The sequence below is a fragment of the Cornus florida genome, unplaced genomic scaffold (genome assembly GCF_030987335.1).
Source record: "Cornus florida cultivar Cherokee Brave unplaced genomic scaffold, ASM3098733v1 CherokeeBrave_3.0.0_Hap2_Chr06, whole genome shotgun sequence".
Classification (NCBI taxonomy): domain Eukaryota; kingdom Viridiplantae; phylum Streptophyta; class Magnoliopsida; order Cornales; family Cornaceae; genus Cornus; species Cornus florida.
The window spans coordinates 102318043-102386674 of record NW_026775576.1 but is presented as its reverse complement, the minus strand read 5'-3'; the positions used below and the strand labels follow the sequence as shown (position 1 = coordinate 102386674).

Here is a 68632-nt window from a genome sequence, read left to right as displayed (position 1 = left end):
GCTCAATCTCTCCCTCTTTTACAGGTTTTTAGGCTAATTTTACATATATATATATTTTTGATTGGATGTATTGGGTGTTGTGAGGCTAAATATGTTTCTGATTATTAAACAAAAAGAACAAATCTTCATCCAATTATCATTTTGGTTTGTACCCATTTTTGTGATAGCTCTTTTATTTGGGGTAAGGATTATTTGGGCATGATTTTATTCCTTTGTATGATTTTCATGAACATTTGGATATTTATTTGCTGAAAAATGCATAATTTTTCATGATTGAATTATGTATATATATATATATATTTTACTTTTGGGATTTGTGTTCTTATATTTGCAATTTATTATTCATGCAGATGAGTATTGCAATTGGTAGAGCTCAAAAATGGTGGGAGAAAGGGCTTCAATCCAATATGAAAGAGATAGCGGGAGCCCAAGACTTTGTGGACTCCCTATTGAACAGTGGGGATAAACTGGTTGTTGTGGATTTCTTTTCCCCTGGCTGTGGAGGCTGCAAAGCTCTTCATCCCAAGGTATTATAGTCCCCAAATTTCAAATTTCTTGGAGATGTTTTTTTGTTAAGAAATGGTGGAAGAAATTAGTGTGTGAAATGGAAAAAGTGACTTCCTTAACATAGCCTTCTTCTTTTTATGAAATTTAAAATTGTGTATTAATGAGGATATGTTATGTTTCATTTGCAGATATGCCAAATAGCAGAGATGAACCCTGATGTGCAGTTCCTGCAGGTGAACTATGAGGAGCACAAATCCATGTGTTATACCCTTAATGTTCATGTTCTCCCTTTCTTCCGGTTCTACAGAGGGGCTCATGGTCGTCTTTGCAGCTTTAGCTGTACAAATGCCACGGTTAGTCTTGTGTTCCTCTTCTTTTCATTTTTTGATCTTGGAAACTATGTATTTTAATGCATTATAATTAATGATGAATTGTTTTGTTTTTCTGTTAAGTGTTAACCAGCCACATAATTTCTCGTTGGTGAACAAACTCATTCATGTTTACAAATATTATATCCTGATGAGTCTGCTCTGAATTTTACTTGGTTCGCGACAAACATATCTGATTGACGTGCAACCATCTATCATATCTGATAATTCAGGTTACGATATAAGTGAGCATCAAATCTCAAATTATGTTGCTTCAAAATGAGTGAATTTCTGTGTTGGATGCTTTATGCACTTAAAAAACACTTCATCTTGAAAAATAAAACAATAATGTTGAACAATACAAATTTTCATCAATATCTTTGGATTCAGATAATTGATAATTCACATATTCAGACGCATATCAGCACCCTTCTTAGTTGAGTCATTGCAATTAGTTTAAAGCACCTCTTTTCTGCCTTCTTTATTTCCTAAGATTACCCGGTTGATTTATTTGAAGTAAATTTTCATCCAGCAACTTTTAGTTAAAGTTCACTTACTTCTAAAATCCAGTGGTTATAGGATTTATGTTTGTGCCTTTCTTTTTCCTCCTTGTATCAATACTTAATTTTTGTGCTGATTCTATCACAGATCAAGAAATTCAAAGATGCATTAGCAAAGCACAGTCCAGATCGTTGCAGCCTAGGGCCACCAAAGGGGCTGGAGGAGAAAGAGCTAATTGCATTAGCTTCCAACAAAGATTTAGGTTTCAGTTACACACCAAAACCAGAGCAACTGGTGCCTGCTCACACACAACAAAAGATAATGGCAGAAGAAGCTGCCGAGGCAGTAGCAGCAGCAACACTAGCATCTTCTTCAAAATCAGAGCTACCTCTTCCACTGCCTCTTCCTCTTCCTCTTCCTCTTCTGTCAACAGCAACCGAGAGGGCTCCTCAAGACTCTGGGGAGAAGACCCTTGTCTCAGCCGGAAGATGAGAAGTTATCGCGGCCATTGTCATTCCATTTCCTCTTGTACATATTTGTGTTGTAGTATAAGATGTTCATGTGTAATGTATATGGAGAATTGAACAACTCAGTTAAAGCAAATATGTGGGAAAGTTTATAGTTGCAGGCTCCTGGATTCACTTTTTTTATAATTGGATCCAATCCTGCTAATATTGTGGTGACTTAGAAGAGTAAATGGATGTGTTCCTTTGTTGCTCATACAATCTCTCTCCCCTTGCAAACTTTATTAAGACAATGTAAGATAAAGAAAAAGAACAATTTGGACACATCTAGCTTCTCCCATTGGGGAAGGGGCTTTTTTGGACACTATGATAAAATATACTCCTTTCGATTCAAATGAAGTGTTATTGGTAATTGTAACTTATTTAATTTGGGACGGATGTATGGATTATAGTTTTAAGTAAATGTTGCTCATACAATCTCTCTCCCCTTGCAAACTTTATTAAGATATCGTAAGAAAAAGAAACAGTTTGGACTGATGTAGCTTCTCCCATTGGGGGAGGGGTTTTTTTTGATACTATGATAAAATATACTCCTTTTGTTTTAAATTAAGTGTTTTTATTAGTAATAATGACTTACTTAATTTGGTATTAAGTGTCTGACTTACTTAATTTGGTACGAAAAGAGTATGGTATATGAGTTATAATTTTAAGTAAATGTTATTATAAAAAATATAATAATACACGTGTCGAATATGAGACATGAAAACAAGTTGTATCACAATAGCCCACACCCATATTCATATATATATCTGCATCGAGAATCTTCCAATAGTCTAAAATCTAGATTTAAAATTAAAATCTAAACCTGATTCAATCTCATGCCTAGTGTTGTCATAATGTTATTGAACAAGAACATGTTGTCATAATGTTATTGACCAAGAATTAAGAAAAACAGTGGGTTGAACAATTATTGGTGGAGACTACTGTGCAAATGAAGTTCATAATTTAAAAACAATAACAGTTTCATCATTTCATAAGCTAGCATTTGGCAGGATCTGAATGATTGTTTCATAAAAAGAGGAAGAAAAATAAAATAAAAAAAATAAAATAATGGAGTCTTGGAGTACGGGTGACCACGTAGAAAGTTGAAGGGTAAGGTGGGGGAATAGATGAAGTGAAGAAAGGGTTACGTGTGTTGGAGGAGGCGAAAACGTGGCCAGCCTTCCACACTTTATTCCACTGGAAATACAGTGGGGTCCACTACATATCTTATTTATTGGAATTATTCTATAATGGCGACTCTAATCTAATCTTATAATTCTTATATAGTGGGTGTCTTGTGGTAGTCTATTCAATGATGCGTTCAATTCAAAGCTATTCTTCACCATCACCACCCATCTGTCAAGTGTCCATAATTTGTAGTAGTATAATAAGATGCGGAGGACACCATCTTCCATGCAAAAATAAGATAAGACATATAAAAAGTCTGGACTCTGGAACCAGTCAGTGCCTTTCGGAGTAAGACCCGTATCTTTTTTTTTTTTTATCTACAAAACCTTTTTTTATGCATCAACAAACCATCCATATTAACCTGTAGGCTGACACAGACTATGATCCGAAAGCGTGGATCTTAAATAATTTTAAAAAATACTTATGTCATGTTTGGCCAAAAAATTGAATTTACATATAAAATTATACTCCTTCCAATTGAAATCAATTCTAAAGCACGATTCTGTGCTTCTAAATATAATATAACTATTTTTAAAGTTAATATTACATTTTCGAAATACAGTTATTGCACTATTGTATTTTAATATAATTTATATGATACTTACACTAGGTGCAGTCAACTGTCAAACTTACTTATTTTAATTAGTTCATTTATGTAGCAAATAAAAGAGTATGACCTTCGATTTATTTATATTGTGCATAAATAATCAATTAAAAACTTTACATAACTTTCGATTAACTAATTCACTACAACAAATCATTACTCTTTGTTTTATGAATGTTATATTTTCGAATTAAACGTGTTCCGTTTTCAAAGTTAGAGCTTTTTTCTTCAAAATCAACAACAATCTCAAACCGTTCAATGCCACTCGTCATCTCATTGGTGGTAGAAAGTGGTCTACATCAAAATATATTATTATTCTACTTGCACAATTTCTCTGTGCATTAAAAGTGGTGTGGGTGCAAACCTAAAATGAAGTGGTACCAATTTTACACCAATGTAATTCCATTCGGGTTCCAACTAGTGGTACAACCATGTTGTACTAAAAAAGTGTTGCGAAGGCCGTACTGGTACGAAACTAAAATGTATATTTCACATTTAAATTCCAGTGCAATTCATCTCTACATTTGTAAATTAAAAGCGATACAATAGGTTTTTTTAAATGTGGGTTCCATTTCAATACATGAGTAAATATATTTAACCCTCGATATTATGATTCTTAGTTGCGATGAAGATGCCTAGAATAAAATATAAATAAATGTATCATATGATTTTAATAATGAATATATTTGGCATACATGAAGTCATGGATATCTCTCTAAATGTAACAGTATTTTATAGCAACCTAGCAAGGATACATAGCATTTAAATTCGAGTCCTCTACCAAGCCTTCTAGTTTCGTCGACTAACCTGGTGCTGTAGCTGTGGAACCGGCTGTAGTATCCCCAGTTTGGTACCCTGGGGTGGGTCCGAAGGGCCCTGCCTCATGAAGTTCTTGGTTATATATAGCATGCCATTTGAAAGACAGAAAAAACACAATTGATAAAATCACAAACAAATAGCATACTGCATTCGTAGCAAATACATGTAATAAGCTTCCTTTTGTTGCAAGTGAATGGCATGCAAAGGGTGTGTAGTCCATTTGAATTTCTTATTCTCAAGCTACTCACACAAATACGGAGATCTAGTCAAATTAAACTTGCAAAAATGCATATAGAAGAACAAATGAATTGTGTTAGTTTGATTTATAAAATAAAACATAAAAGAAAGGAAATATAATGTTTTCATGGTGGTTCTTTCTCTAAGCTGCAAAATTGGTGGGAGCTCCTAAATTGACTTGCATTTATGCTTGTAAAGAACATTGTTAGGGCAACTGTGACAGTCCCACAAGAAATTATACAGAAATTTTCTCTTGCATATGCAGCATTACGGGGCACAGCGGAAGCGAACAAGCAGCACAATCACGGAACAAAACACAATATATATATGGTTAACCCTAACTTTGTGCTACGTCCACGGATGAGGAGATATTCCAGAACAATCACAATCCAAGCAAACACAAATCCTAAAAGTACATATAACACTTGATTCAATAAGTAAACTTAGGCCTACCCAGTGTGCTCTCCCCTTTGAACTGGATACCAATGGACCACATGGCAATTGATTGCCCATCAGCTGTGTTCAATGTAAAAAAGATGAGTGAGTAAATTTGCAGTGATATATAACCTAAACTATATCTAAACAAGAGACATATTTGACAAAGACCACATGATTGTGAAATGTTGAAACTTGAAAGGCATCTAACTATATTTAGCTAAAGTTTATTGGATGGGTGGGAACCCATTTTTTGTGGCTTTGAGTGGGAAAGAATATATAAAAAAATTCTTGACTCAAGAACACCACCCTTTAGCTTTATAGTTTTGAGTTAAGATTCTTACATTCCATTCCACCCAGAATCTTTCCACTTTTCCCCCAAAGGAATTGCATTCCGTGGTCATTACTTCGTTCTTAGTTCAGCCAATCCCATTGGTCAACAGATCAGCGCCAATAAGGATCGTACACGTGTTTCTCCCTAATGATTTTGACCAGCAGTCCATAAAACACGATTCTCATATAAATGTGTTACTCTTATGTAAGCTTCATCTTGTCCTCAAAAGTAATGTCATTATAACAGAACAAAGAGTCTCAAGAGGAAATAACACAGAGTACAAGAAAGAGCAACTACAAATGTTCTCTCTCCTAAAGTGGAGAATAATTTGCACAGGAAGAAAGTAACAGCAGATAGATACGCGCGCAGAGAGAATAACAATTGGGGGGCATTACGGCAATATCAAGGAAAGGCAAGTACTTTCCATGTACCATTACTGGAAAAGATCAATATTGGGTCCTAAAGAGACATGAAATGAAAGTAATAGCAAGAAGCTTATTCTATGACCCAAGTAAAAACATCAAAAGCTTTCTCAACTCACCAATCAAGAACCAAATGTATTTGTTTGTTAAAGAAAAAGGTGCAAGACAAGGTAAGGAAAGTAGCAGCAATTATGTTATCATAAATAGACCATTATCAATCACTATGGATGCAAAATCAACCTTAACATGTGATGATACTGGGGTACTTATAGAACTTATAATTCTTTTTACATGTCAAGCTCCCAAAAAAGCATTGGGTATTCGTGAATATTGCACTTTCACAGAGCACAAAGCAGGGTTTAGACAACTTTTCCTCTATAACCCTTAAACATTAGGATTAGCACCTTTTGTCATTTATCGAGATGCGCTACAAACAATATGCACACTGCTAAAAATAAGCTATCATAGTTATAAGAATGTAGACAATAAAATTAATTTAGGAAATTTTCACTGCATAAGTTTCCTACATCATACAATTAGAATATTTTTGTTTTTGCAATCAAATATCATCAAACAATTTTTAAAGTCCTATGTCGGATCCATGATTTTCTGATCCACAATGTGATGACAATACACAGGAGGTCTCGAATATCAGTAGTCATTTAATGTCATAACTTGCAAGGCACAAAATCAAGCACTTGGTGCAATTTATTCCCATCCACATCCCAGCAAGCTATTAAGGAATTCTGCTTTACCACTTTACCTAAAGGTTTCAATAGATTCTTCCAAACTGCAAAAAATTAAAAAATAAAATCCTGATATATCAGAATCAATTGATCTTCCTAAAAAGTTCAGTTGGAGTATTATATATGAAATTCATAGGGAAGGAATTTAACTTACTTTACACACACGCGAAAAAAAGTCTAACGATTTATATGCAGCCTTGAAATACTTGTTTTAGACAATAACAGGCACCCCTTAAATGGGGCATGTGTAAATCTGTAGGTCCTCATTATTAGCAAGTTCTAGTTTTCAATCTTGTTGGATGATGTAAGTTGGCAGATAACTCCATTGCTTATATGAATTTAATCGGTATTAGTTGTTGATCATTTTTAGGCATTATTCTTTGTATTGTGTTTGCATTAGATACACACATATATACGAAAGAATACACATACAGCAAGAAGGGTATGTATATCGGTATATCCATAATAGAGTATCTGAATCTAACAGATGCTCAAGTCAAGGGAAGGGCAAGTGGTCCTCTCCAGGCCAAGATTGTATGCCTTTCATCAAATGCAAGTATTTAAGCAAGTACAATCCGTTTCCTTTATAGCTTTTAAAAGGTCCCAGCAGTTTCAGATTCGTCGATGCAGGGCCTTCAAAGCTGTAAAAAGAATGAAAAAGATTTGGTCCCTCTTCCATTTTAAACTGTGAGATGAATAAGTACCAAACTTAGTGAGGAGACAAAATAGAATGTATTCCTTATTCCATTTTGAGCCTTCGAACACTCCCAACGAGGAGCATCCAACCACCACTTATATCTTTTGCTTGAATGTATCTAATTCCAAGTTTTCAGATGCTCAAGTTCCTTTGCATTTATTCAGTTACATTTTTGTTTATCTCCACCTGCATTCTTTAATACAAATAGCATGAAACTAATCCTCATTTGCATTATCATTTAACTAATATGCACGTTTTCAAATTGCAAGTGAAAAAATAACAAGTGCAAGGTGAATGACAAAGAAATAGAGTTCCAATAATTTTCCATGAGGAAAAGAGGGTGCATTGAAGGTTTCAATTGCCATGGAGATAGTGGATTCCCCTAATCAAAGTTAGAAATTGTTCTCCTATATCTGGGAATATGATTCCTACTTTTCTAGACAATGAATACGAATGCACATAAATAGATACTTGTGAATCTATTCTAGTATTTATTTTAAGGTGTGAAGTGTTTCAGGAAGTTATAGTGCAGAAGAATTCAAATGGCCAGTGTTGTCTGAGAATGGAAATTAAAGTTGCTGGACAAGGCCCACAGGCGCGTAAAACTGGAAGGACAAGATCTCTTTTTGAGTCACTGTCAAGATTGGAGTGGGCTGGGTGCTGTGTTGCATCTGTCCAAGATTCTATCCCTTGCTTGGACCCTAGACCCCCTCCCTCCCACTCACCACCCTCTTACATTTGCTTTATAAGGACATCCATGAGCACACCTTTAGTTATGTGAGAATTTTGTCAATGAAGAAAGGAGATAGATAAGAGCAGTGAGCGACGGGTTTCATACACAAAGTACCAGAAGCCAGGGCTGTACTGTGAAGAATACAGAAGAATCAAATTTCACTTTTCAAGAGTCAGCAGATCGTATCGATAGACGGTGGAACTCATCAGGTAAAAACACATATATTTATATGAATAAGATTGTATAAAATTTACGTGATCCTGTGAAGCTAATACAAATTGTTCGTTCATTTTGAAGACGGATGTATCATCATCACAATCATCAAGGAAAGGACATCCACCCTTCCTCAAGAATGTCCTTCCCTCCAGAAAGGCATTTGTTCCTGCAAGGTGTGAATGGTCCAGGAGATTCAGGACTTGTCCTTTCAACAGATGCTAAGCCTAGACTGAAATGGACACCGGACCTCCATGAACGGTTCATAGAAGCAGTCAATCAGCTTGGAGGAGCAGATAGTAAGTGCATACAACACTTTGTGGTCAATAAGCAGTGAAAAAAAATTAAAAAAAAAAAAAACAGTTTTAAGCTAATTGAAGCATCTCATCTTTTGTTGCAGAGGCTACTCCAAAATCAGTTTTGAAACTAATGGGAATTCCAGGACTTACCTTATACCACTTAAAGAGTCATCTTCAGGTAAACAACTCAGACCACACCATGCCAATGTTTCATCAGAATTCAGGTCTTCTCTGGTATGGCATCTTCAGTGCATGAGTCACCAATTACAGTACCAAATCAAGGCAATGATTAGCAGTTCCGCCATTTTGCATAAGCAAATAAGTATCTTGTTCCACACCTTGGTCTGTCATGCTGTAATTGGTAGGCAACTGAAGAGGTCGGAAACACCATGCTTTAGAAGAGAAAATCTCCTACAATGAACTACAGAGACCCTTGTTGTGTTGCATGGCTTGGTGGGTTGGGGGTGCGGGAGGGGGGCATTGTCATATTGTAAGCCACACACTAACTCCACCTTTTGGCTGGCAGAAATACAGGCTCAGCAAGAATCTCCACGGACCAGCTAGTGCAAGCAACAAAACTGGTAAGTTCAAAACTCACCAAATCAGAAATTCTCAAATACTACACCAATTACTAGCAGTGGACTACAAAAATAACTCATCAGGTTTAGAAATGGTTGCAACAGCAGGAAGCAGGATGTCTGAGGGAAATGAAATTCATAGAAGCAATTCAAGCATTGAACCTCAAACAAATAAGTAAAGACACGACCATTTCATATTCTTTCTGTTCATTCATCCATTACTTACTTTGCAAATGATTTCCAAATTATATTTTCCTCTAACTATGGGATCTTATTTTCAGAACCTTATATGTAACCGAAGCAATACAGATGCAAATTGAAGTGCAGAGGAGACTCCATGAACAGCTTGAGGTATAAGAAAAAAACTAGAAATTTACCATGCATAATATTATTAAATGGCCTTTCCAATACTATTAACAAAATATTCACAGGTATTTATGCATACAAGATGTCAATGTACTTTCAGTATGCATGTAGTATTTCTATATGCTTAATGTAGTTCTTATTCCTGAACATGATAAAAAAAAATAATAATAATAAAATCTTTATTACCCCAGATGTATAACTAAAAACTTTTAATCATTGAAAAAAGTATATATATATATATATATATATATATATATATCTTCAGCAATGAATTTTTGAGTTTGAAATTTTTTTCCGTAAATAATTTTGAGTTTGAAATTGGCGGAGATTTATTTTTTCATAAATATTTTTATTCAACTGAAAAAAACATAAAGTAAATCCAAAAGATTGGTCGTTACAAGAACTGTACATAAATATAGTATTTACAGTATTGAATCATTTTTAAAAGTCAGAAAGTGTCACAAGCACCTTTATTTTTCAAAGGATACATTTCATTACATATCTAGGAACAAATGACCAATTTAATACCTTCAGAGATTGAACTTCTCCAGTACTTTAATATTGGTGAAATTTGTATGTACTTTGACTGCTACAACACGCACCGTTATCTTATTCCTGTCTTTGTTCCTTCTGAAGTTGGTAATGAATTTTCCCAGCTACTTCTTCAATAAAAATCTGTTCTGAAATGAAACAGGTACAACGACACTTGCAGCTCCGAATAGAGGCACAAGCAAAATATCTACAGGCGGTACTCGAAAAGGCCCAGGAGACCCTTGGAAGACAGGACTTGGGTCAGGTAGGACTGGAGACTGCCAAGGTTCAGCTATCTGAATTGGTGTCCAAAGTATCCACCAAGTGCCTGAATTCAGCATTTCCAGGGCTGCAAGAACTTCCGGTTATGTGGCCACAACAAACACAGACAACCCCGCCCACAGATTGTTCAATGGAGAGCTGTTTGACCTCCTGTGAAGGTACTCAAAGGGACCGAGAGATACACAACCGTGGGATGGGGTTAAGATCTTTAAATGGTAGTGCACCCTTGGAGTCAAAGGAGATTGACAATGAAACTAAGTTGCAGCTTACTGAACTTGAATGGTGTGAAGATGTGAATGAGAACATAAATTATGTTTCGTCAATGGCCAAGGATACACACAGAACATTCCCAGTAGAAACAAACTCTGGAGAATTATCGATTAGCATTGGACTTCAGGGAGGACAAGAAAATAGCACCAGCCATTCAGAAGGAAGATTTACAGCAAAGGGTAAGGATTTATACTTCCTTGCCCAAACCACCAACAGGGAACATTCAGCTCAACTAGAGAAAGAGAAGAAGCTATCCCAAGGGTATAAAATGCCTAATTTTGCACCAAAATTGGACTTAAATGCCCGTTACGAAAATAACGCTGCTTCAGGTTGCAACCATTTTGACTTGAATGGTTCCAGTTGGAACTGAGAATGTAAATTGTCAAAAAAAAAAAAATGAAGTAGTAAAATGAGACTAGATCAAGGGGAACACATACTCCAATTGTGATTTCGCTTCAGAGAAGGAAATTTTCAGCAAAGGAACCTCCTTCTCTCTCATCAAAACCAGGAGCATAATATGTTGAAATAACACGAGTCAATTGGATTTAAATATTCCCACGAGATGCAATTTCACTATATTGTACTTCATTTAGAGTTTTAATGAATACAATCGGAAAATATTGTATGGATATTTTCTTTGACGTATAATCATGCTAAAAAATCATAAAAACCCAATTGTTACGGTAAAAATCTAGGTTAAAGCAGAAAATATTCTAGCAACCAAGCACAGGGAGAGAAACCAGCATGTCTAAGATACTCTTGGCCACTATATGTCCTGAACTACTCCAAGAGAACTATAGATTTTTTAATGAATCCTTGTCCAGCTTAAATCAGAAGTTTTTTTTCAAGTATCAACTAAAAACCTGGTTGTCTATGGACTTTTAAACAATACAAGAAGGTGAATAGTTGAAATTTTTGTGAATTAATAAAAAACATTAAAACAAAAACAAATTTGTACAAAATAAAACAGCTCAAGAAAGAAAATATAAAAAGAAAAGCATCCAGAGTATGTAATTTAGTCTCGAAGAGTTGTTTTATAGTAGAAAGAAGCCTTAACTATTTTTTTACATAAATTCTTGAGATGGTGCATAGGAAGTGCTTGGCATTGAAGAAAACTTGACTGGTCTGATTAAAGAACTTGCAGTTCCTGTTGGACAAGTACCGCAAACCAAGAACACAATCAAACAATTTGACAGAACCAAGAACAGAAGATGACAACAGGAACTGAAGATGACAAGTTTTAGCCCCAAACCCCTCTGTCTCTTAACACTCTCCACCTGGGGCGCGGCTCTCAGTGTCATGTTATCTTTTAACACACTCCAAACTCTAAACGCCTACCAGAGAACTCTAAAAGCCTACAAGAGAGTTCTAAAACAGGATCCACGGCCCACAAGATAGCAAAAGTCGAAATAAAATTCAGACCACAACATCACAGTTATAGAAAGATTTTGAGAAATGAGGATTCTCAATCCATTTAGATAAAAAATTCTCAATCTCATATTCATATTTTGAGACTCATATTCATATTGTTGTATAAAAAAGGAACAAAAAAAAAAAAGGTTAATAATCAAGTAACGGAAACAGATAACAAGTATGCAATGTTGGAAGAAATGCATCTTTTACAACTATGATACATTTACAAAATATAACAAATAAATAACTTTTCAGGTAATGGTGATATTGAATAGTTATCATGAATCTTTATTATTGAATGACCTTTTCAGTTACAACCCCTTACCCAAAAACGTTGGAGACTTGATGCAGCTCTTCACTGGATTCAAAGATAAGCTACTCTTTGTGCCCCTTTCACCTGTACTAACTTGAGATCGAGCCTTGGTCCATACGGTGTATCTGCTCAAGGTTGCAATTTAACTCTCAAATGTTCACCAACACTTCACACTCTTAACTCGTTCAAACTCCTTTTACTAAAAAATGTAGGCAAAAGTGCAAAAAAACCCCTGAACTATTACAAATCGGCATTTTACCTCTTAGATTACAAAAATGAACAAGTCAGTACCACAACTATCAAAAATCGTGCAAATTAACCCCTGACACTCAATTCTGGCCACTTTCCGGCCCACAAGATCAGCACGTGACTGCCCTTTTCTTTTAATTCCGAAATTACCCTTGAATATTACAGTTGTAGCCCTCTGCTGTTAAATGACACTCAATTGTTTGTTTTTAAGGTAAGATATGCATATATAAGTATATATGTAAATATATATATATGTGTGTGTGTTTTTTCTATATATATATATATATATATATATATATATATATATATTATCATATATAATGTAGTATACTGGACAATACACATCTCTATATATATGTTTACTATTAATTTTATTTTTTTAAATTATCAAATTTAATGTTATATTTACTGGAACATATATATGTGTGTGTGTGTGTTTATTTACTCTTTCTAATTTATTATTTTGGTTGTTGTCGAGATATAATCTACTAATTCAGATAGCTTGCCAATGGTGTTTGGTTATTCGGAGTAGGGGACAAGGTTTTCCTATTGTTGTTTCTTCCATTACAAAGGACACAACTTTATATTCTTTGCGTAACCCAGACGAGGTGAATAAATTCTTATTACGCCTAGTGAGGTGGAGCAAAAATTATTGTTTCGGCAATTAAATTGCCTAGATTTCGAGAGAGACTAATAAAGAAAATGGTGCATCAGTCCATCAGCCCTTGGTGATCCTGTGCCCATTATAATTGCTATGTATACTTAAGTTGCCTCCATATTTGGATTCAACTTTCGTAACACAGAGCATGATATGAAATAGAGGAGTGCTAACTGGATGGAAGTTGATTACTCATGCACAATCTAGTACATAGAATCAAGACAGTATAGAGGTAGACCACTTTTCAGAGGCTGAGCATTTTTGAGCCGAAAAAGGAGACTTTCTTTCTCTTTTTTTTTGGAATGAAAAAACCCCCCGGCTTGAATTTTTCTCTCATGTAGTATGATTTGTGCTTCATTTAATAAAAGAAAATCCCGTTGGTATATTTATCTCTCTCTGTGTGTGTGTGTGTTATGTATATGTCATTTTCTAATAGATATTTGATGCAAGGGTAACATGTTTGTTGTTCCAATGGCAATGTTTCAGTTGTATGGAGGTGTCGATGGGGTAATTGTCACCGGCCACGAGGCCGGGAAGAGAGATGTTGATGACCATGCCGGAGGTGTCACAGGCAATGCCTTCCCAGGCTGTGCAGCAATTAGAAGAAGGTGTGCATGAATTAAGCATTTTAAAAGAGTCGTCGGTGATTTAGTGTTTGAATTGGAGTAATGCTTCGTGGTCTACTGTATGGCATGCTTGGGATGGAAATGGTGAAAGGAAAGGTGAGAAGAAGAGGAGGAATATGAGTGAGAAAGCATGTTTGTGATTGAAAACCTCCATTGAAGCTTGGAGTTTGGACGTGAGAGTTAAAACAGAGGTCTTGACTATTTAAAGGTATAAATCAACCAGATATTTAGGATTTATTATTATTTCCTAATGTGTTGCTGATGGTGGCGGTGGCAATCGTGTACGTATATAGAGAGAGAAAGTGAGTGGAGAGAGAGAGGGGGTGAGGTGGATGGAGAGAGGATGAGATGCATTTGGGTTCTCTTTCTACAAGCATTATAAAGATAGGCTCATGAGATGCAAGGTCTCTAATGGTGGGTAGTGGGTGGCAGTGATGGTGGTGGGTGGTTGGAGTGGCAGAGTTGTGAGAAAAGGTGGTGGTGCTATAGAGAGAGAAAAAGTGGGAATGGAGGCATGGTGATGATACCGATGTGTATATATACATGTATATATATATATATATACATGCGGCTAGAGAAGATGAGTTGCAGGTGGAGGTCGACGACGGCAGTTACAAATCGGCATTTTAGAGAGAAAAGATGAGTTGCTGATGGTGGTGGTGGCGGTCGTGTATGCATATAGAAAGAGAAAGTGAGTGGAGAGAGAGAGGGGGTGAGGTGGATGGAGAGAGGATGAGATGCATTTTGGTAAAATAATAAAAAATTGTTGAGGGGCATTAAGGGTATTTCACGCTGATTATTTATTTTGGTATTTTTTTTTTCTTAATTACAATGGGTAGTTTTATAAATCTACAATGAAGTTGCCCAAAAAGTTGCCGGAATCGACTTTTAGGGGTTAATTTGAACGATTTAGATAGTTGTTATACTGACTTGTTCATTTTTGTAGTTTAAGGGGGTAAAATGGCGATTCCTGATAGTTCAGGGGGGTTTTTTGCATTTTTGCCAAAAATGTATAACAATAATTCTAACCACTTTATTCTTTAGCGAGAAGGAGGCGATTGCAATTCTAACACTAGTTTTCCAAATGGCGCTAGGTTGAACAGCAAAGTAGCAAAATTGCAATTTAGGGTCTGCCAAAACTATAGTTACGACTTGGCCCAATTTTACACATTTTTGGACAATTGAGTACATAGGAAAGGGTGGATATCAATCTTAAGAGAGAGAGAGAGAGAAAGGTGCTTCCCCAAAAATAACGAACCCCAGCGCGGCGCAGACTGCACCAAAGAATGCTTACCTGGTACTTTTCGGGAAAAAAAAAAAGAGAGAGAGAGAGAGTGGAGGTATTTTCTTGTTTTGTAAAACATGTCTGATTTAGGATGTGAAATTTCTTTTTTTTTTTTTTTAGGGTTTTTAAACTTTTTGATGTGTTGTAACTGACTTTTGTCCTAAAGTTGATGGTTTTGATCTTTGATTGAGTAAACTAAACGATTGCCCTTCATCAACATTCTTTATTGAGGGGTCAATCTCATGATTTGGAAGTATTAAAGGCGCCTTAATAAGTTTGATCTTATTAAATAGGGCTTATTTTCTTGGAAGGTATTGGTATTGTTATGATTGTGATATGTGCGATGTTTGTTAACCATTGATCATTCTATCGTGGTTTAGATGCATCAATCACTCATGGATTGCGGCTAGCAATAACTTTTTGTGTGTCTTAATTAAGCTTTGATCCATCGATCTATGATAAAATGTCATTAAATTATAATTTTCACAATATTTGAGATAAATTTGTAATTTTATATAAGATACTTTCAACTCTTAAAATATGTTTACAATGTATGTCACATTTTTTATGTGTAAAAAATATTCTAAAGTTTTAATTTGGTGCAAATATACTCTTTGAATAAATTTAAATTCTAAGTTAACTAAATTGACAATGAACAAGTAAATATAAAAATATAAAATAAAAATAAAAGTATAAAAGAAAAGTAATGATAAAAATAAAAAATAAAAAACAAAAATAAATTGCAAACTCAAAAAATAAATATGCTCCAAACTCTAAAAATCAGTGTACACTGATTTTGGGATTTTTATTTTTAGTTTTTTCTAACAATGTTGGTATGGAAAATAAAATAAAATGAAGAAAAAAATTTTTAGTAGAAAATAGTTAATTAAAATCTCAAAAAATTCAAATCCTTATTTCACAAATTTTCAAAGTTAAAAAAAAAAAAAAGAAGAAGGTTTAGAGATATATATAGAGAAAAAAGTTTCAAAAATATATGTATAAGGTAATGTGCACATAACACCCATATATTATTATATTAGTAGCATATATACCCTTTGGGTATTTTCGGAATAGTAAAAGGGCAAAACATGTATTACAACACTAATTTATATCAGATTTCTGATTGAGGGATATTTTTGCACAATATGAAAAAATTAACTTTGTTTTTTACACACTTTTTCAAATAAGAACAAAAATGCTCAGCAAAATATATTTATAAATATTTTCTGCAGATGTCCCAATTTTAAAACTGTGACATTTGAAATTCCATCAAATTCAATTTTAGTTTTCATTTATCCATTCCAAATAATAGTATTCCCATTTGAAATTACTCCACATAAATTCAATTTCGGTAACCCATTTATAACAGGGGAGATCCATTTTAATTTTAGTACACGTGTCACTTTGGTAAATTACAAGACGCCTTATTAACTCATTCAACACAAGGATATTTTGGTAAATTTGTATTTTAGGAAAAGTTTGTGTTTGGAAGCATCGGTCGTGCCATCACATATAGTTGTCGTGAGTGAACCAAACGCCTAATTTGTCATTGATGGGGATAACGTTGAAAGCGTACGCGGCGAATTGGAGCAGACATCAACAGCACTGAATTCAATTATATATTTTACAGTCTCCCTCCAGTCCCACAGTTGCATTACCAAACCGTTCTTCTGTCTCAGTGAACTGACCCTGTAATCTCTCTCTCTGCCCATCGTTGCAACTAGAAGAAAAGCCAGAGACGAACAGAATACCCTCTAGGGTTTGGATGATCTCTCTCTCTCCCCATTCTTCATTTTCAGTTCCACAATGGGAGCTAGTCGGAAGCTACAGGGCGAGATTGATAGAGTTCTGAAGAAGGTTCAGGAGGGCGTCGATCTTTTCGGCAGCATCTGGAACAAGGTTTTCTTCTTTTTAACTACTACCATTTCAGTCGTCTTCTTCAATTTGTTTTGAAGAATGTTTCGTGTTCAATTTTGCATGATTTTTGTTGGTGAACTTCAGGTTTACGACACTGACAATGCAAATCAGAAGGAAAAGTTTGAGGCCGATTTGAAGAAGGAGATCAAGAAACTTCAAAGGTACAGAGATCAGATCAAAACATGGATTCAATCGAGCGAGATCAAGGATAAGAAGGTCAGTGTCCTAATTTTCCATTTTACTTGCTTCCCTCGTTTCTCTTTGTTTTTTTCCCCTTTTTTTAATATATATTTTTTCTCTGGGATTGCTTTAGGAGGTTAAAAGACACAATGTTGGATGGACTCTTCAGTCATTTTTTACTTGTTAGCTGGTTTTCTTACTCATTCATTTTTATCACTATCTTCAATATGTTCAGTTCAATCTTATGCAGAAACGCATTTCTTGAATATGTTTTAACTTTTATTTTTATATCGAGTATGTTGGAGTGGATTTGAGCATCCTGAAGCTTTTTGTGATCTGCAGCCAAGAAACCATTTAGTTTTTAAAATTCAACATAGCACCTTTTGGTATTCATGAAACTAAGAAGAAGTCATACATGTAAGACTCAAATGAGAGAATATGAAAAATAATTTGCCATACAATGTGGCAATGTCCATGCAGTGCTAGATTTCTGCAGTAGAATCAGATTAATTCAGTGGATTTAGAAAAAGGGTTTGAGGGACGCTCTCAAAAAGGATTTTTGGGAGGGTGGACTTGAGACATACCTAACCTTTGAATTTTACAAAGTGGCTGCTCTAAGGATTTAAGTTTTTAACTAGTACATATTATATGTTAAAATGATATAATGGCTGCATTAAAGCAATTTGATTGCTTCCACAGTGCTTATATGAGTTCAATATATTGCTTTAGATTGTTGTGACAGCATCAAAGCCACTCCCCCCCCCCCCCCCCCCCCCCCCCCCCCCCTTTTTTTTGTTTTTTGTGAGTGTGTGTGTGTGTGTTTTTTTTTTTTTAAATTTTTGGGAGACCATTGTGGTTTCGTGGTATTGCCATTTCATCTTTTGCATCCAAATACTTTTTAAATGTACAATGGAATAATCTACCTTCCATGGGACACCTAAAACCTCTTATAAGAATATGTCAAGTACTCGGAAAAGCATGCAAAATGTTAAGTACCTGCAAAATCCAATATTGCGAAAAGCAATGTCAATAATTTTAAAGTAATGTTTTCCAAGATTGAATAAGCATTTCCCATGTCATAGTGATGGACTACAGCAATGATAAAAAATCTCGAAGCATCAGCTTCCAAAAATAATTATTTCTATATATTTTCTAAGGGTTGCAACAAAAGGTTAGAGTATAGACTGGCTAGTATCCTACCAATCAAATATTTGGATTGCAGATCTGAAATGTGATAAGTTTTCACTTAGTATGTAGACATCATATAAGGAGAATTATTATTTTTTTGTTCCTTCTATTCTTCTGAAAATTCCCTGTACTTAGTGTCCCCTTGACTTTTCCAAATAAAACGGCATTAGACATGCTTACATACATATAAGTGGTGGTTGCATGGTACTTGGAATTTGCCATATCATCTGCCAATCCCACAAATTCTCTCTGTAAAACTGACACATAAAGTCAAAATTCTCAAGTGAGCTATTTGTAACTAAAAGAAAAAACTGCAGTACCTGGTGTATATCACACCTTCGCCGGGTGCTAGGATGGGAAGACTAGAAACAGAACTAAATTTGAGCATTATTTCGCACAATGTGGATGCTCTAAAATTCAAATCTGCAACCTCACTCTTGTCAGTCCTAGCTTGTACCATGGCATCAAGTAATGTCTAAATAAATTATACGAGTTTTCACCATTTCATCAAGCATGTCTGTTGCAAGTGCCATACCTCTGCTACCAAATTTATTGGATTAAAACATAGTTTATTTCTTTTTAACCTAGTTTAAGATATCTCTTTCAAGGTTTGAAGACTCTTGAGTTGGCTACATCTCTGTTTGAAAAATCCTTACAAGTCTTGGTAACTTCAAGTTCCCACCAAGTGATATATTTAAGACTACCACCATCAAGTCACATATACTTTTAGGCAATGCATTGTACCTTGTTCCTTTTCCATGTAGGATTGTTGACTTTATAACTGCTAGTACTTAGTTGGAATTAACACCACAACAATTTGTAGATTTTGGCCCTCTATTTGAGGGAACTGGAACAATGTGCAAGTGATATTAGCATATAATGGTTGTTGTTTGCTGACTGTTTTATGGTGCATGATAGACTCTTCTAATACTTTTAGTGCTGTTTATTTATTTATTTTTATTTTATTTTTTTATATTTTTGAATTTTGAATTTTGAATTTTAACTCTTCTTATGAATGTTCTGAATTTTAAATATTTATAATTTATGTATATGTTTAATGGGTTTTAATCATGCAGATTTTTATACATTTTTATCATCAATGGTTTTATTTTCTGAATTTTTATGTATGTATTTTTTTTCTTACCAAATATGAAACATATGTATATCTTTTATGAAATAGGTGCTCATTGTTTGGTGCAATGGTAAAGGCTCTAGTTGAAAAGTATGAGAACGTAGGTTAGAGTACGAGAGTAGTCACTTTGTGAAAAATTAAAGGCCTGTCTCCAATCTACCCAGCACTTTTTTGTCATTTATTAACATTCTTTGTTAAGCAATACACTAACATGGACTAGCAGTCAACATGATGAGAGCATAACCATGTTTGTGGCTCATATATTGACCTACTACAGTAACTTATTTCCATCACCATTTACATATATAATTAATTGTGCCTCAATGAGTTGTTATTGTTTTGCGGTACTAACTTTGTGGTCTGGGTCAATGGAGAGAATTTTAGATGGTATTAGTTCATATTTTGCAAACATAAGGTCCTTAAAGAATCTAGAAACTACAATATGGTTGTGAACTTGCAATATTTCTTTTGTTGTGATAGAGTTCTAATGGGCTATATACTTATATGTACGGATGTCACCACCAAGACCTGTGGCGTAATGGTACCTCCTCTCTTTTTAAAGTGAAAGGTACAGGGTTCAAGTCTCCCCAAGAGCATTGTGGGAGTTATTTGATAGGGGAAAAAATATGTGCAAGTGTCAGTTGAGGACCAGTGCGGTCCCACTCAGAAGTTGTTTACAGCAACAACAACAATCAATACTTTTCCCAACTACTTGGGGTTGGCTACATGAATCCTATGTTTCCATTCCGCTCTATTTAAGACCATAGCCGTAATCAATCCAAATGCTATCATATCTTTCTTTACTAACTCTACCCACATTAGTTTTGGTCTTCCTTTTCCCCTAGTATTACCCTCAACATAGACTATGTCACTTTTCCTATCCAGCGCAATCAAAGGTCTTCTTTGCACATGTCCAAACCATCTTTAACCAGTTTTCTCTCATTTTATCTCTAATTGGTACTACTCCAACCGTCTCCCGAATGCTTAATGTGATCATTTATAATTCTATCCTTTCTATTCTTACCACACAACCATCACAAAATTCGTGTTTCTGCCACACACTTTATGCAAATGTTGTTTCCTAGCTGCCCAACATTCGGTACCATAAATTATATATATATATATATATATATATTTTATTAGTAAAATTGTATTAGAAAGCATTCAAATGGGTAACACATACTGCAAATTCTACACAAGGCCAATTCGATACTATAAACTATGGCTGGGCTAATAGCTGTTGTGTAGAACTCCCCTTTCAATCGTAAGGGGGTATGCCTATTACACAATATACTAGATGCACTCCTCCATTTAACCCATCCTGCCCTGATTCTATGATTAACGTCATCTCCGGCTTCTCCCTCATTATGAATAATTGAGACTAAATAATGAAAATGTTCAGTTTTTCCACGCAGAAGTTGTTTATTGCATGAAAACTTAGTAGGTGGATTGTTTAGTATCTCAAGTGGATTGCGTGGTTGGTTACAATATAAAGTTGTTTTTAGGAATATATTTTATTTTTTTACAGCAACAAGCTTTAAACATTGGAAAAGAGATGGTTATCTGACTGGAGCAACTTTATTTTCTAGCATTGTTTCAAATGCATCATTAACTAAATTGTTGTTATTCATTTCATAGCACTGACTTAAAATGTGTTGTGTTATCATCTTTATCTGGTTCTTCACTGCTTCTTAAGATTACTAAGACCTTTTTGATGTTGAATACGACAATATGGTTTTATTTATGTACTTCTTGAGTACGATTCTTTAATTATTTACTTCTTGATTCCGAAGTTGACAAAATATTTTTCTTTTGTTATATGTTGACGTAGGTTAGTGCCTCTTATGAGCAGGCTCTAATGGATGCTCGCAAGCTCATTGAGCGTGAAATGGAAAGATTTAAGATATGTGAAAAAGAAACCAAGACAAAAGCATTTTCTAAAGAAGGTCTTGGCCAACAACCTAAAACGGTAAGAATTATATTGTTTTATTTTGCTAGATGATACAGAACAAAGTATGAGAGCTGTTGTTGGCAGTTGCAAGCTTTGCTGTGAGCTCTTCATAGATTTAATATCTTGTAAGCTTTTCTAATGTTTACTGAATTAGTTCTATTTCTGGAGCATTATTATTTAAAAGGGTGTGCATATTTTGTGTCGTTGATTTGACCTTGGTCTCTGTAACAATGCTAATTTTACGATAAGATTTCTCTCATTTGACGTTAAACATTTATTTTCCTGCTTGATTTTGTCAAGCACATTTACTTATCATTTATTTATTTATTTTTGTCAAGCACATAAAAAGAAGCCTTTCTTACTGCTCACATCAAGCGTTTACAAAAGCTTTGTTGATTTCACTGCAATATGCTGCATATTGCAGATTGAAAAGCTTTAGCTTCATCCGCATATTATAAGCGGATGAAGATTGAAATGTTAGTTATCTTTAGTCTAACAATTCTGTGCTTATTTAACTTTCTTTGTCTTTTTTGTTTGTTTTTGTTTTTGATAGGATCCAAAGGAGAAGGCTAAATCAGAGACGAGAGATTGGTTGAACAATGTGGTATGAAACCAGCCTTTAACTCGAATTTCCTTTTGTCTGCCTTCTTTGCTTTAAGAACAGCTGTGGTTAAAATATGGGTATATTTTAGCTCTTTTTGTTCCTTAGCTTTTTTCATTACTTCAGCAATACAAAGTTATCTTTTATGATCTTTCAAATGACTGTTCCAGGAATAGGATATGATGTTATTCATGCTACATGTGATATATGGTGTTGAGGTATTCAGTTGATATCTGATTGGTTTAGGTTGTGATTCATGGTGTTCCAGTGTGTACTTGAGTTGTAACCCTTTCTTTGGTACTTGGTATTTTAATTTCATTTATCAAAAGAGAAAAGCAAGAAAGTTGTTGAATATATGCTGTTTTAATCATTAACCTTTTGGTATCATGTTGCCAACTTTTCTATATCCAAGTTGCATTTTAAGTTGTGTATGTTGGTGTTATAACATCATTATTTCATTTTACATGACCGCATTAATTTATTTATTATTTATTTATTTTCACTTCTTGGTGTTGTTAGACAAAATACCAATTAACTGTGACGAATTTTATGTCCTTGAGTAGGTCAGTGAGCTGGAATCTCAAATTGATAGCTTTGAAGCTGAGATTGAAGGGCTATCTGTCAAGAAAGGGAAAACAAGGCCTCCCAGATTGGTAGGACTGAGAAAAAGGACAGCATGATCCCATGCGAATGATTACTTATTCTTTTTGTCTAAATTTATCAATGATATTTGTTTTACAGACACATTTAGAGACGTCTATTACACGGCACAAGGCTCATATAATGAAGTTAGAATTGATTCTGAGGCTACTGGATAATGATGAATTGAGTCCTGAGCAGGTCAATGATGTTAAGGATTTCTTGGATGACTACGTTGAACGTAATCAGGTTGTCCTCATACGTATTCTTTTTCCTGCATTATTTCTTAAAGTACTGTATTATTTAGGTGCAAAACTGCGTGTAAGTAATCAGGTTTATTTAGTTTTAAATCAATCTCATTTCTTTAACTACCTTTAGCGTGGGAATTGTTACTTACATGCACAATAGAGTGTGAAGATTACAGATCCACTTGCATTATGTATTTATTTAATGTGTTTGTTTTTCCTAAAGATAGATGACTGTTAATGTAGTTGCTTTTGGGGCAGCCATTACTAGATTTTTACTTTCTTCTTGAAATTAATTCTTTAGGAAGACTTTGAAGAATTTAGTGATGTTGATGAGCTATACGACTCTTTACCGTTGGACAAGGTGGAGTCTCTTGAAGATCTAGTTACAATTGGTCCTCCTGCCCTTGTTAAGGTGAACTCCTTCCACAGGATACTGTGTTCTTCTGAATATTATTTCTATGTGGATGTTGAAACAATCTTTTATTTTATTTTCTTAGTTTTTTTATTTCAAAATCAAATCTTAAATCGCCAATTTGTGCAAAATCCGTGCTATTTTCATTCAACCGCTACAAGATCAACAATTCCATAAGCTTGGGCTTCTGTTGCTGACATAAAAACTTCCCTCTCTACGTCTTCAGATACAACCCATAAGGATTTGCCCGTTCTTTGTACATAAACCCTTGTGAGGGTTTTACGCAGTTTCAGCAGTTCTTCCGCTTCCAGGATAAATTCTCCTGTTTGTGCCGGGTTTAATATTCTATTCAAAAGAAGTAATTCATAATCATCTGGCTAGGATCGATCTAAACCAGCCCATTATGTATTTATTTTGCTATGATCTATCCACAAAAAGAAAGATGCATATGTAGGAAAGGTTTAAAAATCAAATATTTGGAAGGGTCTTTATTATATATTATAGGCAGGTCATTCATTAAACATATATTTGCTAAATGTGTAGGACTGGTTGTATTGTTGGCATATATCTAATAAATGTCAACTCTATGTTCAATTTTCAGGATGCAAGAAGGATCTGTGATGTGTTATTATGCCAGTCAGACTTGAGAAAATGTTGAAATTTCAAAACACTATGCTTTTCTTCAATCAATGCCTTTTCACTTTCCTTTCCTGCCAGCTGAAACTTCCAGTTGCCGTCCAATATTTCTTGTAAAATGACTAGCCTCTATCTAGGCTAGTATTTAGAAACCCTTCCCATAAGATCTTGTGTAGTACTTCTGATCTTTCAGCTGTATAGGCCTTGTATATGTGACTTTGTATTATATCCACCATTGATGTTTATCTGCATTTTGATTCTCCATTAGGTAGGATGAATGCATAGAAATGATCTTCTGCCTAATCTGGTACCAAAGTAATGTAGGACAACACTGAAGAAAGATTGAACTCTTCCATATGAGATGATGTGTTCAGGGCCCCTAGGTCCTCGAACTGTATAGATAATTATCTTTGTACTGTAATAACATTGATAGTTCCTCTTTGCACTGCAAAGCCCTATGAGGTAGCACAAATGCAAAGAAATACTTTCCTGCTTTCCCTAGTACTTAATGCAGACAAACACTGAAGAAGAGTTAATGCAGATAATAGGTCATTTAGGGTTTTGAGTCCTCGTATCATTCTCAGGAATTTGATTCCTGTTCTGCTTGCTGGGGTTTGCATTTGAACAAAGCATGAATCAATCTCGACGTTTGGGGGTCTTTACTCTCTCTCTCTCTCTCTCTCTCTCGTTCATTTTGCTATTATTGTGAAGATTCACTGCTTTAGTCCTTTTTGTTTTACTAAAAAGCTTTGTATGTTAACAAATTAAATGTCCTCTTCATTGTCCATGATAGAACTTCTATAGATAAATAGTGAGATTATTATTATTATTATTATTATTATTATTATTATTATTATTAATTTTTGCAGGGTGTGGTAGCCACCAGTGCAGTTTTAAGCCCGAAAAGTTCTCTGACTGCATCGCCAGCTCAACCACCGGTAGGTGGGCCAGAATGATTAAATTGGACTGACATTATTTAAGTGAATAGAAGGTTTTTTTGAGATTCGATCATCTTTGACATGGTATAATCTTCTAGTCGGTCTGGACTCTGGATCAATAATTAACAAGGGATTTTCATATGTAGTTAATCCAATGACCTGACAGAGGCCCAGTTGTTGTGTGACACATGGAGTCCTGTCTATTTTGTTAAATTTAGCATTTGTGAAGCCTTAGCCTGAACAGCAGATGTAGGGTGCCTGTCATTGTTGGTTCTGTTGAGTTCTTGCAGTTCCCTACACAGCGGGGTTTCTAATGAGTGCTATGGAACAATTGAATCCCAGTTGTCTTTCTTTTTTTAATTTATTCCAAATCTTCATTTATGTCTAAAATGCTTATTTTTCCTAACATTTTCCTCATTCTTTTTATCCAAATCCTTGACAGTTTATTAGTAGTGAGAGACGGTTTAGGGTTATTAATTGGGTTTCAAAGTTCTTTAAGTTAGTTTTAATTGTTTAGATTAGTGTTGTTGGCTGTTGTTGGATAAAAAGTCAAGCTGTATTATGTAGCTGTATCTTTTGGTGGAACATATAATAGTGGTGTTATATATATCTAATTGTTATTTGATGTCCCATTTGTTGTGGAAGGACTTTTCAAATCCCAGTAGCTTACCTTGTCTGTTGAATATTACTTTTAGACATTTTAAAGTGGAATTTCTGAGCCTGTCCACAAGTCCTAATGACATTTTAAAGTGGGTATATTTTTCCACATTGAGTTTTGCATGATTGTTTAATTTAATGTTTTTATTTAACTTTCCCCCTCTCCTCCTGCAGTGCTTGTTCTTTGTTCATTTGCTAGGTATTTTACATTGTTTAAAGTCATTAGATTTCTTGAAAACACATTTATGTCCTAATTCAGTTAGGATGGGTAAAGTAAAAATGGTAGTGAAAGTAAACATTACTTTGAAATGTTTGATAAACCCCACGGTTGATGTTGTTGCTACACTGAATGACAACATGCTGCCTTGCCAAACTACATAGAAAAACTACTGATGTAATACTTCTTGACTGTCTTAGAGTGGTGTTTAGTTCCTCTCTAGATGCGCGATTACTTTGATAAGATTTGGTGTGAATATCCTACCCATGGATGTAACCCATGTACTACTTGGTCACCCTCGGATCTTTGATTGGAGATGTGATTTACTATGGTAGAGTGTATGCCTATGTCTTTAAGTGTAATGGTAAATCTATCATGTTAATTCCTGCAAAGCCCAAAAAGGGATTGTAATGAAAGCATGTCTTCATTTCCAAAATGAATATAAATATTTAGCGTTAGATATAGCAAATCCTACCATATCCCTAATTCTATTTCTCCTTCTTCCTTCTTTTAACAAACATACTTGTGAATCACGTGCTGCTCTTATCTTGAACTCCATCGAGGCATCCACTTGTTTATTTACGAGATAATGTAGTTGTGCTGCAAGATCAAGTTGTTTGTTAATGCTTGATCATTTGCTAAGGGGTTTGTCTAGTATTGTTCATAGTGAAGACAGTCAAGCTTGGGCATTATTTCAAGGAGGCTTGTGAACATGGACTGGTACTTGAAGAACATGCTTAATCCATATGTTCTGATGGTCATGTAGTAGATTATGTAAGTGTTGGTTAAATGTATATGAAGTGATCTATTTTCAAAGAATGAACACATTCCGAAGGTGTTGGACACATTCGTATTGTCTTCTTGGTGCCTGGTCCTAATTCATATAGAACTACACCTTATAGACAATTTTATACAGCGCTAGGGTTGTTATTTTACTATAATAAGCATGCACTGAGACTTATATTCCAACTTTGTGCTTTTGTACTTGTACAAACTTTTCTTAATAAGCCTATGATCTAATTCCCTATATTTACAATGTTCACGTGCTTTCAGTTTACACTACTGTGATGCATAATATGGTTCAGGATTTCCTTTCCAGTTGATATCTTCTATTGAATAGGGTGCTGCTTTCCAGGAGCATGTTGAGGAGACACTTTCCCAGGACACTAATTCTGATATTGCTGCAAGGACACCACCGTCTAAAAGTAGCGGAATTGCTTCTCCCACTGCATTAACACCAGCAGGAAGCCATGCAACTCCAGTTGCTCCAAATGCTTCAGGCCATAATTTGTCCAGTGCATCAACTGCTTCATCAATTATTACAGGTCCAACATCTGTTCGAGGTGTCTTGGAAAATGCAGTTGCTGCTGTTTCTTCATCTCCAGTATCTAACACTGCTAAGGAAGAAGAAATTGCAAGCTTCCCTGGTCGTAAATCTTCTCCAGCCCTTGCTGAAACTGGACTTGGGGGCACTGGTAGAGGTGGCCTATCCATCCAACATTCGACTAGTATCACACTTAATTCTGGCAGTGCATTTCCCAGCAATGGAGCCCTTGGCACTGTTCCCTCTGCCTCTGAAATTGCGAAGAGAAATATAGTAGGAGCTGATGAGAGACTTGGGAGTAGTGGCATGGTGCAGCCTCTGGTATCCCCGCTAAGTAATAGAATGATCTTTTCCCAGGTGGCCAAGGCTAATAATGGAACTAGCGCAGCTGATAGTGGCAATGCTGGTGAGTCTGCAGTTATGGCTGGCAGGGTTCTCTCCCCTTCCATGGTTGCCGGTATACAGTGGAGGCCCGGAAGTTCCTTCCAGAACCAGAATGAAGCGGTATGTGACTTCACAGTTCATTTTGATGCTTTAGCTTATCTTTGTGGGCATTGGTCTTGTTATGTGAAACACAAATAATTTGGCACAAGTCAAATCTAAGCTGCAAATGGCCATTAGAAGCTCCATCTAGTAGGAGGGATGCAAAAATGGATTGAAGAGAGAGGACGAGGGTAAGAGAGGGTGTCTATCCCTCCTTTTGTCTGGTTAGCTGGAGTAGAAGATGATATTATTATTTGTTATACCACTATGCCCTTAAATATATAAATTAATACACTTAAACGAGGTTAATAACTTCTTTTCAGTTTTAAATTAATACATTTTTGATGGAAGTAAAATGGTGGACCTGGAGGGATGTCTCATCCATCCTTACCTCCCTGTCTTTTCTCTCCTTCTACCAGACAATAAAAGCTTGCCCCTGCTTGTCCCTTCCTTCCCTCCTACCAAATGTAGGATGTGTTATTTATTTATTGGTTGTTGACTGTTGTTGAAGGATTTAATGTTGAAGCTACACCCTCTATAATAGCTTAAGCTTTTAGAGTAGATGGTCGTTAACATGGTATCAGAGCAGACAAGGTCCTTTGTTCAAAACCTCTTGAAGATTCAGTTCTGAACAGCCTCCAATGAAAATTGAACAGCCTCAGAAAGGAATCTTCAAGAGGTCTTGTTATTTATCTTCTTCCTCTTTTTTTTTAAGATGCAACCAAAGAAGCTCTAAAAGTGCAGTCTCCCATCTTATTTTACTTTTGATCACTCGTGGCTTTGAACTATTACCCATTTGTGGTACATTATTCCTAACTAGGGGTGCACATGGTTCAGTCTAGATGGTAAACCAGAACTAAACCGAATTTTGGTTCCTGTAAGTTGGAACCAAACCAAACCAATAGAGCTGCCTAAACCTAAGCAATACAAATTAAGCTTTCCTAAAACCATTGGCCAACAATTAGGTTTAGCTTAAATCAAACTTATTCGACTCAACTTTTATAATCTAGATAAAATTCTCATCCGTCGCCTACTTAAGTTACTCAAATCTGCTAACGTGACATGACAACAAGAATTAGAATATTATCTTTTAAAAATATTTACTTGAATCTAATATGTTATGTGAATGAGGGTTAGATTAGAAAAAGAGATATATCTATTTATATACATGACCTTTATTCATTGTGATGCAAGCATATGGTATGAAAGTTACCAATATGTACAAATATTACGTCTGATTTGGATTGGTTCGGTTTCTTTTTAGACCTCTAAAATGTGAACCAGACCGATCTTAACACTTTCCTTACTTTTTTGAAACCGTTGATCCATAGAACTGAACCTCATATAAACCTCATTGAGATTCACAAGACATTTCGTACACCACCTGAGTTGGGGGCAAGGCCAGAATGATCTGGTGTAGAGCTTTCCCTTGTGACCCTCTCTGATTAGATCAAAAGCAAGTGATAGAGGATGGCTTTAGTTTATGGAGAATTTGGTTGAACCGCAAACTTGTATACTTTTGTGAACCTTTAATTTTTTTTTTCTTTTCCGTAGAAAACTTTGATGAATCATATTAAGTGATTTTGCTTGATAAGATACCAAAATTTGAATTTTATTTGTTCATATTTGTTTTAGATCAGTGCCCTTCATTTACTGGAATCTATTGCTTTTTAAGGGTCAGTTTCGTGGAAGAACTGAAATTGCACCTGACCAGAGGGAAAAGTTTTTACAGAGATTCCAACAGGTGCAGCAACAAGGTCCGAGTAACATTCTTGGCATGCCTCCTCTCGTTGGAGGAAATCATAAGCAGTTCTCCGCACCAAAACAAAACCCGCACTTGCAGCAGGTGCTCTTTTCTCTTTGTTAATGACGATACTTTTCCTTTGGTCCGCAGTTTCTGATGAATCTTATCTGTGGATTATTCCTTTATTTCCTTTTTCTGTGTTTCTTGTTTGATTGGTATTTTTACCTTTTCTTTTGGGTACAAAATCAGCTAATTTCTTTTGATATTCTAATATTGGCATACAATTTTATATTATGAAGTTTCACGATTTTAATCTGGAGACAAGAATTAATTTAGTTCAATGATCAATCCATATTGTATATTTAATTTATATTATATGGTTTGATGAATGTAATACCTAATGGACTCTCTCTCTCTCTCAACAATAATACCCATCTTTAAGAGTTGTCTGATATTTCCCGATTAAAAGTTTGTGGGTACATTATGGAGCCAAAATCATGAAATTTTGGGAGTTGACTAGTTATAATAGAAACCAATTAGTGCAACTTTGCCACCACTCACCCATCGCACCCGCACATTCACCACGCTGCCACTTTCCATTACGATTGCTTCCTCACCACAACTATGTCCATGTGTGGCTATTGCCTTCCCCTAGCACCTCCCTCGTCAATGCATTATAACCAACCACCATCACTGCTCAATCAGCATTGCCACCTTCATATCCCCCTACCTATGCTGCCTTTATTGTTGTACTGCACACTCACCATGCGAACCTTGACTGCTAAGGGACTTAAATCTAGCAAGCTAATATGTGCTAGTTATAACGGGGCTATTGACTGGTTAAATGCTAAATGCTCAGGCTCAAGTGTGAGAATGAAGGATGGAGTTTGATAAATGCCATTTTGTGACTATCCTAGTCAATCCCTCCTAGCACCTTGCATAGCCAGCATTGAGTAATTGATACTACTAATAATTTCTTTCAATTCACTTAAAAAGGTTAGTGGCTGAACCCATAATATGAAAGTACTTCTACATATGAAATCTCTATTTTTGGTTAACTAGAATGTGTCGTGCTCCACATGATTAGATCTTATGAAGCGAGAAAAGGACATGTATCTGGTGGGAAGAACTGAGAGAAGACATGGGCATGGGTAGGATGGAGGGGAACTTTGACCCAAAGAATTGGATATTGAGTTTTGGAGTTTAAATCCAGCCTTTAGACGGTGTTTGGAGGGAGTGTGTCAGTTGACAGAAGAAATGAATGAAGAGGGGGAAAAGGTTTTTCTTTTTTCCCCAGGTGCTGAACTGCCATTATGGCACTATTCTAGTCGATACAGGGCCCTATCAGGCGCTAGCTTTTTATCAAACGAGTCGCATTTGAAAAAAATTACACCAATATATCGATATTCAATGTCGAGCTTGCCAAGTTAATTTCAACTTGGATTCTTGGCAGCACAGCCAAGTCTTGTGACCTTGTGGCCTTGTTGCATGGATTCAGCACGTATGTTGGATGTGAGTAGTACGTCTAGATACATGGGTGAAAGCAAAAAGTTCATAGTTTTGGTATTATTCTTTTGGTTTTAGGGTAAATGGGGGTTCAACAATTTTATGTAACATAGTGTTTGGCAACTGTACTTCGCCCTTTTTAGCAATAGTGTAACCGAAGGAACAAATAGGAGAGCTGTATATAAGACTATACAGTACTTGAATTATGCTTGCTAGGTGCATCTCAAACCCAAACAGACACTTGATGCATTCACATAAGTCATTGGATTCTACCTCTTTCACTAGAATGAGACTTCCACAAGTATTTTATAGCTAATTAGAGAAGTTTGCTGAAGCGTTTCCTTATCTTGGTGACTGTCTTTATATTATGACTTTGCAAACTCCTCCATAAACCACACCCCCAACCCACCCCCCCCCCCCAACAAAAAAAAAAAAAAAAAACAATTTTCTGTAATTTTTTTTTTTCTTCTCAATACGACTTTTTATTTACATTCGCTTTTCCTCAGTGATCCTTCATTCTGCATTTTCTATTTAGTGATGTTTGTGTAGCAGCAATGTTAGCTTCCTTGTACTACTACATATTTTGCTTTCTTTACATTACATTTAAATATGTGATCAGTTCAATTATCAAAGCTCATCTCTCTCGTCTCAAGTTGGGTTGGGACTTGGAGTCCAAGCAGCAGGTCTTAATACAGCAGGTCAATTATCAAAGCTCATCTCTCTCGTCTCAAGTTGGGTTGGGACTTGGAGTCCAAGCAGCAGGTCTTAATACTGATACATCTACCTCCTTACCGCAACAGCCAAATTCAGTCCAGCAACAGTCTACTTGGCAGGCATTGGTGACAGGGCCAAAGGATGCTGGTATCATTTAATTAATTTTTTTGATATAAGTCTTTCTGTTGGTCATTTTTAGGCTGATTATCAGCTAGTGTGACGCTGACCTACTTTTCTTGATGTTGAGACATTAGCTTCAAAACTAAAATGAATTTTAACCTAGAATGAATTTCAAAAGCTTTTTCTTGCCAATACTGTGAAATTTCAACATTCATATAAATAGGATAAGGCTGAATTAAATTTCTATAATATAGGTATTTTCCGTTGGAATATGGTAAAACTCAGTTGGTTATTGCAGAAAGCTTTTTAGAATAATACAATTAATAACATCAGATATACATGATGCAGAAGTCGGCCAACTGAAAGTTGAAGAGTTGCAGCTACAGCACACTTTATCTGATGATTCAACCATGAAATCTGCTCCCAGTTCTGGGCTTGGCAAGAATCCCTTGAACGAGGATGATTTGAAAGCTTCGTATGCGTTGGATACACCTGTATGTTTAATAACTCTACTTTGTGAACTTTTCTATAATCTGGTTTGACTTTTCATTAATTGTTTGGGAAAATTAGATTTTGGTGACCAAAATTAAAAAAATTTGCTTTATAATGACCTTAAACTCAACAAAAGATAAATAGTGACTAAACTTAAAAAATATTGGTTAATTAGTGACCATTTACATTTAATGTCCTAAATACCCTCCTACCACATTCGCACCATCCTCCTCCTCCACCACCACCCTCATTCTCCTTTCAAACCTCCTGTGCGCGTTTCCCACCAAGTCCCCATGTCTTCCTCAGAACTTGAAACAAATGAAACCACAAAACATACACACTTGGTGGGCATTTTTGTATGTCAACAACATATGCAAAACCCATGACGTAACTCAATCCACAACGCAACAACCAAAATGGGTATACCATTTCTTTGAGGAAGAAAAGGTCTACCATATTTATATGATTTTCACTTTTGGGTTCCTATGCATGTGCGTGTTTTTACAATGGCCGCCTCACGTTTGATAAATTGCCTCTTCACGTTTTTGCAATGGCCTTTTACAATTTCTGAATTGATGGATTGAATGGTAGTTATTGTGGCGACCTTGTGGGTGGGTGTGCTGTGGGCAGGTGCAAGAGGCATTGGCAAGCTACCACACTAGGCAAGCTACAGGTGCACAATCCCACATCGCCTTGGTGTGGAAAGGGGAAGTGCTATATATGTAGGTGTGTCACTCCAATTGGTATGAGGCCTTTTGGGGTAAAACCCAAGAGCAAAACCATCAGGGTTCGGGCCCAAAGTGGACAATATCATGCTATGTGATGGAGTGAGTCGTTACAAATGGTATCAGAGTCAGGTTCTGCTTGAAGTGTAGCCAACGAGGACGTTAGGTCGCAAGAGGGGGTGATTGTGGCGTCCTTGTGAGCGGTTGTGCCGTGGGCCGATGCAAGAGGCACTGGTAGACTACCACATTGGGCGAGCTACAAGTGCACAATCCCACATCGTCTGGGTGTGGAAAGGGGAAGTGCTATATATGTAGGTGTGTCACTTCAATTGGTATGAGACCTTTTGGGGTAAAACCGTGCAAGATCGGGCCCAAAGCGGACAATATGGAAGTGATTGTTTTGTTAAAGGAAGATTAATTGTTTAGGTGGCACAATGTAAGTTTTATTTTTGTTTTTATTTGTCTTTTTTTTATATCTTCTTTTTTTTTTTTTCCCCCTGTTTTTGGGGTAAAACTTTGTGTACTGCAGACAGCAGATTCTGGCTCTTCGACAGAGCCTACCCAAGTTCTAAGGGATACCAATTTCTCTCCAGGGCAACCTTTACAATCCAATCAACCTTCTGGCAGTCTTGGTGTCATCAGTCGAAGAAGTGTTTCTGACCTTGGTGCCATTGGAGAGAGTATCAGTGGATCAGCTGTGAATTCTGGGGGAATGCATGATCAGTTATACAACTTGCAGATGCTAGAGGCTGCTTATTACAAACTTCCTCAGCCCAAAGACTCCGAACGCACAAGGAGCTACACTCCAATATGGAAGTCATTTGTCCTATATCTTGTTGCTCAATTTGACTTGGGGACAAATTCATAATTTAATTTAACATTTCTTTTTGCTTCCTACAGAAGCACCCTGCAGCAACCCCTCCGTGCTATCCTCAAGTTCAGGCACCCATTGTCAATAATCCTGCTTTCTGGGAACGAATTGGATCTGATAATTATAGCACTGATACCTTATTTTTTGCATTTTACTTTCAACAGGTTGTTTGAATTGTATGTTAACCTTACTTATCAAAAAAAAAAAAATTGTATGTTAACCTTCTTTTTCTTGCAATATAATTTTAGTGGCATTTAGAATGTTCTCAAGTCAACTCTATTTTGTAGAATACGTATCAGCAATATTTGGCTGCAAAAGAATTGAAGAAGCAATCATGGAGATACCATAGGAAATACAACACATGGTTCCAACGGAATGAAGAGCCAAACGTTACAGCTGATGAATTCGAACAAGGGACATATGTGTACTTTGATTTCCATATTGCCAATGATGAGATTCAACACGGATGGTATGTTTGCTAAACTCAACTTTTTTATTTTGTTAAGTTGCCAAAAAATCTTATGTTCCATTCGAAGTTTTGTATGTGATCAATATTATCTGTTCCAGTTTTGTATGAATTGTGATTCTTTGGTTCCAAAACTCCAATTGCACATTATAAATCCTGGTGATATTTCTTTTATCTATGAGGCTTTGCTTTGGCTCTGTACCAGTGAATGAAGAGTATGAATATGCCTTTGTATGCAGTAGGCTACTTCATGTAACACCAGTTCATGCCCTTTAAAGAAAAAAATTCAAATGGTCGTAATGGAAAGCTTGTAGCATATTTTGAAGGTACAAATTGGTCTTCTCCATTAGAACAGTTTCGGTATTTAAATTGATAAAAAGAAGGTAAAACACTCTCTTTGACTAGTTGACCTGAAGAAATGATAAAGGCTAGGATGAAGACGAAGAAGATAAGGGGCATCTTTGAAGACACACACATGCAGAGAGAGAGAGAGAGAGATAAGAATTCTTTTGATATTAAAAGGGGGTGGGCATGTTGTGTGTCTACAAGAAACTAAGATTGCCTCGATGACTGATGGGATTGTTCGAAGCTTGTGGGAGGGAGATTTGTGGAGTGGTTTGCTTTGGATGCGATTGGCTCTTCGGGTGGTATCCTGATTGTGTGGGATAATCGGTGGGTTTCTTTGATGGACTCTTAGGTTGGGCTTTTCTCGGCTTCCTGCGTTTCTCTTTGGTGGAGGATGGTTTTCGTTGGGTTTTTTTCTGGTGTTTATGGTCCTTCAGAGGATGGTGTTTGTCATTTGCTCTGGGAGGAGTTGGGGAGATTCGAAGGAGATAGTCGCTACCTTGGTGTATAGGTGGGGATTTCAATGTTGTGCGCTCTCCTTTTGAGAGATCGTCAGGGGGCAGGTGGACGGCCGACATGGTGTCCTTCTCGGAGTTCATTGACGCTTATAGTTTATTTGATTTGCCTTTGTTGGGAGGCCGTTCACTTGGTCCAGTGGTCGCTCTCCTCCTACTCTCTCTCACTTAACATATTCTTTTTGTTGAGTGATTGGGAGGAGAAGTTTTCTAATGTTGTTCCGGCTACTTTGGCTCGCCCTTTGTTTGACCATGTTCCATTGATGTTGGATTGTGGTGGGCTGCGTAGCAAAAGGTCCCCTTTCAGATTTGAGAATATGTGGCTTCGGGCTGAGGGTTTTTTGGAGCGAGTCCGATCCTGGTGGGTGGGGTATGGAGTAGTTGGCACCCCTAGTCATTCTCTCGCAGGCAAGCTGCGTCTTTTGAAGAATGATCTTAAAGTTTGGAACAAAGAGGTTTTCGGAAATCTTATTTGGAGGAAGAATCGAGTTCTTTCTGAGATTGCTGATATCGATAAGATGGAGGGTCAGGGCCTTTTGCCGGTTCCCTTGAAGCTTGTGAGGGTGGAGTGTCACGCAGAGTTTGCTGAGATCGCTATCATAGAGGAGATTTCGTGGAGGCAGAAGTCTAGAGCTTTGTGGCTCAAGGAAGGCAACAATAATACAAAAAAATTTCATAGACTTGCCAATGCTCACAGAAGGGGCAATCACATTGGGAGGATTCGGGTGGATGGGGAGATGTTTTGTAAGGAGGGGGAGATTTGTAAGGGTTTTGCTGATTACTTTTCGAGGTTGTTCACTGAACTAGCTGGTTGGCGACCTTTGCTTGCAGGGCTTTACTTTAACTCTATTTCGAGTGAGGAGTGCTCTATTTTAGAAGCGCCATTTTCGGAAGAGGAAGTTTTGTCTGCTTTGAAGACCTGTAATAGGGATAAAGCCTCAGGTCTAGATGGATTTTCTATGAGATTCCTTTTGGACTACTGGGAGGTGGTCCATGAGGAGGTGATGGGCTCTTTTCACGCATTCTATGATCAGGGTTCTTTTGAGAAGAGCTTGAATGCCACTTTTATTGCTCTTATTCCGAAGAAGGGCGGGGCGATGGATGTTAGGGATTTTCGCCTTATTAGTTTGGTGGGTTGTTTTTATAAGTTGATTACTAAAGTCTTGGCCTCTAGGTTGAGGAAGGTTATGGATGGCGTCATTTCTGACTATCAGAATGCCTTTGTGGGAGATCGTTAGATTTTGGATGCAATTCTTATTGCTAGTGAATGTGTGGACTCCCGTTTGAGTTGTGGGGTTCCGGGTGTTTTATGCAAGCTGAATATTGAGAAGGCTTATGACCATGTGAGTTGGAGCTTCATCCTTTATTTATTAGAGAGGATGGGGTTTGGTGGGCGTTGGAGAAGATGGATTCTTTTTTGTATTTCTAGTGCTCAGTTCTCTGTCCTTGTGAATGGAGCCCCGATGGGTTTTTTCTCTTGTTCAAGGGGCTCGAGACAAGGTGATCTGCTTTCTCCCTTCTTGTTCCTTTTTGTGATGGAGGCTCTTAGTATGTTGATGAACAGGGCTGTGAAGTTGGGATTTTTGAGAGGTTTTCGGGTAGGCAGGGATGTTGCTAGTAACTAGAGATTTCCCACTTGATGTTTGTGGATGATATTTTAGTGCTTTGTGATGCTGATGCGCCCCAACTGAGATATTTGAGATGCGTTTTGATTTGGTTCCAGGTTGTCTCTGGCCTTAAGGTGAATGTTGGTAAGAGCGTTCTTGTGCCTGTTGGGGATGTTCCTGAGATCGAGATGTTTGCTCAGATTCTTGGATGTCGCACTGGCTCTTTTCCTATTTCTTACTTAGGGTTGCCTTTGGGAGCCCCTTCGAGTAGGGAGCTGGGATCCGGTTGTGGATAGATTCGAGAAGAGGTTGGCCGGTTGGAAAAAGCAGTACCTCTCCAAGGGGGGTCGAGTCACTCTGATTAAGAGCACCCTTTCTAGCCTCCCCATTTATTTCATCTCTCTCTTTCAGATTCCTTCTTCAGTGGCTGAGAGAATTGAGAGATTGTAGTGCAACTTTCTTTTGGGAGGGGAGAGGAGTTCAAGTATCATCTGGTTCAGTGGGATCATATGTGCCATCCGATTCGGAATGGAGGCTTAGGGATTAGGAGGTTGTTGCCTTTCAATAAGGCTCTCCTTGGAAAATGGCTTTGGAGGTTTGGGATTGAAAGGCATTGGCTTTGGAGGAGAGTTATCGCGAGCAAGTTTGGGGAGAGCAGTGGTGGGTGTAGTTCTCTTGAGGTGTGTGGCCCTAGTGGGGTGGGGGTTTGGACTTCCATTTGAAGGGGGTGGGATGTTTTCTGCAAGCATGTTCGTTTTCGGATCAAGGATGGCAGGAGGATCAGATTTTGGGAGGATCTTTGGTGTGGGGAGTTTCCCCTTGCCCTCGCTTTCCCACGGCTTTATAGAATTGCTTCTCACAGACAGGCCATGGTGGTTGTCTGTTATCACCTTGATAACGGGAGACTGACTTGGGATGTTCAATTTAGGATGCATTTTCAGGATTGGGAGATTGAGGAGGTTACTCGTTTTTTTGGAGGTTCTGTATCGCCAGGTGATCAAAGTTGGGGAATCGGATTGTTGGCTTTGGGATCCTAACTCTTAGGGTCGTTTCGAGGTTAGGTCCTTTTTTAGGTGCCTTTCGGTTGGTACCGGAGGCCCTTTCCCTTAGAAGTCTATTTGGCGTTCTAAGGCTCCCCTTAAGGTAGCCTTCTTTGCTTGGATATCCGTCCTGGGTAAAATTTTAACCCAGGATAATTTGAGGAGGAGGAATCAAGTAGTGATCAATCGTTGTTATATGTGCTTGTGTGATGAGGAGACATTTGATCACCTTCTTTTGCATTGAAGCATGGCCAGAGACTATTAGGATTTGATGCTTGGATTATTTAGGGTCCATTGGGTTATGCCTTGTTCCTCCAGAGGTTTTATTAAGGCTTGGAGAGGTGTCTCTGTTGGGGCTCTCATTCAGGATGCTTGGAAGGCTATGCCTCTTTGTATTTGGTGGTGCATTTGGCTCGAGAGAACTCGGAAATATTTTGAGGGAAAAGAGAAACCTATTTCTATGCTTAAGTTCTCTATTATTTCCACTCTTTTTTGTTGGGTCTCTAGGAGATATTATAGATCTATTGAGGAGATTATTGTTTTTTTTTGGCCTCTTTGAAGGTTTAAAGCGCCTTTTGGCCCTTGTGTTTCTTTGGGTTCCACTCCCCTTTTGAGCGTCTTCAATAAAATCTTACTAATAAAAAAAAAAAACTTGATTTAAGATAACATACTACATTGACATATTTAACATCAGAAAATTATACAAGGAATTTTTAAATCATGGGACCGATAAATTTAAAAGTAATAAACCGAAAATTATTCAAGAAAAATCCAGCACAACAATATATGTAAGGTTAGATACACAAACATGTGCGAGCATGACAGTCCATTATCTCACATCATAAGGATAGCCATCTTGGACATCCAATTCTATGTCTGAAAATAATAGCTTGGGATCAGTTTCTTCATTTGATTCTATTGATCTCGATGTGGAAGTAGAATAATGGAGTTCGGATGCAGTAGTAAGCGGGTGTGTGAAGGTCACCAACATCTCAACCAGCCAACGAAGCTGTAATCATGCCGGTTGGCGTCTTTCTTAAATCATGAATTCAAAAACAGTATAATACTCATAAGCAATATGCTGTCTTTTTATTCAAATCGAGATGAAATACTTTATCCTTGAGTTGTTACACTTGGGTCCTCATAATACCTTTCTTTTCCTATTCCATATTTTCTTGTATGTCCAATCATCAATGTCAACATTTTTATTTCAGTTGACATCATCTTATTAACACATTTCTCGACCATCCATTTTTCTGAATCATGAAGCTTATTTTTGTTTTATAAATTTATTCTCTAAGTTGACAGAAATTCATAATCTTACAGCTTCGTGGAAGCAATTCTTCAATTGACCAAATAGAAGTTATTCTCTGTGCAATTTCTTCCTAAATTTTCATGATGCTTGAATGAATGCAAGTCAAATGGTCACGGTTGGGTATTTTTTGGCCTTTTATTGTTCCTTTTGTTTAGTTCTGAGTTACATTATGTGCTTTCCTAGGTCTTTATTCCTTGTTTCTTTAGCTTTTAAATCTTTCCCTGACGGTGAATAAGATGTGTAGTTTCATCAATAAACATTGTAGTGTTAAAAACTGCACCTGGGCACTTCTTCCTAAATATGCCATGTATATTAATGGATGGATACTAGATGCAAAAACAAGACCTTTTTGGTAGGACTTTCTCTCTCTCTCTCTATATATATATATATATATCTATATACATTTATTTATATTCACTACTCTTGCTGATTCATGATTTGTCCAAGAATTATTCTTTGTTAGGGTTGATGAATCTTCTTGTGCGTCTCATTGAACCATACTTGTTATGTTGGTCTACATGCTTTTTTTACTGTTCTCTTTTTTTAACCTTATATTTTTCTTGCCACAACACCTCATTACATCGTCTTTTGTTTTTTTTTTGTAAGACACACACACATTTTATCTCAATCGGCACCCGAACCCTCAACCTCCTCCTTGGGAGGTGGAAGAGATGTCATTCAAGCTAGTAGTTGGTGGTCCTCATCTCTCATTGAGCCATGATAATTAAATGAGATCTCATTATTGTTGGAAGAGTTCATTTTATTTATTTATATTTTGGTCTAGTTGTTGGAAAAATTATGTGCATTTGGAGATTCTGGAAAATCTTGGATCATTTTGATTTGTTTTGGACATCTTGCATCCTTTTGTTCTAATTACTTATCTCTTCGTATTATTATTATTTTTTTTTTGGGGGGGTAGTTATAACCTAAATGAGGTAGCCAAAGTTAGTAAGATACTCTAGAACAAATATAAAGGTCACTGATTCAACGTCTACTTCAAACTAATTCTACAAACTAACTTGATTCAAAAGGGTGTGTAGTCCTCTTCATGTATCCAGGAGAATTAGTCTCCTGGGTATCCTATGATGCAAAGAAAGAGAAAAGGGATTTTCAGGAATAATGTGTTATGCTAAATGGTTAACTTAAAATGCAATTTTTTTACGTGACATATTTCAATGAAGAAAAAGAAAATTGAAAAACATAAAGTAGACTGGTTAGCTTTAACCTTCCGTTTATTGGAGATGTGATTAAAGGAATCAAACCATTACAGGTTTTGTTGATCTCATGGTTATCAAAATTGCCATCCGGATTGTAGGATCACATGTTCCTATGGTCCAAACTTATCAAATCGATCTGGATCACATAAAAAAATTCAGGGAGGTAGGATTGTCATAGGATCATTCAAAATTATAGAAGGATTGTGCCATTGGATTGTTCAAGTATAAAGTAATCAGACGATCTATTTCCTTTTTCTTATGGTACTTCAAAATATTTGCAAAGTTGATTGGTTTTAAACCTTTTATAGAAAATGTTGGTTGTTATGACTTATATAATCGATATTTAGTATATTGTGTTACCAAATTTTCTTGGTTTATTACATTAAAATAGTATTTTTGCTATTATAAACCATGTTTTTCGTGAGAAAACATGAAAATTTAAGGATCTAAATCCTGATCTTTCCATGCAAAACCTTACTTGTAAAATAAGTGCTGTTAGTTCTACCTTCCAGGCTGTAGTATCATTTTCACTTGCATGGACTTGTGTATAAATGCATGTTCGTATATGATTGTAATAGTTTTTTTTTTAAAGTGTTTTAAACTTGATCTTTATCTATTTTAAGAATTTTTATTTATAGATATAGTTTTAGTGTTTTTCCACTCAACTGTAGGATCTTATGATCCCCAATCCTTTTGTACTTTCCTATCCTGTGGAACCCCTTATCAGTCCAACATAAGATTCTGATCCTATCAACCTTGGTTGATATTTATACCTTCTTGGCCTTTGTCTTAGATATGATTCTAATTGGATGGCTCAATTAGATGAGACTTTATGTGGCTGTTTGCCCAGACAATTTTGAAGGTACAAGATTAGTTAAGCCATAAGTATTTGGATTAAGTGCCAAACTTAAATATTGAGGTTTGAATTAACTTGAATTGTGTTGTAGAATCTTTTTTTTTTTTCCTTTTTTTTTTTATTTGCAAATACCGAGTGGTATATTTTCATTTTTTAGGTGTGCACACCTTGAAATCCTAGATATTGTGACACTCAATGATATTACTGAATGTTTCATTTGTGAAGGTTAGACATTATTAAAATCATTAGGACTTTTTATTTTGACTAACATTGTAAATATATAATTATTGGCTATCATATATCTATATTTCTATTGCATGGAAAGTAGGATGTAGATTGTGAAAAAGGAATGTTGTATATATTTGTGATTCTAAAGACATGTTCATACCGATACTGATGCTCCGGTGCCAGAGAATCAAGACTGAATTCACTTTCGAGTACAGCTATCTTGAAGATGAACTCATCGTATAGAATATGTGCAGAATCTGTCAACATTGATGATCCATCATCAACTTCTGGTTTGTAGCATGCTAACTTTGCTTGAAGTTTTATATAATATGTTTTGCAGTTTGCAACTTAGAAAATTGTCCATTTTTACTAGGTTTTTTCAATGGTTAATGACCATGTTAATGATTAAGTACGGGCAGTATCTGTACTGTCCCCTGTAGATCTGACTCCACTGGACTCCCTATTGTTGCAGTCTTATGAAGTAGTCTCCTCTCAAAATTGCTCAATTTACCTTGTTTTAATGGTCAGATTTCTCTTTGCCTTTCTACAGTCCAAACCCAGGAGTATATTGCCATTATAGCTAGCTGCATTTTTCATTCTGCGAGAGGGATAAGCAGCTATCGTACACATGCAATGCACATGATCTGTTCATTGAGTTAGTTAAATGAGACGCAGGAAAATTATTTAGATTTTGCCTGTAATTATGAAAAAATGATATCGAAACTCAAAAAATAAAAAAATAAAAAGAGAAAAAGAAAGATTTTGAGTTACTCCATTTCTTATGATATATGAATTCAAGAAATCAAGCTGTCCTCTTTGTTTTTTTCCCCCTTTCTTTTTCCAGAATTTCAAGATTATCTAACAGGTTATGGATTGGGACAGGATCAGAAAATGGTTATACCTGGATGTTTGGATAATTTATTATGAAATTGTCTAGTTGAGGGCATTGATCATTTTTGACTTCCTGTTATGTACTCTTTCATTCTTTAATTTCAAAAGGAGATCTATTTACAAAGCTGTGTGAATCCTTCTTCACCAGAGTCAATTTCATTCTTTAGTCAATTGTATTTTTTTTTACTAGCGTCCATTTTATCTTTTTTATTTATTTATTTTTATTTTTTTTAAGAGACAGGATTGATAGTTTGAGATCACTTCTCTTTATAATAAGGAATTTTCTATTATGCAAGTGTATTCTAGTTTTTTTTTTTTTAAATATATGTAAACTATTTCTGCTTCTCTCAACATGCTACTTTTCATTTGAAAGGAAAGAAAAAAGAAAATTGGTATCTAATTCTACAAGAGGAGCTGCGCAGAAAGATCTTTTACATCATCGACGTCCATATGTGTTTATATATATATATATATATATATATATATATATATATATATATTGTCAGCGATGATAGAGTTGGGCATTAACGCTTCATAGTTCAGCTCTGATCGTTTGTAATCTTTCTATCTCTCATATGTATAATGTTATATTTTTGCACATATATACAACATATACAAACCTTAATTTGATTAATCCTTTTCAAAAAAATTACCTTTCGAACTGTTTTCCAAACAGATTAATTAAATCATTAAAACAATTATCAATAAAACTTTGTGTAACACGCACAATGAATCAAACATTTCTTTAAACTTAAAAGGCCTTATTTCTTCATTATTCCTTAGTCATGTTACTCGTTCAAAGTAATTATAAAAGTGATATGATACAATTTAAGTGTCGTCTATTTTTCTTTTTCTTTTTAATTACAATTCACGCACATCCATTTCAAGAATTATTTGTTAAGCTCAAGTAACACTTTTACCATTTGAACCAACCTATTAGAGTTCACTGAATTCTCATTCCTATGCATATGCGTATGAGATGCTGCTGTACTATGTTAAAAGCATTTTTTTAATAAACAAAACTATATGAGTTTGTGGCATAAATTTCAAACATGCCGGATTTGTACGCTTAAGCATTTCACCCAATTTTTATTCTACGTGTCAGTCAATTACTCAAAAGTCAAAACGGAAAGTGGGCCACCTGTTTTCTTTTTTTATCATTTTGGTTTATCTCTTTTTTTTTTTTTTTGTTTTCGCGACAAGTACTATGTGTTTTTTTCTTTTTATTTATTTATTTGAGAACTTCGGATTAAAGCTATGGGTAAAAACACAATTACACAATTCCCATCGCTTTGGAAGTTTTGTGGGAATTTAGATGGGTTGATGGAGTACTAGAGTGATAAATAGAGTGTTTTAATGATTTTTAGAAGGGAAAAAAAAAAATTACTTTTCATCACCTCTTAGTTGGTGGGTGGGTGTTTGTAATTGCTTCTCTGTTTTCAAAATATATATATATATATTGAAAAATATATATATATTGTGTTTATGTTCTTCAATACATATACACCGTCCATCCTCATTCTGATATATATTTTTAGTACTATTATTAAAAATGTAAAGAGTTTTAGTATTTCAGTATTTATTTATTAATATAAAAAAATATTTACTAATAGATATAAAAAAAAATTAAAAGAGTTTATATAAAACTCTAACATAAATTATTAAATATTAAAAGTGTAAAGAGTTTCAGTATTTCAGTAATTATTTATTAATATAAAAAAAATATTTATTAATTAGTATAAAAAAAATTTAAAAAAAGTTTCAAACTCTAACACAAATTACATTAATATAAGGTGTTTAGAAAAGTTTATCTATTTAGAAGAGTTTATCAAATTACCTATTTATTATGAGTTTTTTAATAGAAGAAAATAAGGTGCTTAAATATTACAAGTTTATAAATCTAATTAGACAAAGAAATATTTAAAGAAAATAAAAATAAGAGTTTTATCCATTTATAAAACTCTAAGTATAAATTACTTATTTATCTATTTGTTACGAACTTTTATTTATTTGTAATTAATTTAAGGTGTTTAGCAGAATTTCTAATTACCTATTCATTTATTATGAGTTTTTATTTATTTTTAATTAATATAGGGCTAAACACTCTAAGACTCCCTAAGGGTTCAATTTATTACCCTCATATCATACCTCACCCAATATTGCTCTCACACTTCCTAAAGTATGAAAAGAGTGAGTTTATTATTATGGGTCAAGTGCAAAAAACACCCCTCAAATATGCATATAGTGTATATCACACCCTTACCGTGCAATAAAACACCCCTCAAGTTTCAATTTGGTGCAATCAAGTCCCTGGCACATTAAAACCAAACTTGACTAAAGTGCCCTTAGTTAACAATTTTATAAAATATATAAAAAAACAAAATTTTGTGCAAAAGACCAAAAAGGACCAGGACTCGTTTTGTTCACCCAGAAACGGCATAGGTATAGATTGGGTCAACCACCCCTCTTTTAAGGAGATTTGGTGATCATCTTTTGGATCTTTCTGTTCATCTAGTTTAGAATGGGTTTGGAGGTTGGATTGGACTCTCTCTCTCTATTCATCCAGTTTTTTTGGGAAGGTAACAGCGACTTGTTTTGCTCACCCAGAAACCCCATGCGTCGCGGCACCGGCAGGCAATGAGAAGCTCGGCTGTGAGCGACGGTGAGTTCGACTTTGATGATGAAGGCGGAAGCGAGCTCGGCTTTGATGGAGCGAAGGCGGAGAGGACGGATGGTGGTGAGAAGATGGGCTCGGTTGTGGAGAGCTTGGCTGTGGAGAGCTCGGCCGTGGATGACTCGGCGGCGAGCTCGGCCGTTGGAATCGATGGCTGGCGAGAAAGGAAGGGCTCGCGTCGAAATTTACACGGGCATGACCAAGATTGTGTGGAGCAAAAGTGTATCATGTACTATAATATAATTTATTTAAATATTATTTGTAAATATAATATTTATTATAATAATCTATATATATTTATATAGTTTAATATCAACAAAATAAAACTATAAAATAAAAGAACCTGTTAAAGTCGAGGCTAGAATTTAATTCTATTGCCTTAAGACAGATACGCCCCGTTACGGTGCTAACGGACTCTTCGGCGTCTATCTCCCAGGATACAACGACTTTTCTTCCTTTAGAAGTAGCACTTCAAACCAATGGAATAGGCGAACCGGCTCGGTGTAGTACTCTCAGTTGAACTCAGACTCGGAGACCAGGATTGAACCCTAACTCGGAGACCAAGATTGAACCCAAACTTGGAAACCAAGGTTCGAACCCAATCCAAACCAGTTTAGGTTGAACCCAAACCAGTGGCTGAACCGAACAAAGATGAATCAGAAAAAGAGAAGAAGATTTCTGAATTGGTGTGTGTTGAAATGAACCCAATGATAGGTATTTATAGGCTTGTTGGTGCCTATTCTGAATGGGTGCACCCATAGTCCGAATGGGTGCAACCATTGTTGACCAATCAAAATTAAAAATCTGTTGGTGGTTTTTAATTTGTAAAGGGTGCAACCCTTGGTTCAAAGATAAAACTGATTTATGGTTTAAATAAACCCAAACAGTTTTAATTCTGATCTAGCCCAGCCCTTTAATTTCGTCCAATCCAGCAAGCAAACAATCCAACTCGGCGGCCATTAATTCAGCCCAGTAAACAGGCCCATTTTGATAAGTCCAGCAACAAAATAAAATTCAACCACACAGGCCCATCCCAACTTTGTGTAAAAAGTTAAACCTATTTCACAATCAAGCCCCGCCCCGCCCTAGCCCGGATCGGGTCGGGCGGGCGGCGCGTGTGTGTGGTAGTTGGTTCGGATCCAGGCTAGCCTAGGTCCTCCCCCTCTTAAAAACTTGGGTGCCCTTGGGCCCAAACCCAAATCCCATACTAGACATATAAATACTCAAGGTTGCTTTGCTACTTTTTCGATGTGGGACAAGCATTTCCCACTTTATTCACACCCATTTAGGCTTTATAAATCACTTACTTTGGAGCCAATTTCTCATTCACCCGGAAACGGATTTGAGAAAAATAAATATACCACGTTCATCTCCTCGCAGAGAGGAACGCGCTCGTCAATAGATTCGCAAAAAATTTTTAGCGGAATCTTTTAAAAATCCTTCCAAAGTTTGCGTTTTCTAATGCCGTTTCCAACAATCCCCCACATGAATAAAAATTTGCGCATATTACAAAAGGAGAAGATACAGACACTATAGAGAGTATTATTGGAAAGTTACTGCATCGGGATAGGTAGCTTTTGGCCTTGAACTTTCCCTAGTGTATTACTATCGGATTTACTGGCTAACCAGTGAACATGATGTCTTGAACTGTTCAGCCGTTTATGTAAACCAAGACAATAGTAAACACACAGTTCCTTCCCACACAGAGTCGGTTCTCATGGTTGTGTTCATATGGCCCTGAACAACGCCTGGTATTTCATGAGAGCTTTAGAAAACTTAGCCTTAGAAGTTTTCATAGAAGCGGCCCCACTTCACACTCATATAGGTGACTTCTTATTAAGAGTATCCTACCATACCCCACTTGAATTTTCAAGGTATAAGAGTCATTAAAAGCATAGCATATCCTACTCATCGCTGTAGGTAACACTGTCTCATCATAGAAATGGGTAGAAGATTAAATCTTCCCAGTGCTTCTGGTGAGCCATTCAGAATTTCTGTTGTCCCTTTGAACCTAGATTTTGGGATCTCCAGTCAACTAGGTTGGGTTTCCATTAAGATGACTCGTTACCTTTCGGCTTTAATCCCATTCACCTCGATGAACTATACACTTGCTCTCTTGTCAAACCTTTTGTAAATGGATCCGCTAAATTATCTTTTGACCTGATATAATCTATTGAGATTATCCCACTTGAAAGCAATTATCTAACAGTATTATGTCGTCGACGTATATGTCGAGACTTACCGTTGTACATATTACTTTGTGCCCTTCCAATTGCTGATTGACTATCACAATGTATACATATAGCGGGCACCGGTTTAGGCCAATTTGGAATATCTTCTAAGAAATTACGAAGCCACTCAGCTTCTTCACCAGCTTTATCCAAAGCAATAAATTCAGATTCCATAGTGGATCTGGCAATTCAAGTTTGTTTTGAAGATTTCCAAGATATGGCACCTCCTCCAATAGTAAAGACATAGCCACTTGTGGATTTAGAATCCTTTGTATCTGATATCCAATTAGCATCACTGTATCCTTCAAGTACTGCTGGATATCTAGAATAATGTAATCCATAACTTATAGTATATTTTAAATACCTTAGAACCCTGATTATTGCAGTCTAATGGTACTTTCCTGGATTACTAGTATATCTACTCAATTTATTAACTGAGTATGCTATGTCTAGTCGTGTGCAATTCGTCAAATACATTAAGCTTCCTATAATGCGAGAGTACTCAAGTTGTGATATACTAGGACCAGTATTTTTCGATAAATGAAGATTTACATCAACAGGAGTCTTTACAAGACTACTATCCTCTTTATTAAACTTTTCTAATATTTTCTCAATATAATGAGATTGAGATAATACTAGACCATCTGATGTTCTAGAAATCTTAATTCCTAGTATGACATCAGCTATGCCTAAATCTTTCATATCAAAATTTTTGGTCAACATCTTTTTAGTAGTTTTGATTATAACATCATTACTACCCATTATTAGCATATCATCCACATATAGGCACACAATGACATATCCATTTTGAGTGTTTTTCACATACACACATTTATCACACTCATTAATTTTAAAACCATTTGACAACATCACTTTATCAAATTTTTCATGCCATTGTTTAGGTGCTTGTTTTAATCCATATAAGGATTTTACAAGTTTGCACACCTTCTTTTCTTTTCCTGGAACTATAAACCCTTCAGGTTGTTCCATATAGATTTCCTCCTCTAATTCACCATTTAAGAAGGCAGTCTTAACATCCATTTGATATATTTCTAAGTTTTGCAGTGCTGCAATAGCTAGTAACAATCTAATGGATGTTATTCTTGTGACTGGTGAATATGTATCAAAATAATCCAAGCCTTCTTTTTGCCTGTATCCCTTAGCAACAAGTCGGGCTTTATATTTTTCAATTGAACCATCAGGCTTCATCTTCCTCTTAAAAATCCACTTATACCCTAAAGGTTTAGTACCAGGAGGAAGATCCACCAGCTCCCAAGTATGATTTTTCATGATGGATTCAATTTCACTATTTATGGCTTCTTTCCATAAATTAGCTTCAGGAGAAGACATAGCTTCCTTGTAGCTTTGTGGTTCATTCTCCAATATATATGTCAGAAAGTCAGGACCGAATGACTTAGACGTTCTAACTCTTTTGCTACGTCTAGGTTCTTCCTCATTTTCATCATCTATAGACTCTTGGTCTATATTCTCTTGTATATTGCTATTAGCAGTATCATAATTTCTTTTAAGAGGATTTTTGCATGGAAATATATCCTCAAAGAAATAAGCATTCCTTGACTCAATAATTGTATTGACATGGATATCAGGAATGTCTGATTTATGCACAAGAAAACGATATGCACTACTATTCTGTGCATAGCCTATGAAAATACCATTAAAGGTTTTTGGTCCTATCTTAACTTTCTTAGGAGTAGGAACCGCAACCTTAGCTAAACACCCCCACACTTTTAAGAATTTATAGGAAGGTTTTTGACCTTTCCATAATTCATAAGGTGTCATATTTGACTTCTTTTGAGGTACCTTGTTGAGAACATAATTAGCAGAGAGCAATACTTCCCCCCACAAATTCTGGGTTAAACCAGAACTTATCAACATAGCATTCATCATTTCTTTTAAGGTACGGTTTTTGTGTTCAGCAACACCGTTCTGTTGAGGTGAATAAGGAGCGGTAGTTTGGTGAATAATACCATGTTCTAAGCAAATGTCAGCGAATGGTACTTCGTATTCACCACCTCTATCACTTCTAAACATCTTTATCTTTTTTTTTTCAAGTTGATTCTCAACCTCATTCTTGTAATGTTTAAACATTTCCAAGGCTTCATCTTTACTTTTTAACAAGTATACATAACAATATCTTATGCAGTCATCAATAAAAGTAACGAAATACTTTTTCCCACCTCTAGTTGGCACAGATTTAAAGTCACAGATATCACTGTGAATTAATACTAGAGGTTCAGTACTTCGCTCTATGAAGTGAAATGAGGTTCTAGTCAATTTTGCTTCTACACATGTTTGGCATTTTTGATTTAAATCAATATTAAATTTAGGTATAGATTCCATGTTAATTAATCTACGAATAGTATTATAATTAACATGTCCTAACCTACTGTGCCATACATCAGATGAGTCAATAATATAAGCAGAAGAAGCACTAGCTTTATTATTATCATTAATAGCTTTGGGTACAACAGTCATTACATTGAACTTAAATAGTCCATTACTTAGATACCCTTTGCCCACATACACCACATTCTTAGTCAGCACAAACTTATCAGATACAAAGACCAGCTTGAACCCATTCTTGCTTAGTAGTGACCCAGAGACCAAGTTCTTCCTGATGTCTGGTACATGCAGCACATTATTAAGAGTGAGCTCTTTCCCTGAGGTCATTAGTAGCTTGATCTTTCCTTGTCCTTCAACCTTTGCAGTAGAAGAATTCCCCATGTAGAGTTGTTCTTCATTATCTATAGTTTCATAGGTAGTGAACATCCTCTTTTCAGAGCAAACATGACAAATAGCTCATGTGTCCACCCACCATTCTCTGTTGTTGCTTACCAGGTTGATTTCAGAAACCACAGCTGAAAGATTTAACTCTGATACATCAACTGTCAACTTATCTTCTTCAGCTATGTGCACCTCAGTGGTCTTCTTCTTAGGGTTATGATGTGTTTTTCGGCTACGACATTCTTTAGCTCGGTGTCCTAGCTTGCCGCATATGAAACACTTCCCAGCGAACTTCTTGTAGTTTCCTTGGCTAGGACCTTCTCCAGAGTGCTTCCTCTTCTTATTTTTCTGTCCAGCTTCCACTACATTTGCCTTTGACACCATTGAAGAATTTTCGGCTCTCTTTTCAGATGTACGGTTATCTTCTTCAATTCTCAGCCTGACAATTAAGTCTTCGAGCCCCATTTCCTTGCGCTTATGCTTCAAGTAATTTTTGAAATCTTTCCAAGTAGGTGGCAACTTTTCAATGATTGAAGCTACTTGAAAGGATTCACTCAATGTTATCTTCTCAGCATGTATCTCATGTAGGATCAGCTAGAGCTCCTGCACTTGGCTCACGACTGTCTTGGAGTCTATCATTTTGAAGTCCAGAAATCGTCCAACCACGAATTTCTTCAAGCCAGCATCCTCTGTTTTATACTTTTTGTCTAACGACTCCCAAAGCTCTTTAGCAGTATTTATTGGACTGTACACATTATATAAGGTGTTGTCCAATCCATTGAGGATGTAGTTCTTGCATAGGAAGTCTCCATGCTTCCATGTATCAACAACTCCAAGCTTGGTAATGTCTGTATCACCCTCATCTAACACTGGAGCAGTCTCAGTCAGATACTTGCTTAGATTTAGAGTTGTAAGGTAGAACATCATTTTCTGTTGCCACCTTTTAAACTCCGTCCCGTTGAATTTTTCGGGCTTCTCCCCATGACTGACGGGAACATTAGGCACGGTAATACTCGTACTTGCCATTTGTCTGTTATATATTGATATACAAACCACGAGTCAAATTATAATAATTATAACAACAATAATAATTAAATAATTATTACTATAGTATAAAGTCTATCTGTCTTAAGATTGTGGAGCAAAAGTGTATCATATACTATAGTATAATTTATTTAAATATTATTTGTAAATATAATATTTATTATAATAGTCTATATATATTTATATAGTTTAATATCAACAAAATAAAACTATAAAATAAAAGAACCTGTTAAAGTCGAGGCTAGAATTTAATTCTATAGCCTTAAGACGGATACGCTCCGCTACGGTGCTAACGGACTCTTCGGCATCTATCTCCCAGGATACAACGACTTTTCTTCCTTTAGTAGTAGGACTTCAAACCAATGGAATAGGCGAACCGGCTCGGTGTAGTACTCTCAGTTGAACTCAGACTCGGAGACCAGGATTGAACCCTAACTCGGAGACCAAGATTGAACCCAAACTTGGAAACCAAGGTTCGAACCCAATCCAAACCAGTTTAGGTTGAACCCAAACCAGTGGCTGAACCGAACAAAGATGAATCAGAAGAAGAGAAGAAGATTTCGGAATTGGTGTGTGTTGAAATGAACCCAATGATGGGTATTTATAGGCTTGTTGGTGTCTATTCTGAATGGGTGCACCCATAGTCCGAATGGGTGCAACCATTGTTGACCAATCAAAATTAAAAATCTGTTAGTGGTTTTTAATTTGTAAAGGGTGCAACCCTTGGTTCAAAAATAAAACTGATTTATGGTTTAAATAAACCCAAACCGTTTTAGTTCTGATCCAGCCCAGTAAACAGGCCCATTTTGATAAGTCCAGCAACAAAATAAAATTCAATCACACAGGCCCATCCCAACTTTGTGTAAAAAGTTAAACCCATTTCACAATCAAGCCCCGCCCCGCCCTAGCCCGGATCGGGTCGGGCGGGCGGCGTGCGCGTGTGTGGTAGTTGGTTCGGATCCAGGCTAGCCTAGGTCCTCCCCCTCTTAAAAACTTGGGTGCCCTTGGGCCCAAACCCAAATCCCATACTAGACATATATATACTCAAGGTTGCTTTGCTACTTTTTCGATGTGGGACAAGCATTTCCCACTTTATTCACACCCATTTAGGCTTTATAAATCACTTATTTTGGAGCCAATTTCTTATTCACCCGGAAACGGATTTGAGAAAAATAAATATACCACGTTCATCTCCTTGCAGAGAGGAACGTGCTCGTCAATAGATTTGCAAAAAATTCTTAGCGGAATCTTTTAAAAATCCTTCCAAAGTTTGCGTTTTCTAATGCCGTTTCCAACAGATTGTGGTTAAAGGCGGTGGCAATGGGGTTGAATTGTTATTGGATGAGCTGGTGGTGGATGCGTGGAGGTATTGACGTTGGCGAGGCCGAAGTTGGCCAGTGCTGCCAGTGCTAACGGCGAGCTCGTCGTGATGGTGGCCAAGGACGGAAGGGAAATTGGAGACGGAGGAGAGCGCTATCAGTGCTAACTTCCTTTTTTGTTGCCTGAAATGTGGGGCTTTTTTATTTATTTTTTATTTTTTATTTTTATATATATTTTGCATTTTTTTGTTTTTGAACTGTGTTATGGACAACTCCATGATTTGAAACCTCATCTGGGAATGGTTTATCATTGCTAGTCAACTTCAGCTGGGTAGGCTCTGAAACGACATAAACTGAACATGTCAGAGGTTGTACCAAAGATTTGCGAAATGCGTATGGCTTTGAAAGGTTGAATTGGGTTGTGATGGTGGGTTTAGAGAGAGAAAGTGATGGTATGGAGAAGTGGGCAGCGGGGAGGACTGAAGGTATAAGATGGGTTGTGAGAGATTGGGTTTGTGGTGGAGAAGAAGAAGACGGTGGTGGGAGGAGCTGACGGTGATGGAAGAAAGAGTTGGTGGTGGGGTATTTTCGGAAGATTAAAAGGGCAAAATGGGTATTATAATTTATGTCAGATTTCTGACAGATGGGTAATTTTGCACAATTTCAAAACATTAGGGTGTTTATTACACACTTTTTTAATTAAGGGATAAAAGCGTTTCTAAAAGTATACCTGAGAGTGTTTAATGCACTTACCCCTTATTATTATACCCATGATTTTATTTAACTATCAAAATTATATATTACTGATATGTGTAAGCAAACTGTGAAACGACTATATTACCACCCTCCACGGTTCTGAAATTTCACCCTCCGCCTATTCCTTTAATTTTCCGGGCACTCTCTTTCTCTCTTTAAAATGGCTCCCAAGGCCGGGAAGAAGACAACGGCGGATAAGAAGCTGCCAAAGGAGGACAACAGCAGACATATTGGCATCTGAATTTTATACCCAGTTTGAAGAAACTGCTACATTGAACCATGTTTTTTGGATTCTTTTCTGCATCAAACGAAATGGGTATTTTAGGGAAATTCTAACCGATTAAACTAGTAACAAAATGATCCAAAGTGATGTAAAGAGGGGAAGAGAAATAGAGAGAAGAGAAAACCACCTCTGATAAAAAGCATCTTTGTATATGTTGGATGAAATTTGTTTGGTACTGTTGGGGATGAATTGAGAACCATAATTGAACACTGCATAATCCACATGGTAAAATAGTTCATATAAATATAATATATATATATATATATATATATATATATATATATATAATATTATAATATATTAATATTCAGTTTAATAGTAAGTAAACTGAATATTAATATATTAATATATTATATGGGCGTGAATATGTCCGCCGTTCTGAAACTCATCTGAGTAGTTGGGTCTTCAATGTCGTGCACCGTTGAGGTGGAGGACCAGAGATTGGTTGCAACTGAGGACCAGAGAGTTGGTCGGCGAGTTCGCAAGGCTGCCAAGGAAGGAACAGGTGAGAGGTGGGTTGTTGTTACCGGCAGCGATGAGTAAGGTGAGGTCGGTTGTTGACGAGTCGACGACAAGGAGTTTAGAATCCACCGGCGACAAATGGCAGAGATGGATCTTAAACAAAACAACGGATGTGGCGACTGTAGAAGTCGCGAATCGTGATCATCAACACGCCATCGCCGGTGTTGAAATTATTCACCAAATTACCAATGAAAATCACCAATCTTCTTGCTCACCGTCGACCAAGCGCGCACACCCTTCTGTAAACCCACTGTTCTCGGAGGACCTCCATGGGCTCGAACCGGTTCAAGCAAACCACGCATTCGAGTCCGTCCTTCTGGCCCCTGAGCAACTTGAACCGGAAAATGGGGAGCGACGCTCGGTCAATGCCGGAGTGCTTCCTGGCGGCGGAGGTAGTTGGGACTACTTGGGCCTCTGGAATTGGGGCCATCATCGGCGTACCCATTTCCCCTCTTGCAGTGCTTCGCGCAGAGAACTAACAAAAACGTGACTGAGAACATGGTGTTTAGAAAGGTTTCTCAAATTTCCTATTTATTATGTCTTTTTTTATAATAGAAAGAGATAAGTTGCTTAGATATTATGAGTTTTTTAATAAATAAAATTTAATTAGATAAGAAAATATTTAAAGATAATAAAAATAATAAGAGTTTTTATAAAACTCAAATTATCTATTTATTATGAAAAAATATTTAAAGAAAATAAAAATAAGAATTTTTATAAAACTCTAACACAAATTACATATTTATCTATTTATTATGAGTTTTTATTTTTTATTTAATTAATATAAGGTGTTTAGAAAGTTTCTCAAATTACCTATTTATTATAAATTTTTTAACAAAAGGAAATAAGATGTTTTTATATTATAAGATTTTTAATAAAGGAAATCTAATTAGACGATAAAATATTTAAAGAAAATAAAATAATATTAAAAAGAAAATCTAATTAGACAAGGAATTATTTAAAGAAAATAAAATAATTTCTATAAAACTCTACCACAAGTTATCTATTTTATTTCATATAAAACTCTATCACATATAACCTATGCATATAATAGATCAGACTCGTGATGTGCACGTTTTTTCTCTTTATAATTGGTGTCTTTATAACTTTTTGTATTTATTTATTAATATAAAAATCTATACTATTATTAATCTAAATCTATCTATATCTATACTATTAATTATTACAAGTATAAAGAGTTCCTATAAAATTCAAATGAAATTTAAAAAAAAAAAAAAATCTATAAAACTTTATAACAAATTAGCTAATTAAAAAAAAAAAAACTTTAATATATAATATTTAATATATTTTCTTGCCTATCTAATTTTGACAAGGAAATATATAAAGAAAATAAATAATTTAGTCTTTCAAAAAGTTTCTATAAAACTCTATCACAAATTATTTAATTAGAGAAGAGTAATGATACTTGCACCGATTTGTTATAGTGAATTAACTAATCGCGCAAATGTTTCTGATTGATTATTTATGCACAATACATGTAAGTGCTCGCCCATTCCTTTATTTATTCCATTTATTGTAGTGAATTGTTAGACCTATTTATTTTAATTGGTCTATTTATGCATAAATAAAGAAGTGGGACCCTCCACTTACTTGTATTGTGTATAAATAACTAATCAAAAACATTCAATTCGGTAATTCACTGCAATAAATCGGTACAAATATCATTACTCATTAAAAAAATAATCTAATTAGAAAAAGAAACACGTACTTTAATATATAATATTTAATATATTTTTTGTCTTTCTAATTAGACAAGAAAATATATAAAGAAAATAAATAATTTAGTCTTTCTAGTTACACAAGAAAATATATAAAAATATATATATAATACTTTAATATATAATATAAAATATACTTTCAAATCTTAATGTTCTATACAATTCTATTACAAATTAGCTAATTTAAAAAAATAAATAAATAAAATCTAATTAGAAAAGGAAACCTTTTAATATACAATATTTAATTATATAAAAGGAAAGGTGATTTGAAAAGGACATATTTAATGTTAAAATATTAACAAAGCTATTTGCCGCACTCAAGAAACGGTTTCTTGTATAAAATTTATAGTCTCTAATTAGATAAGAAAATAAATAATTTAGTCTTTCTAATTAGACAAGAAAATATATAAAGAAAATAAATAATTTAGTCTCTAATTAGATAAGAAAATATATAAAAGATATATATATGTCATAATAGAGTTCGTAAAAGAGTTTTATAAAACTCTAACACAAATTACTTATTTATTATGAATTTTTTTATTTTTTTAATTAATATAAGGTGTTCAAAAGAGTTTCTATAAAATGAACAAAAAAATTAAAAAAAAGAAAAGAATACTCTATCACAAATTACCTAATTAGAAAAGAAAACACTTTAATATATAAATGAATTATATAAAAATATGAATAATTTATTCTATTTAGTCTCCACGTCTTTTCTTATTTTTTAAATAATTTTTTAATATACAAATGAATAAATAGTTATTTTTTATTTTTAGATTAATATAAGGTGTTTAGAAGGGTTTCAATAAAACTCATATTACCTATTTATTATGAGTTTTTTTTTAATAAAAAAAATCTAATTAGATATGAAAATATATAAAGAAAATAAATAATTTAGTCTTTAAATAATTTTCTAATATTTAAATAAATAAAATATTACTAAATTGTAATAAAAAATAGTCTTGATTGATATTATTGTAGGGGTTTGAAAATTCATCTATCAATAATTGAATTCCTATTGTAAAGTTCAATTAAAAATTATATTTTTATCTCTTTTAACTTGTGCCAATTTTGTGTTAATGTATATTTTAGTTTATAATTATTTAATTACTTTATTAAATATTAATTTTAAATTAGATTTTACTCACATGCAATATTATATTATTTTTTAATAATAAATTTATATGTTCAGTTTGTAAGTTTCTTAGTAACACAAATTACCTATTTATTATGAGTTTTTATTTTAAAATTAATATAAGGTTTTTAGAAGTTTTTCTATATATAAAACTAAAATTACCTATTTATTATGACTTTTTTAATAAAAGAAAATCTAATTAGGTAAGAAAATATATATAGAAAATGAATAATTTAGTCTTTCTAATTAAACAATTAAATATATAAATGAAGTATATAAAAAAATATAAATAATTTAGCCTACACATCTTTTTTAATTTTATAAATAAATAAAATATTTGTAGATTAGTCCATCCTCATTCCCTATATATGCTTCCCAATACCGATATTTTTTCTTTACCCCATCTTTTAAATCTGTTTATTCACGGATTCCTATATATATTCACGTAAGCTGTTTGTTTGTGAATTGTGTGTGTGTTTTATGTACTTAATTTTATGAATGGTGAATTGTGGTTATATTGACGTAAACCACTAACCGTCTCTCTCTCTCTATGTGAAACGTTACATCCCCACGTTTCAATGGTTTAAACCTTTTGCTCTACATAGTGATTGGTTACTTCCTCACCCACTTGTGCATTTCTCTTGAATTTATTTTCCTTTCTATTTTTGTTTTGTATTTATATTTATTGAGTTTATTCCCTAACCACTTGAACATATTTTCTCCATCACGATCTCACTTTTGTGGGAAAAATATCACTAGATTTCCTTGCTTTTTTCCCGAGAAAACCCATTATTTTCTCAGAGAATTTTTGCAAGTTACCACAAAAGAAAAGATTCGACTTTTCTCTTTTAACGAACGACATTGGGTTCTTTTTTTATTATTAATTATTGGATTTAGCCCAAAATGCCAAGGGTGTGGTTTTTCATATATTTATTCTTTGTAGGGTTTTTGGGTTGTGTTTGTGTTAATGGTCTTGGTGTCAATTGGGGTACCATTTCGACCCACCAATTACCACCTAAAACAGTGGTTCAGATGTTGAAAGACAATGGAATTGAGAAAGTGAAACTGTTTGATGCTGATGAAACCATCTTGAGTGCTCTGGCTGGGACTGGCATTGAGGTTATGGTTGCTATTACCAATAACCAGCTCGCTCCCCTGAACAAGTTTGATCGAGCCAAGGAGTGGGTCAAGGAAAATGTCACAAAATACCATGTAAAGGGAGGTGTTGACATCAAGTAAGATTTTTTTTTCCTCTCCATTATAGATTTTTCCTATTGAATTATTATCATCTTCTTTTTTTAATTATTATTATAATTGTGATTGGCTGTATTTATGTATGTATATCTGCATAAAATTTTAGTATATGCATTGAAACTTACGAGTACTAAGATGCTTTACCTCTGATGAATAAAGTCGTTTTTCTAATTTTATATTTTTCGGTGGTATATTATTTCATGTTCATCAAAACTCAAAAGTATTTTGTTTATGTTTTTATTATTATTATTTAGAAAAAGTATTTTTTGTGGTTAATGTGCATGAAGTGCAGTGTAGTCTTCAAATTTGGGTCATTCCCATATTATTTCAGAAAATACTGTGATTGTGGTCATTTTCCCCTTGTCATCATCAAGCACACCCGTGACCCGTTCTAATGAAAGCTTTCATTTTTCGTAAAAAAGAAAAAATATCCATATTATGTTCTAGTTTTCTTCTTTCATGTATTTACAAATTTTTAATTATTATTATTATTTTTTATTATTATTTTTTGTGGGTAAATTTCTTATTCTTTTCTTGCATATGCTCGGCACTGAAATGAAATGGAGCATTAAACTCTTCTAGTATTGACGTAATAGAAACTTTGATTATTTTATTACATGATCGACCTGAGGTTGAGAAGTCTTCTGTAACATTGCTATGAGGATTGAAACATTAAAACATATCTGGTTGGCAAGTGTGGGAACTGGATCTTTAACTTAAAGCACTCAGCTGCATGTGGACTCAAACTTTAAAATCAATTGTTCAATTATGGTCCTCATATCAGATAATTTTTTAGTTAGAGGCAACATTTTATTTAATGGTCATATGGTGTGGATTGGGAGAATAGTGTGTGTATATATCATTAGAGTAGTTCTGAGATGGAATTTATCCACTATTAGTTCTTTTAGGTCATTGTATGATTATATACTATGCTGAGGAGTTCATAGATATGTAATTGGAGAAGTTGATTTTGAATTCTATTTCAGTTGAAGAACGCGATTCTTCATCATAGAGAAACAGTAATGAACTGTGTGGATGAGTTCAACTTGGACTACCCTATTAACTAGAACCTTCCTTGATGAGTTAGGATTTGGATCCCCTCTAATAGTTTTTCTCTTCAAGCATTCCCTTAAATATCTCATCAATGACACCGTTAATGTTTAATTACTTAATATATTAGCAGCTCATAAAAGCAAGGAATCTGTATTAACCTCGTTAGATTTGTTGCTAGTTAGGCTTGTTCTTGAGCAAAACTTGTTGAACAATTTATGTTCAATGTTTGGTCTGTAATCGTTTTAATTGTTTTTTTCTTTTAATGCTATGAGGATTAATATTTAGCATAAGTTTGCAATCTTTAACTCGTAATTTAGCTGCTGTTATTTTAATTTGTGTATGCACAGATATGTGGCAGTTGGGAATGAACCTTTCCTCAAGGCTTACAACAACTCATTCTCGAATGTCACCTTCCCGGCCCTCAAGAACATCCAAAATGCTCTCAACGATGCTGGAGTTGGAGACACTGTGAAGGCGACCGTGCCCTTCAATGCCGACGTCTATGAGTCACCAGACAACAGTCCTGTCCCGTCTTCTGGGAGGTTCAGGGCGGATATTCTTGGCCAAATGAAAGAGATTGTGGAGTTTTTGGACAAGAACAAAGCACCCTTCATGGTAAACATCTACCCCTTTCTAAGTCTTTACGGCCATGACGACTTCCCTATCGACTACGCCTTCTTTGACGGGGCAAGCAAACCCATTGTTGATGGTTCGATATCATACACCAATGTTTTTGAGGCCAACTATGACACCTGTGTGTCAGCCTTGAAAGCAATGGGGGTTGGCAACATGTCCGTTTTTGTGGGGGAGGTAGGGTGGCCTACGGATGGCGAAAAGAATGCCAATATACAAAATGCTTATAGGTACTACAGCGGACTTTTACCAAGACTTGCCGGCGACAAAGGCACCCCTCTTCGGCCTGGATATATAGAAGTCTACTTGTTTGGACTTCTTGATGAGGATGGCAAGAGCATTCTTCCCGGGAATTTCGAGCGCCATTGGGGAATCTTTACCTTTGATGGACAGCCCAAATTCCCTGTTGATTTCAAGGGCGAAAACAAGTCTCTCTTGCCCGCGCAGGACGTGAAATACCTTCCCAAGAAATGGTGCATGCATAATCCAAATGCCAAGGATAGTAGTAAACTTGCAGAGGCTGTAGAGTATGCATGCATGCGAGCTGATTGCACATCACTCTCCAATGGATCCTCTTGTGAAAACTTGGATCCTAAAGCTAATGCTTCCTATGCATTTAACATGTACTTCCAGGTCAATGATCAGAAAGATGAGAGCTGTGATTTCGAGGGTCTTGCCGTGGTTACAACAAAGAATTTATCACAAGGCAATTGCAGTTTTCCCATCCAGTTAGCACCTGAAAAGAAAAAACATTCCGATGATTCGCCCTCGCCCTCGCCCTCGCCCTCTTCTTCTCCTGATGAGGACAATAAACCTCCCTCTCCTTCCCAGGCGCCCTCCTCTTCTTCTGGTGGAAATAAAAAACCTCTCTCTTCTTCTCTGGTGCCCTCATTTGTGGCTTTGGCATTTTTTACCCCAACTCTTTTTTCTGTTGCTGTAAATCGTTATTTCTTTCTGTAGATACCCTCGGTTTATCATTCTTTCTTTCTGAAAGTTCAAGTAAATGTAAATGTGCACACGGTCACAATATTATCCTTAGCAAGATTAGGACACTCAATCTTCCTTTGAGCTCAAATAAGAGATTATACCATCTGTCCTAATATCTGTTGACTCAGATTTTGCTCATCGCATTATTTTAGTGTATATTGTGACTATTGTGCCATCTACTCTATATGTTTATTATTTTAATAAAATTCCATTGAAGTCACTGATCTGTTAGTTTCCATTCTGATTGTAAATATAGTCCGAGATCCAGATTTGTCATGTAATGGATTTGTTTATATTTGGCCATTATGTTGTTTTTTGATATATTGGACAACTTAATATTTAAATTCCATAAAATAAATAAATTATGTGGGTCCAATCAGGTAAAATATTTAGAATATCTTGGAGGAAAATGTTTTACTAAAAAAATTATTTTACTGCGGCAATCAAAGATGGAAAATGTGGAAGATATGATTCAAAAGATATTTTATAGTGAAAACAAAGGGAACCAATGTAATGTTTAACGGAACAAATTGGATTGGGCATTTTGTTTTTTCAGGGTTCATAAGATCAAAATCTCTATAAATATTTATATAAACAAAATATTTCCATCACCAAAAAGAAGTCAAAAGAGTGAAATAGACAATAATTAATTAAACATTTCACCAGACCCTTTTTTAGCAATTTAAAAAAAAATATTTCTCGGTTAAATTTTACTGGAATTGAATGGGAAAAAAAAAAAAAAGTAATGTATTTACAGTATTACCATGCAGTGAGATGTCTATATACAATTACTTTCCCAAAAAAAGGAACATATTTATATGTATAATTACAAACATGTATAAAATTTGGAGAATGTATAAAATTTGGAGTTTTCCAATATCTCATAAAGCCACCTCAGAAAAAGTATCTATTAGTATCGTTTAAAAAATCTAGGTTCACGAAAAATAAGAGGTTCCTCCCGGAGAGGATCTAAATATGTTTATTCAACACTTCCTATGTTCACGTAAATTTGTTAGGTCGGTAAATTGTGGTTATTATTGGGAAATTATTCTGGCATTTGTAAATTCAAACCACTAACTATATATCTCTGTCTATTTGAAACGTTACATTTCCACATTTCTAGATTCCTTTAGTTGGTATAAATTAACTTATTTGGTATACATAGTGGTGGTTACTTCCGCACCCACTTGTTCACATTCTGTTTTTAATTAAGGTATTAACTATGTTTTTATGGTAAGGTCTACTTGTGCACATTCATGTACACATATTTGTTTTCTTTTTATGGTTAAAAAACATTTTGTTTTCTTTTTATAATTTTTGTTTTTTCATTATTTATTGGTTATTTTTCCTCACCAATTTTACATATTTTCTCATCACAATCTCACTTTCGTGGGAAAATATCACTACATTTTATCAGGAATCCCACCCACACTAGCAACAAAAAACCATTCCTTCTCCATTTTCCCTCATTCCCTGCAATTTTTTTCCTAGAAAACACATTATTTTCTCAGAGAATTGTCAAAAGGATTTGACTTTTCTCTTTTAAGGACCATTGGGTTCTTAAATTTTAAAATTGGATTTGGCATAAAAATGCCAAGTGTGTGGCTTTCCACATATATATTGTTTGTGGGGTTTTTGGGGTGTGTATATTATGTTGATGGTCTTGGAGTCAATTGGGGTACAATTGCATCCCACAGATTGCCGCCAAAAATAGTGGTTCAGATGTTGAAAGACAATGCAATTAAGAAAGTGAAACTGTTTGATGCTGATGAATCCAGCTTGACTGCTCTGTCTGGGACTGATATTGAGGTTATGGTTGCTATTCCCAATGATATGCTCGCCACCATGAACGAGAATGATAAAGCCAAGGAGTGGGTGAAGAAAAATATCACACGTTACAATTTCAAGGGAGGTGTTAACATCAAGTAAGATTTATTTATTTATTTATTTATTTTTTGTGTGTGTTGTTATAATTGTGATTTGTTGTATATCTGCATAAATATTTGTCTTTGCACAGATATGTGGCGGTTGGGAATGAACCTTTCCTCAAGTCTTACAACGGGTCATTCTTGAATACCACCTTCCCGGCTCTCAAGAACATCCAAGATGCTCTCAATAATGCCGGAGTTGGAGAGACTGTGAAGGCAACCGTGCCCTTCAATGCTGATGTCTATGAGTCACCAGACAGCAGTCCCGTCCCGTCTTCGGGGAGGTTCAGGGCGGATATTGTTGGACAAATGAAACAGATTGCGGAGGTTTTGGACAAGAACAAAGCACCCTTCATGGTAAATATCTACCCCTTCCTAAGCCTTTATGGCAATGACGACTTCCCTATCGACTATGCCTTCTTTGACGGACCAAGCAAACCCATTGTCGATAATGGGATTTCGTACACCAATGTTTTCGAGGCCAACTATGACACCTGTGTGTCGGCCTTGAACGCAATAGGTTTTGGCAACATGCCCATTTTTGTTGGGGAGGTAGGGTGGCCGACGGATGGTGACAAGAATGCCAATATGAAAATGGCTTTTAGGTACTACAACGGACTTTCACCGAGACTTGCAGCCAATAAAGGCACCCCTCTTCGTCCTGGATACATAGAAGTCTACTTGTTCGCGCTTCTTGATGAGGATGCCAAGAGCACTGCTCCTGGGAATTTCGAGCGCCATTGGGGGATCTTTACCTACGATGGACAGCCCAAATTCCCTGTTGATTTATTTGGTAAGGGCGAAAACAAGATGCTGTTGCCTGCGCAGGACGTGAAGTATCAGTCCAACAAATGGTGCACGGTGAATCCGAATGCAAAGGATTTGAGTAAGCTTACAGAGAGTGTAAATTATGCTTGCGGTGAATCTGATTGCACGTCGATGGGGTTTGGTTCGTCTTGTAACAGCTTGGATGCTAATGGTAATGCTTCCTATGCATTTAACGTGTTCTTCCAGGTGAATGATCAGAAAGAAGAGAGCTGTGATTTCAAAGGTCTGGCTATGATTACCACACAGAATGTATCACAAGGGAATTGCAATTTTACCATCCAGTTAGAACCATACAAGTCTTGTGGTGAAAACACAAAACCTTTCTACTCTTCTTTGGCGCCCTCACCTGTGGCTTTGGCATTTTTCTTTCTGTTGCTCTAGATTGCTATTTCTTTCTGTAGATTCATATTCATTTGCTTATTTAGCGTATGTTGTGAATATTGAGCCATTTACTCTATATTCTTTTAATAAAATTCCTTTGAATTCACTACTCTTTTAGCTTATAAGCACATTCCATTCTTACTGTAAATATAGTCCAAGATTCAGATTTGTCATTCATATTGTTCTTTGGAATAGATTTGTTTAGATGTAGCTATGCGTGTCTTTTTTTTATATATTTGACATGTTGATTTCTAAATTCCATTTTTCTGCGTGTATACAAGTTCTGATCAAATTTAATTCCTCTTAAAAAAATATTTTACTGCTTTTTTATGCAATCAAACACATTTTTTGTTCTATAGATTTTCTCGTATTTTTTTTCTAGTACTTATTATCAAAATCTATTTCTTCCCATTGTCAAAAACTCTCATTTGGAGAGAAATTTTTTCTGATAATATTGTCTCAAAGTTTTGATAAATAGGTCCAGCATTTTCCGTATTTATTCTATTTTTAAGATACAACATAATGGGATCCAGTAACTTGGGCAAAATGTTCAATATTCAATTTCCTTTTCTCTCCCAAAATATCTTTCGACTCTCGCTGACCCTTTTAAGACTTCCTGTATCTTCAATCAACCAGATCTCCTAAAACTTCCGTGAAAACTTTCAATCCATCCCTCTAATCAAACATAGCCTTAAATTGTAAAAACAGTTGAGATATTAAGGAAAATATGTAAATGATACATTTCTAATATTTGATATGTTAATATTGAGGTGTCGCTTTCGAACGATGTACACTTCTGACTTGAATGGTGCGTGTTATGGGGCCAATGCACGTGCTCTGTGTATATATATAATTAATATTAATTGTTTTTTCTTTATTTTTTATTTTTTATTTTTTATTTATTGATTGATTGTAAATTATTAATATCCTATTACCGTTCTTTTTATTTATCCTTAAATTTCTACAAAAGATTATGCAGATTTCCTTCGTTTTTTGGTTAAATGCAGATTTCCTTCGTGTTAAAGGTAATCTCTATATATATTTATAAAAAAATAAAAAAGAAAAAAGTCCCCATCACAAAAAATAATTAATTAATTAGTTAATAATAATGAAAATGAAAATGAAATAGACAATAAAAAAATAATTAGTTAAACATTTCATGGACTTGTAGGGGAAAATAAAAAAAATATTGGTCTAGCTTGGTTACTTAGGATTGTAATTAAAATTTAGATTTGAGAATTTTCAACTCAAATTATGAACATTTTCTAAATAAATGAAAATCGAAAGTTGGGGTTGACCCACCAATACACATTTGTCTCTTCAAGGATAATTTTCCCAAAAAACAGTTAGGATGAGCCTGCCTAGCACACTAGCCACTGATGAGTGTGTCCTCGTGAGGGAAAACCATATACAATAACATCTTCATCTCTTCATTCATGGCTTCTCTTCTATCCTTCTCTCTCCCAAAACCAAGCATAACCAAGGCTACTGCAACAACCCAATCTATTCCAGAGACTCTCGAACAAAAGTTTGGCCGAAAAGGTATCAAATTTTCAGAGTCCAGTGATGTGCCAACCGTCGAGCTCACAGTCAGAAATGGCAGCTCTGTGAGGCTCCGAATACCGAACGGGCATGTCACCTCCTACAAGCCCAAGGTTTACTGGAAAGACGATGGGTTTGAGGAGGTTCTTTATACTCTTCCCGGGTCAGGAGGTTCTTCAACCAAATCCAAAGGTGGGATTGGTTTAGTTATCAATGATGTGTCTGAACCAAATTCCAAAGGGTCTCTTGTCAATTCCTCTGAATGGAGTGTAAAGGATGTGGATTCAGATTCCATTGATGCTCTCCAGGTACTGTTTCTGAATCTTTCTTCTTTTCTACCTTATGGGTTTTGTATGGTTGGTTATTTGGAATTGGGTTGGGCATGGGGAACAACGACTGAGATGGGTATTTTGTAAAATGTTGCATTGGTTTAAAAGGCAGCTCGATTGGTGAGAAATTCAATAATAAATTTGGGCATAATTCAGGACAACAAGGAATTGAATGTACAAATATAATTATGCTTTTGTCTATTTCTTGATATAATTAAGGAGTTATGGAGTTGGAATTGTCGGCAGCACTTCCTGATTTACTGAACCTGAATGTTGAGTTAACCACTAAACATCCTTTGTTGGTCCTTTAGAAAACAAAAATAAAATTTTTCTTTCTTCTTGTTATTTCATTGTTAAAAATGATTTGATTTGAAATTTGTGTCTCATCTAAAGTTTTTATGTGTTAATCTAGTGAGTAATGTTTCTTAGAATTTGATTACAATTTGATTCACACCTTTAGCTCGAACTTTTTTTTTTAACAAAAATTTATATTTGTTACTATTTTACAATTTTATTTAATTTTCACATAAATTGTTAACTTTACAATCTAAAATTATAATGAATATTTTTTTAATCTTCTTGAATTACACAATCAATTCAACATGTTGTTGGATAACTTCAGTTGATAGAATCAAAAACGAATTTCAACCCGAATAGGTTGATAGAATCAAAATGAATTTTCTCATTTTTCATAAGAATAATTAAACATATACCCAAACTAATAGAAAAATGAATTTTCTCATTTTTCATAAGAATAATTAAACATATACCCAAACTAATAGAAAAGTGTTAAAAGCTACATACCCAAAGTAATTATGGAGGAAATCACATATTGCTCTGGTGTAGTAGTTAAGTATATAGTGAAAATAATAGCAACGCTTGTATATATATAACCCGAAGAGTAACCTTCTAGAATGATTATGTCTTTTACAGAATGACACAAAGCTTCCAGTAAAGTTTGTGTCTTTTGCTAGAAAGATAGCTCTGCAAATTTACACACCAACGTTGTATAACTTTCCAATAATTAATTAAAATATATATTTCTAACAGCAACTCGCCCTTTGTTCGTTCTTGCGAGCAAAAACATCAGTCAAAGTCAGAGCATTCTGTCCTCCTCTAAAACTCTGAAATATTCTAGAACATAACAAGATTATTGTTTTACTGCAGGTTGAATTGAGCTGCATCAAAGGAACTCTAGAGATGACTTACGTTGTCTCACTCTATCCACTAAGCATGGCAACAGCAGTTATAGTGAAAAATAACGGTCGCAAAGCTGTTAATCTAAACACTGCTATTCTTAGCCATTTCAAATTCAAGAAAAGGGGCGGGACAGCGATCCAGGGACTCCGGGGCTGCTCTTACTGCACGCACCCTCCTTTATCATCACCTTTTGAAATTCTATCTCCAGCTGAAGCAATGAAATCTGAGGATCCCGGGTGGTTCTCTCTTGGCTCAGAGCCTGAAAAGAAACCAGGAGTTTGGACTGTGCAAGATGTGCCCATCACCATTTTGAATAATAAGCTTAGTAGAGTTTACGCTGCTCCTCCAACGGAAAGATTGAAGGCATTTTATAACACCCCGCCGTCAAAATATGAGACCATTGATCAGGTAGCAACTTTTTCCTTTATATCCAAACCAATTTTAACAAGTTACAGCAAATGCAATGATCATTACCAATGTTAGTCCTTGTTGTTCAGGGTGCCGGAAAATGTGAAATGTTATACACCTAAACTTAAGTGACTTTCCTCATACTCGAATCTTCAATTTTTATGCTTCACCAATGCCGAAACCTTAGGTTCTAGGGGTGATTATGAACTGCATTACTCAGATTCTTAGCTATTAATAGGGAATATTGTGTCATAAGTTGGACATAGTTGTTGCTTAACCAACCTAGCCATGAAATCAGGAAGGAAAAGACTTTTGTGTTATGAGTGGTAAGTCCTTGTACATTCCAAACAATTGCTAGTCATTTCTTCAGCTGTATTGTTACACCTTACAACATGAAGTTACAAAAGTCACAAAAATGATCCATCTTTCTAGCAAAAATTGTAGCTTCATGATCTATCAAAATAATCATGAAGCTACAATTTTTCAATTAGAAAGATATGTGAACTCCATTATGTACTATGTTTCATTCTTCTTTGAACTTTTTAATATGAGATAATTTGTACGCTCGCGCACAATGTGCTTACATTTTCCCTTCATCTTCTTTTTTTCTATTTTTTTTATTTTTTTTCTTTCTTCTGTTGGTCCATTTTCAGGGGCGCGAACTCTTCTTCAGGGTAATACGGATGGGCTTCCAAGACATTTACTTATCAAGCCCTGGTTCTATCTCAGAGAAGTATGGCAAGGACTATTTTATCTGCACTGGCCCTGCTTCAATGCTGGTTCCAGTGGTTGTCAAACCCGGTGAAGAGTGGAGAGGAGCACAGGTTATTGAGCATGATAATTTGTAATCCCATATTTCAAAAGATTAAATTTAAATCTGTATATTTTTTTCTTTCTAATTTTTTTCGGGAATATGATTTGAGTTTTTTATATAGGGAGAAATATATTTGTTTATTTAGGCTCCAAGTTTTATTGTTGATGGAATGCCATTATCGTTCAATTCCCAAGCAGAACATTTATGCATGCTCACAAATGTAGAGTGCAAGGTTCATGTTGCATTTAAAACTGAAGCACCTGGCTTAATACCACCTACCTGAAACAAGGTGTTCTGCTGATATCACTTAAATTCCTGAGATTATTAGATTTCTATTTCAGAGAATTGTTTGTTTATGAAATTTTTTGTTTGAAAACACTTAAACTATATAAAAAGATACCTAGGCATTTGGTTGAAACTCATGAGAATCAAAATTTACCAAAAAATAAATTGGTAGTGTCATGAGATAGTT

The 68632-nt window shown here is 35.4% G+C and overlaps 6 protein-coding genes across 9 annotated transcripts in view; all 6 read left to right on the top strand.

Annotated features, from left to right (window-relative positions):
* Positions 1-2101, top strand: part of LOC132313458 (thioredoxin-like 1-1, chloroplastic) — a 2652-nt gene extending 551 nt beyond the window's left edge. The window contains exons 2-4 of the mRNA XM_059812230.1: positions 351-527; positions 696-860; positions 1524-2101. Of these exons, the coding sequence (XP_059668213.1) occupies positions 351-527; positions 696-860; positions 1524-1868 (687 nt within the window). The 3' untranslated portion in view covers positions 1869-2101. The remainder of the gene's footprint in view (positions 1-350; positions 528-695; positions 861-1523) is intronic.
* A 6023-nt stretch (positions 2102-8124) lies between these two features.
* LOC132313457 (myb-related protein 2-like) lies at positions 8125-11281 on the top strand. Of its 4 annotated transcripts, none has more exons than XM_059812229.1 (7): positions 8125-8306; positions 8395-8609; positions 8711-8787; positions 9136-9190; positions 9296-9362; positions 9469-9538; positions 10248-11281. In XM_059812229.1, exons 2-7 carry the CDS (start codon positions 8399-8401, stop codon positions 11004-11006), a joined length of 1239 nt encoding a protein of 412 aa, XP_059668212.1. In that variant the 5' UTR covers positions 8125-8306; positions 8395-8398; the 3' UTR covers positions 11007-11281. The 4 variants fall into 4 exon arrangements, with proteins under 4 accessions (XP_059668212.1, XP_059668211.1, XP_059668210.1 ...); XM_059812228.1 differs by having other exon boundaries at positions 9293-9362; XM_059812227.1 differs by having other exon boundaries at positions 9278-9362.
* A 5456-nt stretch (positions 11282-16737) lies between these two features.
* On the top strand, positions 16738-42797 carry LOC132313456 (uncharacterized). Its single transcript, XM_059812224.1, has 16 exons — positions 16738-17079; positions 17182-17313; positions 21429-21566; positions 22102-22152; positions 22713-22802; positions 22891-23037; positions 23338-23448; positions 24954-25022; positions 27017-27724; positions 29379-29549; positions 31652-31814; positions 32136-32281; positions 33534-33827; positions 33905-34039; positions 34163-34343; positions 41640-42797. Exons 1-16 carry the CDS (start codon positions 16987-16989, stop codon positions 41705-41707), a joined length of 2697 nt encoding a protein of 898 aa, XP_059668207.1. The 5' UTR covers positions 16738-16986; the 3' UTR covers positions 41708-42797.
* Positions 42798-57564: 14767 nt separating this feature from the next.
* LOC132315088 (glucan endo-1,3-beta-glucosidase 8-like) lies at positions 57565-60934 on the top strand. Its single transcript, XM_059813846.1, has 2 exons — positions 57565-58038; positions 59458-60934. Exons 1-2 carry the CDS (start codon positions 57707-57709, stop codon positions 60701-60703), a joined length of 1578 nt encoding a protein of 525 aa, XP_059669829.1. The 5' UTR covers positions 57565-57706; the 3' UTR covers positions 60704-60934.
* Positions 60935-62320: 1386 nt separating this feature from the next.
* On the top strand, positions 62321-63867 carry LOC132315087 (glucan endo-1,3-beta-glucosidase 8-like). Its single transcript, XM_059813845.1, has 2 exons — positions 62321-62655; positions 62748-63867. Exons 1-2 carry the CDS (start codon positions 62321-62323, stop codon positions 63865-63867), a joined length of 1455 nt encoding a protein of 484 aa, XP_059669828.1.
* A 1335-nt stretch (positions 63868-65202) lies between these two features.
* LOC132313454 (photosynthetic NDH subunit of subcomplex B 2, chloroplastic) lies at positions 65203-68300 on the top strand. The gene is made up of 3 exons (XM_059812222.1): positions 65203-65717; positions 66906-67346; positions 68000-68300. The coding sequence occupies exons 1-3, from the start codon at positions 65304-65306 to the stop codon at positions 68192-68194; spliced, it is 1050 nt and encodes a 349-aa protein (XP_059668205.1). The 5' UTR covers positions 65203-65303; the 3' UTR covers positions 68195-68300.
* Positions 68301-68632: the final 332 nt, after the last annotated feature.

Excerpts from the sequence above, each read along its gene's own strand:
- LOC132313456 (XM_059812224.1), top strand. The coding sequence starts at position 16,987 with ATGGGAGCTAGTCGGAAGCTACAGGGCGAGATTGATAGAGTTCTGAAG. Across the intron at positions 22,803-22,890 it reads AAACAAGGCCTCCCAGATTG|ACACATTTAGAGACGTCTAT; the intron begins GTAGGACTGAGA and ends TTTGTTTTACAG. Across the intron at positions 23,038-23,337 it reads ACTACGTTGAACGTAATCAG|GAAGACTTTGAAGAATTTAG; the intron begins GTTGTCCTCATA and ends TTAATTCTTTAG.
- LOC132313454 (XM_059812222.1), top strand. The coding sequence starts at position 65,304 with ATGGCTTCTCTTCTATCCTTCTCTCTCCCAAAACCAAGCATAACCAAG. Across the intron at positions 65,718-66,905 it reads ATTCCATTGATGCTCTCCAG|GTTGAATTGAGCTGCATCAA; the intron begins GTACTGTTTCTG and ends GTTTTACTGCAG. Across the intron at positions 67,347-67,999 it reads AATATGAGACCATTGATCAG|GGGCGCGAACTCTTCTTCAG; the intron begins GTAGCAACTTTT and ends GTCCATTTTCAG.
- LOC132313457 (XM_059812226.1), top strand. The coding sequence starts at position 8,399 with ATGTATCATCATCACAATCATCAAGGAAAGGACATCCACCCTTCCTCA. Across the intron at positions 8,788-9,135 it reads ACTTAAAGAGTCATCTTCAG|AAATACAGGCTCAGCAAGAA; the intron begins GTAAACAACTCA and ends TTTGGCTGGCAG. Across the intron at positions 9,191-9,271 it reads TAGTGCAAGCAACAAAACTG|GTTTAGAAATGGTTGCAACA; the intron begins GTAAGTTCAAAA and ends ATAACTCATCAG.
- LOC132315087 (XM_059813845.1), top strand. The coding sequence starts at position 62,321 with ATGCCAAGTGTGTGGCTTTCCACATATATATTGTTTGTGGGGTTTTTG. Across the intron at positions 62,656-62,747 it reads AAGGGAGGTGTTAACATCAA|ATATGTGGCGGTTGGGAATG; the intron begins GTAAGATTTATT and ends GTCTTTGCACAG.
- LOC132315088 (XM_059813846.1), top strand. The coding sequence starts at position 57,707 with ATGCCAAGGGTGTGGTTTTTCATATATTTATTCTTTGTAGGGTTTTTG. Across the intron at positions 58,039-59,457 it reads AAGGGAGGTGTTGACATCAA|ATATGTGGCAGTTGGGAATG; the intron begins GTAAGATTTTTT and ends GTGTATGCACAG.